This window comes from Gossypium raimondii, chromosome 11 (assembly GCF_025698545.1).
Source record: "Gossypium raimondii isolate GPD5lz chromosome 11, ASM2569854v1, whole genome shotgun sequence".
Lineage (NCBI taxonomy): Eukaryota > Viridiplantae > Streptophyta > Magnoliopsida > Malvales > Malvaceae > Gossypium > Gossypium raimondii.
Window position 1 is genome coordinate 13,652,443 of NC_068575.1, and position 72,089 is coordinate 13,724,531.

Consider the following 72,089-nt stretch of genomic DNA (forward strand, 5'->3'; position numbering starts at 1 on the left):
AATTTGGTGTAGGCTTATCCAATGTTGTACAAAATCGAATATACAGACTTTACCCAGTCAAAATCAAGTGATTAGGTATATGATATATTCCAATTCTGGATTAAATCAAAGTGACTAGGCATGTTTGGACATCCTTTACAATTTTATCTAATTACATTAGTATTTTATATCCGTTTGTCATTCCCTTTCTAATATTTAAATTTAAATATGTCAAAGGTTCTTAGACTCTTTCAAAATTTAAAATTTAGTCCCTATATTTTAAATTTTTGTGCTTTTTATTTAAAAATTTTAGTCCCTTTGTTTAATTTTTGCCGTTAAAGTTAACATTGTCAAAAGTAAAACAACTTTTTTAGCCCTCAACATTTACAATTTTTTTTGCCAATTCGGTTCTTACCCTTTAAAAGTACATAAATTTTTTTTAAAAAAAATAAATTTTTTTCATATTCTCTGATTTTTACATTTCTAGCTAGAACGATGGCTTACCATTGGCTAAAGGCAGTTAAGGAAGGGGTTTTCATTAATGAGTGGACTTGCTAGGATGACTCAATCTTATGTGTCCAATGTTGTTGTGTGGTTAAAGCAATTTCAATGTTCGGTGGGATCCTCATGTAAAAGGAGCTTAGAAGTTTAATGTTGACGATTCCACTTTCGGGAAACTAGGGACTTCAGGTTGTGGGGGTGTGTTGCATTATGATTGTGGGGCTAATAGGAATTCAAGATTTTAAAGATGCTGAAATTGTGAGCGTTAAATGTGCCATTAACTTAAACTGAAAAAGTAAGATAAAACTAGTCATTGAATAAGATTGGAGAAGTGGCTTTCTCTATGGTGTTATGAGTGGCTAATGAGATAGCTCACTCTTTGGGAAAAAGCAACATGCTTTAGGGGTGTCATGTTTTCTAGTTTCTAGTAGTGATGGAGTGTTTCTTTTATTGTTCGTGTAATCTATTATAATCTGGTTTATGCAATCTAATGTTACTTTTTTAAGGTGTGTCGAACTACATTGTTTGATTTGTGGAGTAGTATATGATGATTAAGAAAATTATCTTTCAACGAAAAATTTGTATATTTAAAGGAAAAGAAAACATTACTTGCTTATGTTGCTATAGTCGAACTTCATGCAGGATTGACCTAACCTTGCATTCCAAATAGAAACTGCTTGCACCAATTAATGCTCGTACTTGCTTATGTTCCTATAGTTGAATCAGCTAAGGAATGGTTGTCGCTAAAGTGCTCAACAATTTTGCCTCTTAAGTGGCATACGTGTACATAATAAATATAGCTTAAAACACAAGAAAAGAACAAGTCAAATCATTATGGAAACTATTTTAAAACATAAAAAAATAAAAAATAAAAAGTATATATAAGTTTTAAAAAAATTTTAAAAAATAAAACTATTTAAAAATAAAAGATAAAAAAGATGTTTTAAAAACTATTTTAAAAAGATAAGAAATTCTAAAATTTAATGTTATTTAAACTGGACCGGATCGATTGGGTCAAGAACTAGCTAGGGTATCGATCCGATGAGAGGTAAAAAACTAGTTGACCTGCGAGCTAGTATGGACTGGTTTAACCGGGCTAAAAAATCGTTTTTTATAATTTGTTTTTATTTTTCAATAATTTATTTGCTTTGAACCAGTCGAATTGGTTGTTCTGGAAATCAATTGGTTAGACCAACTAGAAATCGGTTCCAACGATTTTTTAGCTCAGTTCAAGCAGTCCATACCAAGTTTAAGTCAACTAATTTTTTACGTCTTGTCGGCCTAATACCCAACCGGTTCCCACTCCGACCAGTTGGTCCAGTCCAATTTAGATAACATTAAATTTTTAATTTTTTATATTTAAAATGCATTGAATCTACAGTACTACCATAAAAAAAATGAAAAATGAAAACAAATTATTAAATCAAACCAAAAAAATAAGTAAAAATAGCAATAACTAAAACAATAAATTTCATTACTTAACAAAGAAGCTTACAGCAACATAAGCAAATACTTTTTATATTTATTCTTTCCAAAAAATATATATATATATTAGTGTAGAAAAGGAAACAAGTCAAAGATTATTGCAAAGATTCATATTGAATTATATTTGGGCGCCCTAATTGTTAGCCCACCAGAATTTTGACTGAAGATTTTTCACCACATTCTTGTCCAATTGGAAAGCCTTGACGAGAACATCGGGATTGATGGGTGGATTTGATCCAAACACTGCATTGGCTACGGTAATAACCCCAGGATTCTGGCTACTCAAAGCAGCGAAGGCAACGGCATTGGTTTTCCCCACATTGAATTGAAAGTGAATGAGACCAATTGGGAAAACAAATACATCTCCAGGGTATAAGACCTTGGTAATGAGACGATTATCGGTGTTGGATGTCACGAAGCCAACGTAGAGTGTGCCCTCCACAACGACTAGGATTTCGGTGGCACGAGGGTGAGTATGAGGGGGGTTTAGGCCACCATTTGGTGCGTAATCAATTCGAACCAATGAGATGCCAAGAGTGTTAAGCCCTGGTATTTGAGCAACATTAACTGGAGTAACAGTCGATCCCACTGGATTTGATGTGTTTCTGGGGATGTTGAGCCCTGAATAGTAAAAGTCTTGTGCTTTAGCAAACTTTGGGTCCTTGCAGAACTTCCCATTAACAAACACTGGAGATGAGAAGAAGAATGTTATTTTCATGTACCATGCCATGAAGAGATTGTAGAATGTTTTATTTGAAGGTCAAGTTTAAGAAGAAGAGATAAAAACAAAACTTACCAGCATCCTTGGGGTCATTGATGGCTACGCAGAAATCTTGGAGAGGACTGGGATCAGATGCATAGGCAAATGGGGAAGCCAGAGCCAAGAGACAAAATACTAGGATGAAATGGGCAGTTTTCATTGTGATAAATGGAATTTTGATTGCTTTGGAGAGGATGAGGAACTCTGCTGCAGAACATGACTATTTATACATTACATTCTTTGAGCTAGTCTATGTTTTTCCATTTCTGATGAATTGTTCTTCAACTACTACCCTTGTCTCTTCCCACTTCCAATGCTTACATCAGTATATTTGTCATGGAAGTAGTCAAACCTGTAATTAAATTATGTCTTTTGTAGTACTTAATACAACTTGATCCATTCGAACGTTGACCTTAGGAGATACCCAAGGTTGCTAAGGCTGCGGGCAGGCAACCCTGTTCATGCAAGATACAATGAAAATAATGTTAACAATAATCCTAGTTGGAAACATTTTGCCATTTGGCAGTGTTTAAACATAAAGTGCCAGCAGCTGGGCATGGTTAAAGTGTGAAAGAGACTGCCATTGTGGGTTGAGGGAGATTAACTATTGAAACCTTTGACATGATCTTTTTCCCTCATTATCATCTCCTTTTGCAATTAGTGATCTCAATTCTATTTTATTTTTTAAAAAAAATTAGAGAAACTGTTTTTCCAGGCCGGCCTATTAACCAGCTTCAACATCTATTAATTAATTCAAATAAAATAGCTTGATTAAGTAAGAAGTATTTGCAAGAAAAGCGCCTCGGAATGATTCAATACTTGTGGTTTTATATCTCTCTGAATATACACGTGCATGGACATCTTCATAAAAGCCCGGTTGCATTAAATGTAATCTGCATATAGTTTTCACCATTCTATGGATATATAGGAGCACTGCAACTTTGAAATACTGCTAGAGGCTTATCAATTGTGTATATATATATACATTCAAAGTCAGTAGCGTAGTTAAGACGATATTGGGTATGTAAAACGACCAGTTCGATGAGGATGAGGTGTAGAGTAGTTGAAGAATGATTCCTTCAGATTTCTTTAAGAACCAGTAATCACTTCAGACTTGGCAAACCTCTTTTTTTATTTTCCTTTTTAAAACGGAATTGTTAAAGAAATAAAATGACGATGGACCTGCTCAGTGACTACTATCTATAAATGGACATGCTTTGAAACCAGATTTCTCACCCCTCATAAAGCAACAAATCTTAGAAGCTCAATTTGATCAGGTTCAGGACTGTTGCTTACAACAATGAAAGGTGTTCAATTCCTTGTAGCATTTGTCCTCTTGGCTTTGGCTTCCAAACTTGTCTCAGCTTCAGATCCCAGCCCTCTTCAGGATTTCTGTGTAGCAATTAATGATACTAAAGACGGTGGTGTGTTCTTTAATTCTTTGAAATTTCATCTTTGCAATATATTCGTTTCGACTCTTAAAAGTGGAGAAATATAGCAAGTACAAGTATTGGACAAGTGTCCAAGTAGTAAACTCTTTTGTTTCCATTTATGCAGTTTTCGTTAATGGCAAGTTCTGCAAGGACCCCAAGCTTGCAACCGCAGAAGACTTCTTCCTGCCTGGCCTCAACATTCCTGGAAATACATCAAACCAAGTAGGATCAATGGTCACTCCAGCCAATGTTCAACAAATACCTGGACTTAACACTCTTGGCATATCTCTTGTTCGAATTGACTATGCACCTTACGGTGGCCTAAACCCTCCTCACACTCACCCTCGTGCCACTGAAATTCTAGTCGTTGTGGAGGGCACACTTTCCGTCGGCTTTGTCACATCGAACACGGATAACTGTCTCTTCACCAAAGTCCTATACCCCGGAGATGTATTCGTTTTCCCCGAAGGTATGATTCACTTCCAGTTCAACATAGGGAGTACGAATGCGGTTGCCTTTGCTGCTCTTAGTAGCCAAAACCCAGGGGTGATCACCATTGCAAATGCAGTGTTTGGCTCTGACCCGGCCATCAATCCTGATGTTCTTGCCAAGGCCTTCCAGCTGGATCAAAATATCGTTAAACAACTTCAGTCCCGGTTCTGGTGGGACAACAACTAGGGGATACTTCTAAACCCACGAACCTTAGTAGCTAATTGTTTGGATGATATTTAACTTGTATTTCACGTTGAATTTAGTTGAAAGAAAAATAAAAAAAAATAAAGAGGTTTCTCATGTACCTTTGTAACCTGTCAGTAATATTATTTTAGTCATACGGTATGGAGTACAATTTATTTTTAATTTGAAGTTTGGATTTCGGACCTTCGTTTAGGGAAATAAATGAATTACTGGAACATTTTTAAATATTTATAGTGTTCCAATAACTATAAGTGTTCCAATATTAATTGTAACCTCTCGTAATATTATTTGCGTCATACGATATGGAGTCTTGCAATTACAATTTATTTTTAGTTTGAAGTTTGGATTTCGGACCATTGTTTTGGGAAATGAATGAATTACTGGAACGTTTTCAAATATTTATAGTGTTCCAATAACTATAAGTGTTCCAATACTTATTGTAACCTCTCGTAATATTATTTTCATCTTACGATATGGAGTCTTGCAATTACAATTTATTTTTAGTTCTAAGTTTAGATTTCAGACCTTTGTTTAGGGAAATGAATGAATCACTGCAACATTTTCAAATATTTATAGTGTTCCAATAACTATAAATGAATGGGTGTAATCAATCAAAAGTTATATTATTTGATTTTCTAAAAAGAATTATAACTATTTCAATAATATTATTTGAATAATTATAATATTAAATAAATAATTATATGTTTATTTTAAAGACGTTATTGTTCGGAAAGACACCTATTGAAAGATGCCTCTATAAAGAGACATGAAAATTCCTATAAATAGGAATGAGATTTCATTTGAAAATCACACCAACAAATTTTAATATTCTTTCTTTTCTTCCTTCATTTTCTAATATTATTAGATTATTTTATAAAGTAAAACTGCAAAATTCCTTTGTAGAAATTGAGTTTCTTGTTAAATATTGCTCAGTGTGTAGTGGACTATTCTCGTCAGTGCAAAATGCAAATAGTCATTGGCTTCATTGTATCCTCGAGGTTAATTTGCTTGGAACTCATTTGCACACCGAAGATAGGTGGGGGCGAATATAACCTTAAAGATAGTGACTTGATACACACTTTGGAGCCTTGTCCTATTTCTTCTTTTTCTGTTCGAGTTCCGTTCGTGTGTTCGAGATTTTCTTCACCAGAGATTTGTACTAACAATCACTACGATTGATTATTGTATTAATTTTTGTTGTTTTTTTTCTCCTTTGAAAATTGATTGGGATCTAACATAATATTATTTCATTAGTTTCTCAACTACAACTACGGTTTACAAACAAAATTCAATAATCATCTATACACCCTTCAAAATTATATAAACCCTTTGCAATTTCTCTGGCTTTTTTTTCTCTCCCTCAAATTATGCATAAATGTACGTATTAGAGATAGTGTATGAATTTTTATTCTTAATTTTTTAAAAAATTTACTTGTTCAATCTGTTTTAATTAAAATAAAATATATTATTATTAACATTAATATCCTTATTAAGATAAAATTCTTTAATTGATTATTTTATTAAATTAAATATGGACTAGTTTATTCATTATTTCGTATTTAAATTGATAGAATGAGTTGGTTTCTTATGACTTAAAAAAGTTAGCTTATGATAAAATTTAAATTATTTAATTTTTATTAAAATAAAATTTTATATTCTTTTATTACCATTAAAATCAAAATTCCTATTAAATTGAAATTGGTTAATTAATTATATTTATTAAATTAAACATTGACTAATACTTTCTATTAATTTTTTCGATATTTAAATAGAATTGAAGTTTTTATGGTTCCGACTAGCCTATCTCCATTCTATTTATCAGCAATAAAGAAGAGCTTTCACAATAAAATGGTTAGACATTTCAACTTAGAATAAAGAAAAACACATGAATGAGTTGAATAATATAAAAATTGGTTTGCTATGTCTCTCTAAGACGTTATTTCTTTTTATATATATAACCACTTTCCTGCACATTCAAGATGTATAATATCATATTAAAGACACGAGGAATTGCCGAGAGGGATGAAGGGATGGTTAGAATTATCCAGGCGTGAAGGTGGTTTATCTGTGTCCTAGGATCTTGTGCTTTGACAAACATACATCTAGTGAATGATATGTTGAAAGTTATTGAGCAAACCATTTTAGATCACAACCTGCAAGTCCAGATTGCTTATCTGGTATTACTGACAAAATTTTACTTTAGTTTTTTTCTTTGAAGGGCTAATAACATTTTATTCAATAAACAAGGGGCACAGAAGCATGCCAAGAAATATTATTCAGCAAAAAATATTTTTCCTCGACCACAAATGACCATTTTAACTGATTGGGACTGTGGAATATAGTTGTTTCCATTGACCTTGTAACCTATGATAGGAGTATGAAAACTTTCAAATCCATCATGATTCCCTTAGGACATCGTTTCATGTTTGGGTGAGATATCGACCGATAACTCCATTGTTTTTTTCCTTTAGTCATGCCATATCTAGTCATTGGAAAAAAATTGGATTAATGATATATGTTTTGGAATTGATACCTTGAAGAATTTGAAGAATGAACAACTATTTTATTCTAATTGGAACTATTTAGATGCTGAAGTGGGAAACAAAATTAAGAAACTAATGTATTATTTCACATAAAACCAGGGAAAAAAATCAAAGGCTGATTTCACAAAAATAAGTTTCCAAGTAAATCAGATTCTCTGGTTTCAACATTTCCAACTAAAACGATGGCTTACTACTAGCTAAAGGCAGTTAAAGAGGGGCTGTCGTTAATGAGTGGACTTTTTAGGATGACTCAAGCTTATCTGTCCAAGACTGTTTTGTGGTTAAAAACAAATTTGATGTTTGATGCGATCCCTATATAGAGAGAGCTTTGAAGTTTAATGTTGATGATTCTACTTTCGGAAAACTAGGGACATCAGGTTGTGGGGTTGTGTTGGATTATGATTGTGGGGCTGATAGGGATTTCAGAATATGAATTTGCTAAAATTGAGACCGTTAAATGTGCGCTTGACTTAAACTGAAAAAGTTTGAATCTCCAATATCTTCCCGATTGAATACTTGAATTTTACTCGCCAAAATAGAAAGACTGTCCTTTAGAATACCGACCGCATATCTTGTGCGTTTTGAGGGATATTTTCTACGACAATTGCCCCCACATCTTCATTATGTGCATTTTGAATTTTACTCGCCAAAATAGAAAGAATGTCCTTGAGCTGTAGCCGATTTCTTGCAACTCGCTCAGAATTTTGTTTCTCAATAATCCTCTCAATATTTTGCAAGGAGTTATGAAGATCAAGACAATTTTTCATAGCATTCTCATGTAAAGAATTTGCATCCTTACCCACATGAGTAACAAAAGGACATTTAGATCTTTCATTGACCTTCTTCCATGATCGAAATCCTTGGCTTGTAAAAGTTTTTCAATGATCCCAAATGGCTTGTTGAAGAGAAAACAAGGAACGGAATACCAAAATAACATTCTAGAAATTCAAATTTTGATGAAAGTATCAAAACCTTAGGCCTAGGTATCGATACCTAGCCTTCAATATCGATACATATGTTAAAAACGATACCAAAATCACATTCTATTTTGGAAATTTTGAGTTTTAAAGCCTAAGTATCGATACCCATACCTTTGGTATCGATACATTGGGTAAATTTTGGTAAAAATCAGTTAAAAGTTCACTAAAACACCCTACAATATATTGGATTCAACTCAACACTTAAGACCAATTCAAGATGCATTTAAACAAGTTAAAACAACTCCAAATCAATCACAATTATCACTTTAACAAACCACATTTGCGAGATAGACTTATAACCTCAATAATTCATTTCATATAGAACCAAAATACTTCAAATAAAACCAAAATTATATAAACCCTTTGCAATTTCCCTGGCTTTTTCCTCTCCCCCTCAAATTATACATAAATGTACAGTATTAGAGATAGTGAATGAAATCTTTATTCTTGATTTTTTTTAAAAAATTTAGTTCTTCAATCTTTTTAATTAAAATAAAATATATTATTAACATTAATATCCTTATTAAAATAAAATTGTTTAATTGATTATTTTATTAAATTAAATATGGACTAGTTTATTCATTATTTCTATATTTAAATTGATAGAATGAGTTAGTTTCTTATGACTTCAAAAGTTAGTTTATGATAAAATTTAAATTATTTAATTTTTTATCAAAATAAAATTTATATTGTTTTTATTACCATTAAAATCAAAATTCTTATTAATTTGAAATTGCTAAATTAATTATATTTATTAAATTAAACATTGACTAGTACTTTCTATTAATTTTTTTCTATATTTAAATAGAATTGAAGTTTTTTATGGTTCCAACTAGCCTATATCCGTTCTATTTATCGTCAACAAAGAAGTGCTTTCACAATCAAATTGCTAGACATTTTAACTTAGAATAAAGCGAAACACATGAATGAGTTGAGTAATATAAAAATTGGTTTGTTATGTCTCTCTAAGTTATTCTTTTTATATATATAACCACTGTCCTGCATATTAAAGATGTATAATATCATATTCAAGACACGAGGAATTGCCAAGAGGGATACATTCGGGCACCCTATTACTATACAGCAGTTACGCTCGGGTGCTATCTCCAATAGCCTCCTCACTGGTAGTTACTTTTTTGCTGGGCATTTAATTTCATATAATGACCAATGAAACATCTAGAGTATCAATATATTAGTCTGGCCCGGTGGATGCTATGAAGACATGGAAAAGACTACATTCGTAACCCTGTGGGGAACATTTTGATATAAAGTGATGCTATTTGGATGAAAAAATGCGGGAGCAACGTATCAAAAAGTCATGGTAACCTTGTTCCATGACATGATGCACAAAGAAATCGAGGTTTACGTCGACGATATGATTGCAAAATCTAGAACAGAAAAGGAACATGTGCAAGTCCTGAGAAAATTGTTCTTAAGATTGAGGAAGCTCCAGCTCAAGCTCAATCCAACAAAATGCACTTTCGGAGCTAGGTCAGGAAAGCTATTAGGTTCATAGTCAGTGAAAAAGGAATTGAGATTGACCCAGATAAAGTCAAGGTAATACGAGAATTACCTCCACCACGCACTCAGAACAAAGTTCAAGGTTTCCTAGGAAGACTGAATTACATTTCTCAGTTTATTTCACAACTAACCGAGAAATGTGACCCCATATTCCGTCTTTTGAAGAAACATAATCCAGGCGTATGGGACGAAGAATGTAAGGAACCTTTTGACAATGTAAAACAGTACTTGTCCAATACTCCGGTACTGTCACAACCTAGTCCAAATAGGCCACTGATATTGTATTTAACAGTGTTCGATAATTCCATGGGATGTGTGCTAGGCCAACATAATGAGACAGGAAGGAAAGAAAGGGTGATATACCATCTCAGTAAGAAATTGACTGATTGTAAAATGAGATACTCGCCTATTGAGAAATTATGTTGTGCTTTGATTTGGACAACTCGGAGACTAAGGCAGTACATGTTGTACCATACGACTTGGCTAATTTCAAAATTAGACCCTTTAAAGTATATGATAGAGTCGACTGCTTTAAATGGGAGGATGGTCAGATGGCAGATTTTGCTTTCCGAATTTGACATAGTTTATATGAGCCAGAAGGCCATGAAAGGGAGTGCAATAACAGACCTTCTAGCTAGTAGAGCCTTGGAGGATTACGAGCCTTTAAACTTTGATTTTCCAAACGAGGACTTGATATATATGGAAACCACTGAAGAAAATTCCCAAGTAGGTTACATTTGGAATCTAAACTTTGACGGAGCCTTAAACGCTGTAGGCAACGGAATTGGGTCAGTCTTAGTATCCCTAAACGGAGATCATTATCCTTTTACTAGCAAATTGGATTTTTATTGCACAAAAAAACATGGCAGAATATGAAGCGTGCATCATGGGCATCCGTGCAGCCATAGAACGTAAAATCAAAGTACTAGAGGTATATGGGGATTCCGCATTGGTGATATACCAACTCAAAGGAGAATGGGAGGCAAGAGATCCCAAATTAATTAGTTATTGAAAGTTGGTTCTCGAATTGATTGATGAGTTTGATGACATTACTTTTTGCTATCTCCCACGAGATGAAATTTAAATGGTTGATGCGTTGGCTACCCTAGCTTTCCTGATCAGGTAAACAAACAAGAGGATGTTAAGCTTATCCAGATGAGTATCTATGAGATCCCTGGCTCATTGTTACAGCATCGAAGAAGAGGAAAATGATGATCATCCTTAGTATCAAGATATGCTATGATATGTGAAGAATCGTGAATACCCTGACTAGGCAACTGAAAATGATAAGAGGACATTGAGAAGACTAGCCATTCACTATGACTTAGATGGAGAGATCTTATACAAAAGGGGAAAGGATCAGGTACTATTAAGATGCGTGAACTTTTTGGAGGCTAAGAAAATCTTAGAAGAAGTCCATGAGGGTATCTGCAGAATGCATGCAAATGGTTTCACAATGGCCAGGCAGATTATGAGATTCGGGTAGTACTAGTCCACCATGGAAGGAGATTGCATCAATTATGCCAAGAAGTGCCATAAATGTCAAATTTATGCAGACAAAATACACGCACCTTCTCCACCTCTTCACGTTATGACTTCTCCATGGCCTTTCTCCATGTGGGGCATGGATGTCACTGGGCCAATATCGTCGAAGGCTTCCAATGGGCATCGCTTCATCTCTGTGGTCATTGATTACTTTACTAAGTGGGCGGAAGCTGCTTTATATGCTAATGTCATGAATTCAACAGTCGGTAAATTCTTAAAAAAAGAGATCACATGTCGATATGGGATGTCAGAAAGAATCATATCTGACAATACGCTAAATTTGAACAACAGCACAATAGCGGAGGTCTGCAGTCAATTCAAGATCAGACACCATAACTGGTCACCATATCGCCCAAAAATGATTAGTGCGGTAGAGGCAGCTAATAAAAATATTAAGAAGATCATGGGGAAAATGACTGAGACTTACAAAGACTCGCATGAGAAATTACCATTTGCTTTCTTTGCTCACCGAACATCTATCAGGACCTCCACCGGGACAACGTCTTTCTCTCTGGTTTATGGGATGGAGGCAATTTTACCCATCGAAGTCAAAATTCCTTCTCTCTGGGTATTGGCTGAGTTAAAGTTGGATGAAGTAGAATGGATACAATCTCAATATGATCAATTGAACCTAATTGAAGAAAAAAAGGCTAAAAGTTATTCATCACTGTCAGATGTACCAAAAATGAATGATGCGAGCTTACAACAAAAATGTTCATCCTAGAGAATTCCACGAGGGGGACCTGGTATTGAAAAAGATTCTTCCCCTACAAAAGGATTTTAGAGGGAAGTGGATGCCAAATTTGGAAGGACCTTATGTGGTAAAAAAAGCTTTTCTGGAGGAGCGTTGATTTTGACCGAGATGGATGGTAAAAACTTGCCAAATCATGTAAATTTAGATTTAGTCAAGAAGTACTTCACCTAAAGAAGGAGAAGGGACCAAGGCGAAAACCCGCAAAAGGCGCTTTGAGTCTTAAAAAATAAAAAGAGGAGAGGCCAAGGTGAAAACCGCAAAGGGCTCCTTGAGACCAAAGGGGATTTAGTTGAAAACTCGAAAAAGGCGGCTCAAATTTTGATCAAAGTGGAGTGCGGTAATCTTGCTATGCCTAAATCAACAGAATAAGGACTACGACATCTAGGGCATCGACAAGGTACTCTAGATCTCCTAAACACATGTCAAGCTCAAAACGGTGTAAAAGGCCGTTTGTGCATAAACATCTGGTCACGACCCCTGGGAATGGTGTAAAAGACCAAAGAGATTCACATCCTGTACCCTTGAATTGCAATATGAGAGGATTGAGAAAGAGCCAGATCTTATACTCCTGGGTTACAGTTGGAGGAAGATGGTACAAATCTTATGTCCCAAAAGTACAGTGGAATGAACCTTGAAGTTACTGTGGGGGCAATCTGATTAAGTAAAATGTGAGTGTTTCTTTGGAGATACCAGCCGAAAAAGATGACATTATAACATGTCAGTGTTAAAGCATTAATGAACAACGAGCAATGACAACTCAAACATAAAGGGATCACTCTCATGACATTTTGCATTCATGTAAATATCATGCGTACACATCTAGTTAGGAGCATTTGATTCATTCTGATCATAACATCCTAATCACCAGACATAAATAGGTCCATGAAATGGACTCTATAGGTCATGTTCCCCAGAGAATAGATTAGTGAAACCATAAATCTTATACAACTGAAGTTACAATGGGATGGATTAAAGTCATTATGGTAAATCTTATCTCCCTAAAGTTACAGTGAAACAGATTAAAGCCACTAATCTTGCCCCGTAAAGTTACAGTGGGGTAGATTGCAGTTACAAGTTTGATCTCCCTGAAGATGCAGTGGAGCAGACTGAAGATAGCAAATCTCATTTCTCTAAAGTTGCAGTGGAACAGATTAAGGCTAAATTACAGACCTTACCTCCCTGAAGTTGTAGTGGAGTAGGTTAAAGTCACCAATCTTATTCCCCTGAAGTTTCAGTAGGGCAGATTGAAGTTAAAAGTCTTATCTCCCTGAAGTTGCAGAGGAGTAGACTGAAGATAGCAAATCTTATGTCCCTAAAGTTGCAGTGGAACAGATTGAAGCTATAAATTACAGATCTTATATCTTTGAAGTTTTAGTAGAGCAGGTTGAAGTTACAAGTCTTATCTCTTTGAAGTTGCAGTGGAGTAGACTGAAGATACAAATCTTATCCCCCTGAATTTGCAGTGGGGCAGATTAAAGCTACAAGTCTTATCTCTCTGAAGCTACAGTGGAGCAGATTAAAGATATCAAACCTTATCTCCCTGAAGTTACAGTGGAGCAGGTTAAAGCTACTAATCCTATCTCCTTGAAGTTGCAGTGGAATGGATTAAAACGATGAATCTTATACCTCTGAAGTTACAGTAGGTCAGATTAAATCTACCATAGCAAGCCTTATCTCCTTGAAGTTGCAGTGGAGCAAACTGGAGATAGCAAATCTTGTCTCTCTGAAGATTGCATTGAAACAGATTGAAGCTATAAATCGCAGATCTTATCTTTTGGAGTTGCAGTTAGGTAGATCATATCAAATCTTATCTCCTTGAAGTTGCAGTGGAGCAGACATTTCCTATACCCTTGAAGATACGGTGGATTGGAATGAAGCTACTTAGAAGAGAAACACCGAAGAAAGTCAAGACTCGGCTAGACAAGACAAAATTGGCCCTTTTTTCTTTGCTCCATTCCTGTTACACAACAATGAGTAAAGAGGGGTAGCTATAAAGGGCCAATTTTGGCCTGGGCCCAAGACCAAAATAAACCAAAAATAAACCCCCCAAAAAATAAAAGTCCAATAATTAAAAGTTCATTTACACAACCCAAAAACCAAACCCAATCCTAAGCCTAAATTAGTCCCCAGCCCAATAACCAAAAAATCAACAAACCCTAACTCAGCAAGGTGTGCCGCCACTACCTATCCCACACGTGACGCACGTCCCCCACGTGCACCTCCATACGCCAGCTGGCCAATGGCCTCTACACCTGCAAAACAAACTAGCAAGAAGCAAATAACAGAAAATATAGGAAAATAAAGAAAAATGTTGTATTTTCGAGCTATAAAAAAGCCCTAGTTCATGTATATTTGTTTGGACGCATATAACCAATAGAAAAAGAAAGATTGCAAAAACGAAATCAAAGTTCCAGAAAAGGTGATTGATATTTCCTTTTTTTTCTTTTTCTATTTCTTTTAAATTTTTTTCTCTGCTTTTTTGTAAAGAATAATAGAAAAGGGTAAGTGAGAGGACTTACCGAAGGTCCATGGTCTCCTCGTCGGCTCAGATCACCGTTCTTGGCGGAGCCATGGCGGAGGAGCGGCGGATAAGGTGGCAACATGGAGGCTAGGGTCGAAACCCTAGCTAAGAAAAAAGGAGCAGGCACCCTTTTTTTTTCTGAAACATAGACTGCAAATGTTTTTTTTTTTGTTAAGAAATTTTTGTTTAAGTAATAATACAATACGGCGCCGTTTTGAGCTAGGGTCCATAGCGCCAAAACGACGCCGTTTGATAGCCATAACTTGCGCAACCCGACCCGCTCCTGGGGGATCCGTGTGTTTTTAAGCTTTGGGATATTTATCCTCCTAGTCCATCCGCATTTGCGAGGTGTTCCAAATAAGTCCGATTTGTTCTTTTATTTTTTTTAAATTTCGCCTCGCATTTTGTTTTTATTTCATTTTGGCCCATATTGCAGCGCTGCGTTTTGGGGGACAGGGAATATTTCCCATTTGACCCCCATGTTATTCGCACATTATACTTTGGCCCTTCATTTTATTTTATTTTTATTTTTGTTTTTTCTTGTAATTCTGTTTTGATTTCAGTATAGTCCTCAGTTGCCCAGTTAAATTATCCATGCTCAATTTATTAATTTATGTAATTATTTAGTATTCTATTACTTTTAAAGTATTTAAACTATTTTGTATATTATTTTAAATTTATTTTTACTATTCATTTATTTTAAACTTTTTATATGTTGTTTTAAAATTGTCATGAAGGTTATTTATTTTAAATTGATGTGTTTTGAATAAAAGGATCGTATTTTAAAATTTTTACAAATTTTTCGACATTAAGACACTAATTAATCAACTAGGTACCAATTTTTGGGCGTTACGAGGGTGCTAATCCTTCCTCGTACGTAACCGACTCCCTAACCCATCTTTCTGAATTTCATGGACCAAAATTGTTGTTTTAATAAATCAAATCGTTTATAAAAATAACTATTTTTCGAGGTGACCCGATCACACCTCATTAAAAAGATTGGTGGCAACTCCATATTCGTTTTGTTTTCAAAATTAAAGTCGACCCCATTTTCAAAAAAATAGTTTCGACATGATATATTCCAATTCTGGATAAAATCAAAGTGACTAAGCATGTTTGGACATCCTTTATTAGTGGTGAATTTCCACCTTAGTCACGCCGAAATTTGAGTAAACTACCTATTAATCACTCTAAATAGGGGTAGTTCCTATTTTGTTGACTCCAAAATTTTTAGTATAAATGCACCATTAGTCTTCTGTTACCATTTATTAGTGGAGTGACCAATTTGATAAATTTTTTTGGGTGACCAAATTAAAAAAATAAAATTGGGGTGACCAAATTAGAGACAAGCCCAATTTAGAGTAACTAACAATATAATTTACTCTAAAATTTTTGACATACAAATATAGTAATTTAATTGATTTTAAGGTTTTAGCCTAATTTTGCTTGGGTTGGGGCTAGTATTCAGGTAAACTTTCCAAACAATAATGGTCCTAGGATTTAAACTCAATCCAAATTCTTAGGGAGAAAGTCCAGGGCTGCTTTTTCCAACCATTTGTTAGTATAAGTTAATTGATGTATATGATATATAAGATTCACCCACGATTTATTAACCAATAAAAATTAATAATTATAAATAATAATGAGTAAAAATTGGTTAATTATAAAATGTATAATTTTTTAATAAATAAAAAAATTAGTAGAAAAATGATTAAATTAATTATAAATATACTATGATGAGTCATAATTCTAGCAATAAAGTATACATAATTTTTTTAGAAATATAACTTACAAAAATGACCTAATATGATAGCTTACAAGAAAGTATTGACACCGAAAACACCACGTGATATGTTAAGTGGGAGGTTGTAACACCAATTTAAAATAATCCCTATCGAAAAAAATAGCAAGTATCGAAAGTAAATCTTGATACAAAATGCAAGACAGAAAAAACTTAACATGGAAACATAAGTCACTAGCTCTTAACATTGCAAGTACACTAGCAAACTAGAAACCATGCCATAAGCATCAGCTCAGGCACATTATTAATAAAAACTCACATTATTTAGAACAAAACAATCACAACTTATGATTGAAGAAATTTTATTCCCATCTATTTAAATGAACTAATTGTTGTCCCACCAAAATTTGGATTGGAGATAGGTAACAATATTCTTGTCCAACTGGAAGGCCTTAGTGAGAACATCAGGATTAATGGGAGGGTTAGAGCCAAATACTGCATTTGCAATCGTGATAACTCCTGGATTTTGGCTGCTGAGACCCGCAAATGCAACTGCTTTGGTATTCCCGATATTGAATTGGAAGTGGATGAGACCGACAGGGAAAACAAACACATCACCAGGGTTTAGGACTTTGGTGATGAGGCGGTTATCTGTGTTGGATGTAACGAAACCGACATAAAGTGTGCCTTCCAAAACCACAAGGATCTCCGTTGCACGAGGGTGCGTGTGAGGAGGGTTTAGGCCACCATATGGAGCATAGTCAATTCGAACTATAGATATGCCGAGAGTGTTAAGTCCCAGTATTTGTGCCACATTGACAGGAGTCACAGTTGATCCAACCGGATTTGAGGTGTTTCTAGGGATATTAAGCCCTGAGTAGAAGAAGTCTTCTGCATTGGCAAGCTTTGGGTCCTTGCAGAACTTGCCATTTACAAACACTGCATGAAATAAACTAAGGTTAGTCAATATCGTGAATCCATGCAAATATATGAATTCTTATGAAGAAATTGTTACTTCGGATAAAAGGCTCTAGCGTCTTGCATAATTATGGACTTAAAGATACTAGTCAACAAAAGAGTACTGAGAAACAAAACATAATATAACAATAGCGTACCACCATTCTTGGTGTCATTGATGGCTACACAGAAATCTTGCAGGGGGCTGGGATCAGAAGCTGAGGCTAATAAGGAACTGGAGGCCAAGATGGCAAAAGCTGCAACGAAAAGTTGAAGTCGTTTCATCATAATTGATGTGTAAGCACGAAATGTATGCTACTACTTGGGAGAGGGTGGGAAATCCTGCATGGCAAACAGGTCTATATATAGGCATTGAAACAAAAGAACTCGTCCTGATTTGCCTTTCATCAAGTACGTGAAGACTAGGCGTTTGCCTTCACAATTAGTCATTTCTTATTAGGAGGTGAATCATTCTTCAACCACTACACTTTCTAGTTCTGTTCTCCTCGTACATCATTGCAATATATGTCGTGGAATTGGTCTTAATTCACTCGCAGTTCTAAACATTTTCTTATCCAGGCTTTGACTTTTCCTTCTCAGACTAAAGTTGATGGGGAAAAGTAGGTGCTGAAAATACAATTATCTTATAATTTGCTAGTCACAAGAAAGTTTTCTTGTAAAATACTTCTTTCAAATATTTATATTGCATCAAATGTGAACTCAAAAATAATTCCATCTGGCCTTATGCAAAGAAATCTATATATATGTAATTTTTTATTCAAATAGTGTGAATAATTTAATTTAGATTTGGAGTTGCTGCAAGCAGCCGGTAGATTTGTATGTAAAATTGAACTCGGTCAATCTTTTAGTTAGCATGATCAAGGAAATGCTATGGAGACAAAAACTTAAGCTTGATTAAAGGCTTCTGATTGTGTCTGTAATCAACATGTTATACAATCTTAGTTGACATAGTCTATTCTGGCATGTTCATTTGTACTGACATCTGTGCTTATCACATCCACAACATTGTCAATTTCTTGCAAGTTCAATGAAACATGCATGCAAGAGCGAAACTTTCCAAGTCTGTTGATCAGTGCAATTACCCAAAAATGAGCTTTGAATTAATCACTGATCCAATTTGTTGCCAACTTTGTAATAAAATATTTTTAAGCCTAATTAATGACTTGAATTTTTCCTAGTACAGAAAAGTAAACTTCAAGGCTTCAGTTACCTCACAGACTTCGAATCATATTAGTTTGAGTGATCACACCGGTTTGTTTAATACAAGTTTATTGCTAGTCAGCAATGCCATGAACTAACAAATACGATATGATGCAATAGCAAAGAGTTTGATATATTAAGAATGTGGTAAATTTGGTGTAGGCTTATCCAATGTTGTACAAAATCGAATATACAGACTTTACCCAGTCAAAATCAAGTGATTAGGTATATGATATTGTAATACCCAATTTTAGCCCGGGCTCACATATGGAAACATAATTTTTGAGGATATGCAATCTTAGATATGATATGCAATCTTAGATATGATATGCAATCATAGATATGATATGCAATCTTAGATATGATATATGCAATCTGAGATATGATATGTAATCTTAGAAGATATGATTTTGTAATCTTAGAGATTTAATTTGTAGATATCCTTTAATTTCAGCCGTTGATGTAATTGATCTGTACCGTTGGATTTGGGGAGTCTCAACTATAAATAGAGGCCTCTCCCTTCAAATTTAAGGGGGAGAAAAGAAAAAGAGAAAAGAGGAAAGAAAAAGAGAAAAGAGGAGGAGAGAAAAAAAAAAGAACGATTGGCAGTTTTTTAAAGGTGGCTTACTATTTTTTTCTTTCGATTATTTTTTTTACTTATTTACGATTTTAAAAAGGGAGAAGGTGATACCACTGCGAATTTTATTTATTTTTTTATTTAGCCCCTCCGCCTTTTAATGTTTTTGTAATTAAGTTTTCTTTATTTTTTTAATTTACCCTTTTATTTATTTTAAATTCCAATTTAATCCTTTTGAACGACACCGTTTTAGAGGAGAAGGGAAAATTTCCCTTCCAGCCCCTTTATGTAATTCGCTAGTTCAATTTAGTCCTCCAGATTTTATTTATTTACAGATTTACCCCAGATTTGTTTACTTGTAGTTCAATATAATCCTTTTATATTTTTCTTAAAATTAGTTAATTTTGTTAATGTAATTATTATTATTATTTTCATATGTAATTATTATTATTTTAGCTATATATATATATATATATATATATATATATATATATACTTGTTTCTATGTGCGTATTTATATATTTTTAAAATTAATATTTTTCGCATATTTATTTTCTTAATATGAGGTAATTATTTTTATTTTATTTTATTTATATATAGTTATTTTTATAATCTATATATGCTATATTTATATTCGTATATATATGTATGTATACATATTAATATTTTTAACCGTTTTTTATATACTTGTATATATATATATGAATATATTTATTTTTTTAAAATGCTCAAATATATGTATTTTTAACACTTACTTTATAATTTATATTTTATTTTCACAAATGCATTATATATTCCTTTTATAAATTTTAATCCAAAGTTACATATGTAAATTATGTGTATGGCTTTTAATTTCAATGTATATATTATGTGCCTTTTATTCTTTATATTTTGTTTATTTTATTCATTCGATTATTAATTCATGTTTTCGTTTATATGTTAAAAAGAATTGTTTTTATGATTTATTTGATATTTTGTATGTGATTATTTTTATTATGTATATTGATTTTATTTATTCATTTATTTATATTATTTCTAGGCCATTATAATATTTATTAGCATCACATCATTCTTTACTCGATTTCAAACTTTTCAAAATTGAGAGAATGCTTGAATTTAGGATTTTCAAGGAAACTGAGCCCTAACGTATTGGGTTCCGATTTTCTTCGTTAAGTCTAACAATCGAGCATTTCTCTTTAATCAAAAAATAAGAATTCATTATTGGGAATTCAACACGTTGTGTCCTAACGTATTGGATGTGACGCATTGATTTCTCGAAATGAAGATTTTTTAAAAATAATAAAGGAAATATTCCGAGTTTGGGATTTTAAAGGAATTGTGCCCTAACGTATTGGGTGTGATTTCTTAAATCTTGGATAAGTGGATGTTCTTTTAAAGTAAAGGAAATATTCCGAGTTTGGGATTTTAGAGGAATCGTGCCCTAACGTATTGGGTGTGATTTCTTAAATCTTGGATAAGTGGATGTTCTTTTAAAGTTTTATTGCACAAGTATTTTGGCCCAATTCATTTTTGGGGAAAATTAGAATGCTGTGCCCTAACGCATTGGGTGTGGTATCTTCTTTCTCTGAAATAATAAGGGTCTTAATACGTAGCCTTTTAAGTTTTGCTAAGGATTACGTTTTTCCAAATTCTCGACCTTAAGACATTAATTAATTAACTAGGTACCAATTTTGGGCGTTACGAGGGTGCTAATCCTTCCTCATACGTAACTGACTCCCGGATCCGTTTTTCTAAAACTCGTAGACCAAAGCCGTTTTTTTAGGTGATCCAATCCACCCTAATAAAGATTGGTGGCGACTCCCAATTTTAATTTTTTTAAAAGGTCGACAACCTAAAATATTTTTGTTTTTCAAAAGATGGTTTTGACAGATTGGCGACTCCGCTGGGGACATTTTTTTAAAAAAAAAGAGAGTCGAGCCACAAAGTTGATTAATTTTTGTCTTACGGTCGAGAAAAATATTTTTTAAAAACTTCATGACATCCTTTCGCATTCATTATCTTATCACTTAAATATTGTTTGCATTATACATTTCATGAGTTGAACAATTTTACCCTTTTAAGTGGGAGTAAGAAGCTATGCCTTCGTGAGGTTTTCACCTTCGTGTAGGGTAGTGGATTGCTTTCGGGATACATCCGTACCTATGTCTTCGTGAGATTTTCATCTCCGTGTAGCCATAGGGAAATGTATTCCCCTGAATCGAACTTGATCCATATGAGCCTATAATGGGTGAGGATTGAGGAATCTGCTGGTTCGGGTACCTTTACTCTAGAAGCCAAACCTCATATAATGAACCTTAGGAATCCACCCTAAGTAGAACGATACTAAACCCTAGTAGATATCCGAGTAGGAATTTTACTATTATATTATATGTTTATATGATATTGACTTTTCGGGTTTTATTTACATGTCATGGCATTTCATTTCATTATAAAAGAGGTGTTGATTCATGTTCAATTGCTAAATAGAGAGCTGGTCATAAGAAAATGGGTTTCTTGATAAAGTGGATGACAATATGGTTGTCCGAATATGGTCCAAGAACACATGATAAGAGAAGGATGATAATTTAATGGAGGACTATGGCTCCGTTGCCCAAGAATTCAAGATCACAAAGATTATTTGAGAACTGTTGAACCTTCTTAAAGAGAAGCCAATGAGCATCACGAGGATGAGCGAACAATAAGTTACGGCCCGGATCGAGCAAAAAGGAGATAGAAGAGACGTTTTTGAAGAGTTCATGAGATTTATCTTAACGCTCGAATGAAGAAGAAGATCGAATGTCTTCGCCTATGAGGGTAAGGCTGTATAAATATTCATTTTATGTAAAGAGATTTGTTTTCTAGTAAAGTTCTTTAAATGGAATTGAAACAGAATCAACATCTCTTTATGCATTCATTGCATGCATTCACATTACATGATATCATATGTATTAAATTCCACTAAAAGATTCTAATTGATATAAATCATTCCTCAGTTAATCTGGAAACCAACCACCCTACTAAACACTACTACGGTACTCGATTGAAAACTAAAGGATATGGATCAAAGGATGGAAAGACTAGAACAATCCCAAAAGGAAATGCAGGAGCAACTTCAAAAGCAAATGAATGAGCAGCAAAAAATGATAGACAAAATGATAGAATCTCAAGGGAGTATGATGACTCAGTTAACTCAATGGTTCAACAAAGGAATTGATAAAGGAAAAGGCTCTGTGCTCAATAATGAAGAAAGAGACAATGAGGGACCTGTTTATCCTCCAGACTTTACCCCCCAACAAGTTGAGATATACCCGCGTAGGTCCTCTGTTACCATTAATCCTCCGAGTGACGCTGCAACGCTATTGAATCTCCAAGCAGGATCAGGCTCTAACCCCGGAGCCAACTTTGTTAATCCTGCTATTCCTGATTTCGATGAGACGGCTGGAAAGGAAAAAATGAATGATGAATTGCCAAAATAGCTAGAGGAAAAGTACAAATGGCTGGAAGAGAAATTTAGAGCGATGGAATGTGCAGAAGGCTACTATGGGATGGATGCTAAAGAATTGAGTCTGGTTCCGGATTTAGTGCTCCCTTACAAATTCAAAATGCCAGAGTTTGAGAAATATAATGGAACCAGTAACCTCGAAGGTCATATTACCATGTTCTGCAGACGAATGACCGGTTATGTCAATAAGGACCAACTCTTGATTCATTGCTTCCAGGATAGCCTCACAGGGGCAGCATCTAAGTGGTACAATCGATTGAACCGTACCCAGATGAATTCATGGAGAGATTTGGCACAGGCATTCATAAAGTAGTACAGTCATGTGACAGATATGGTTCCTGATAGAATCACCTTACAGAATTTGGAAAAGAAATCAAATGAAAGCTTCAGGCAGTATGTACAGAGGTGGAGGGAGGTCGTCGTCCAAGTTCAGCCACCGCTCTTGGAAAGGGAAATGAGAATGTTATTCATAAATACATTGAAAGCTCCGTTCATCACACATATGTTACGGAGTGTGACAAAAAGCTTTTCTGACATAATCATGAATGGTGAAATGATTGAAAGTGCCATAAGGAGCGGAAAGATTGATGCTGGAGGAAATAACAGAAGACAAGCCTCAAAAGAAAAGGGAAATGAGGTGAACAGCGTGAATACATACAGAAAATTGATTGCTAACCAACAGGGTTCATCAAGACAAGAATTAGGTGTAAAGCCAGGTACTGAAAAGCTCCAGTTCACGCCAATTCCAATGTCGTACAAGGAGCTGTATCAAAGCTTATTCAATGCGCATGTTGTTGCTCCTTTACATGTGAAGCCTCCACAGCCCCCGTATCCCAAATGGTATGATGCAAGTGCACAATGTGATTATCATGCAGGAATTACAGGGTATTTTATAGAAAATTGCATTACCTTCAAAAAGCTAGTTGAAAAATTCATCAACATGGGTATTGTCAAGATAGATGGTTCATCTAGTACCCAGTCATGATTGAATATGAAGGGGTGTCGAGAAGTGTTCACGATGAAACAACTGAAGAAGAGACCTTATCAGATTTTTGCCCTTATAGACTTGGGAGTGTTTTAAATAATTAGACGCGGAAGAAGCCCTATAGTATTTAGAGATTACTCGAGTAATGTTTAAAACACACTTGTTGCCTTCAGCCTAGAGGCAATAAGAATTCCTTTATGAAATAGGCTCATGTCTGAACGTTGTTATTCTAATAAAATACATCTTTGCATTCATTTTTTAAGCCAATATTCTTTCATTCTTTTCGAATAATTATACTTTCATTCTTTCGGATCTTCTTCCATATTATTCCATTCATTCATAATTGTACAAATGATTATTCATACATTCTTTTGTATATTCTTTGGTACCTATTATGGGTCCCCAGATATCAACGACATGAGTGATGCTGTTACGGATTTAGAAGTTCCTTTTAGTGGGATCTGTGTTTATAGGGATCTCATGACTTTAAAGATGGCATAGATTATGGCCTATTTTCAGACTTGTTACAGATGGTTGAACAGGAATGAAATCTTACCTCATGAGGAGACAATGGAGATTGTGACCTTAAGGGAACGTGCATAACCGAAGAAATGAAGCAGAACCTTGTTGAGTTCTTCAAAGAGTTCAAAGATGTCTTCGTATGGTCATGCTTAGGTATGCATTGACATTGTAATCTGAACAACAATGCAATATAAAAAAAAATTTACAGTATGTTCAAGATTAACATCATGAACGATGCATTCCTTGCCGGGGCAATGCCTTCTTCTTTGGCTCATAATGGTTTAGCCCGTTGAAGTCAAGTTGTCATTTCTCCGTTGTTGGATTTCATATTAATTGAAGAGGAAGATCCAAAGTTTTCATCATAGTTAAAATTATGCCCCAAAAGGCTCTATCAAAGAAATTTGATCACAAAGAAGATTTTACATTGGTTCTGATCGAAAGGGATAACGAAGACTTGTCTAATCCTATGAGTTCAGATTCAATAAAAAAACAAAAAAAAACAAAAAACAAAAAAAAACAAAAAAAAAGGAAAAATGGAGAGGCCAAAGTGAAAACCCGCAAAGGGCACTTTGAGACCAAAGGGGATTTGAGTTGAAAACCCGAAAAGGGCGGCTCAAATATTGATCAGAATGGGGCACGAGGTGATTAGAGCAACTCAAATTTTAACCAGATTGGGGCATGTGGTGATCTTGTTATACCAGAATTATCAAGAAAAGGTAGGCAACATCTTGGGGCATTGGCAGAGTACTGTGGATCTCCTAAACACATGTCAAACTCAGATGGATCTTCAAAAAAAAAAGTTTGTACAGAGAAGTTCAAGCTACGATATCTGGGGCACCCAATATTCATATTATTTACACTAAATTTGTTATTCTCGGAACACTTCATTCGTTTCCAAGATACGTATTCCCAATTAATCTCTTTGTTATTCTTCTTTACTATCTTTGATAATTTATTTATTTCAAGCTATGCTCAGAATTATCCCTATTTCATCCATCGTTTTGTTCTTTTTGCAAGCACAGTGCATTAGAATAATGATCAATGGACTAATAAAACTTTCACGAAGGAAGTTTTGCATATTACTCTAGAAGTTTCTAAATAATACAAGAGCCTGAATCAGGACTATTATTTAGAACGCACCGGGTTTAAAGGTTGGAAATCTGAAAAGGAACAGTCTAAACTAGGACTTTCTTTTTGGATTTTGTTGTCAAAAAATTAGATGTCGTGTTGATGACAAAGCCTAGGTCAACAAGCAATTAATGATCATCAGGCAATAGAAAGAGGTTACCTCAGGGAAGAGAGCCTTCAGTTGCGCATGAGCCTTTGGTACGACACCTTGGGAATGGTGTAAGAGACTAGAAAGATTTAGATCCTGTATCTTTGAATTGTGATAGGAGAGGATTGAAGAAAAGTCATATACTCTTGGGTTACAGTGGGAGAACGATGGTATGAATTTTTGCGCCCCAATGGATTAAACTTGGAGGTTCACACTGGGGGGCAACCTGGCTAAATGTTTCTTCGAAAAGCCATCAAGCAAGACGGCGTTGTAGCACGTCGATCCACAAAGCCTTAATAAACTTGAGTAATGACGACCTAAGCGGGATCATTCTCGGAAAAATAAAATTTTGCATTCATGCAAACACCATTCACACATGTCTAGTTAGGAGCATTTGATGCATTTTGATCATGCCATCCTAAATCATTAGGCATAATTAGGTTCATTATACAGGTCATGTTCCACAGAGAACAGATCAGTGAAATAGCAGATCTTGCCTTCCTGCATTGACAGTGGAGCATATCGAAGATGGCAGATTTTACCTCCCTATGGTTATAGTGGAGTACATTGAAGCCAGTTATTCTACTTCCCTGGGCAACAGTGGAATAGATTGAAGATTTCAGATCTTATCTCCCTAAGCAGTAGTGGAGCAGATCGAAGATGGCGGATTTTACCTCCCTATGGTTATAGTGGAGTACATTGAAGCCAGTAATTCTACTTCCCTGACAACAATGGAATAGATTGAAGATTTGGATCTTATCTCCCTAGCGAGAGTGGAGCAGATCGAAGATGGCGATTTTACCTCCCTGTGGTTATAGTGGAGTACATTGAAGCCGAATTCTACTTCCACGGACAACAATGGAATAGATTGAAGATTTCAGATCTTATCTCCCTAAGCAGTAGTGGAGCAGATTGAAGATGGCGAATTTTACCTCCCTGTGGTTATAGTGGAGTACATTGAAGCCAGTAATTCTACTTCCCTGGACAACAGTGGAATAGATTGAAGATTTCAGATCTTATCTCCCTAAGCAGTAGTGGAGCAGATTGAAGATGGCGGATTTTACCTCCTTGTGGTTATAGTGGAGTACATTGAAGCCAATAATTCTACTTCCCTGGGCAATAGTGGAATAGATTGAAGATTTCAGATTTTATCTCCCTAAGCAATAGTGGAGTAGATCGAAGATGGCGGATTTTACCTCCCTATGGTTACAGTGGAGTACATTGAAGCCAGTAATTCTACTTCCCTGGGCAACAGTGGAATAGATTGAAGATTCTAAGTCTTATCTCCCTGCAGTTGCAGTGGAATAGATTGAAGCACTAGCTCCTATACTTTTGAAGATGCAGTAGGAAGGAATGAGGCTACTTGAAGAAGAAGAGTTTCATGTTCCAGCAAGACCGGGCAAAATTGGGCATTTTTAAAGTCTTTACTCCATTCCTGTTACACGACAACGAGCAAAGAGGGGCAGCTGTAATACCCAATTTTAGCCCGGGCTCACATATGGAAACATAATTTTTGAGGATATGCAATCTTAGGTATGATATGCAATCCTAGATATGATATGCAATCTTAGATATGATATATGCAATCTGAGATATGATATGTAATCTTAGAAGATATGATTTTGTAATCTTAGAGATTTAATTTGTAGATACCCTTTAATTTCAGCCGTTGATGTAATTGATCTGTACCGTTGGATTTGAGGAGTCTCAACTATAAATAGAGGCCTCTCCCTTCAAATTTAAGGGGGAGGAAAGAAAAAGAGAAAAGAGGATGAGGAATAAAAAAAGAACGATTAGCAGTTTTTTAAAGGTGGCTTACTATTTTTTTCTTTCGATTATTTTTTTTTACTTATTTACGATTTTAAAAAGGGAGAAGGTGATACCACTGCGAATTTTATTTATTTTTTTATTTAGCCCCTCCGCCTTTTAATGTTTTTGTAATTAAGTTTTCTTTATTTTTTTAATTTACCCTTTTATTTATTGTAAATTCCAATTTAATCCTTTTAAACGACACCGTTTTAGAGGAGAAGGGAAAATTTCCCTTCCAGCCCCTCTATGTAATTCGCTCGTTCAATTTAGTCCTCCAGATTTTATTTATTTATAGATTTACCCCAGATTTGTTTACTTGTAGTTCAATTTAATCCTTTTTATATTTTTGTTAAAATTAGTTAATTTTGTTAATGTAATTATTATTATTATTTTCATATGTAATTATTATTATTTTAGCTATATATATATGTATACTTGTTTCTATGTGCGTATTTATATATTTTTTAAAACTAATATTTTTCGCATATTTATTTTCTTAATATGAGGTAATTATTTTTATTTTATTTTATTTATATATAATTATTTTTTATAATCTATATATGTTATATTTATCTTTGTATATATATGTATGTATACATATTAATATTTTTAACCAGTTTTTTATATACTTGTATATATATATATGAATATATTTATTTTTTTAAAATGCTCAAATATATGTATTTTTAACACTTACTTTATAATTTATATTTTATTTTCACAAATGCATTATATATTCGCTTTTATAAATTTTAATCCAAAGTTACATATGTAAATTATGTGTATGGCTTTTAATTTCAATGTATATATTATGTGCCTTTTATTCTTTATATTTTGTTTATTTTCTTCATTCGATTATTAATTCATGTTTTCGTTTATATGTTAAAAAGAATTGTTTTATGATTTATTTGATATTTTGTATGTGATTATTTTTATTATGTATATTGATTTTATTTATTCATTTATTTATATTATTTCTAGGCCATTGTAACATTTATTATTGCATTGTATATTTAATATAGCATCACATCATTCTTTACTCGATTTCAAACTTTTCAAAATTGAGAGAATGCTTGAATTTAGGATTTTCAAGGAAATTGAGCCCTAACGTATTAGGTTCCGATTTTCTTCGTTAAGTCTAACAATCGAGCATTTCTCTTTAATCAAAAAATAAGAATTCATTATTGGGAATTCAACACGTTGTGTCCTAACGTATTGGATGTGACACATTGATTTCTCGAAATGAAGATTTTTTAAAAATAATAAAGGAAATATTCCGAGTTTGGGATTTTAAAGGAATTGTGCCCTAACGTATTGGGTGTGATTTCTTAAATCTTGGATAAGTGGATGTTCTTTTAAAGTAAATGAAATATTCCGAGTTTGAGATTTTAGAGGAATCGTGCCCTAACGTATTGGGTGTGATGTCTTAAATCTTGGATAAGTGGATGTTCTTTTAAAGGTTTATTGCACAAGTATTTTGGCCCAATTCATTTTTGGGGAAAATTAGAATGCTGTGCCCTAACGCATTGGGTGTGGTATCTTCTTTCTCTGAAATAATAAGGGTCTTAATACGTAGCCTTTTAAGTTTTGCTAAGGATTACGTTTTTCCAAATTCTCGACCTTAAGACATTAATTAATTAACTAGGTACCAATTTTGGGCGTTACGAGGGTGCTAATCCTTCCTCATACGTAACTGACTCCTGGATCCGTTTTTCTAAAACTCGTAGACCGAAGCCGTTTTTTTAGGTGATCCAATCACACCCTAATAAAGATTGGTGGCGACTCCCAATTTTAATTTTTTTAAAAGGTCGACAACCTAAAATATTTTTGTTTTTCAAAAGATAGTTTCGACAGATGTATTCCAATTCTGGATTAAATCAAAGTGACTAGGCATGTTTGGACATCCTTTACAATTTTATCTAATTACATTAGCATTTTATATCCGTTTGTCATTCCCTTTCTAATATTTAAATTTAAATATGTCAAAGGTTCTTGTACTCTTTCAAAATTTAAAATTTAGTCCCTATATTTTAAATTTCTGCGCTTTTTTATTTAAAAAATTTTAGTCCCTTTGTTTAATTTTTGCCGTTAAAGTTAACATTGTCAAAGGTAAAACAACTTTTTTAGCCCTCAACATTTACAATTTTTTTTGCCAATTCGGTTCTTACCCTTTAAAAGTACATAAAATTGTAGAATGTTTTATTTGAAGGTCAAGTTTAAGAAGAAGAGATAAAAACAAAACTTACCAGCATCCTTGGGGTCATTGATGGCTACGCAGAAATCTTGGAGAGGACTGGGATCAGATGCATAGGCAAATAGGGAAGCCAGAGCCAAGAGACAAAATACTAGGATGAAATGGGCAGTTTTCATTGTGATAAATGGAATTTTGATTGCTTTGGAGAGGATGAGGAACTCTGCTGCAGAACATGACTATTTATACATTACAGTCTTTGAGCTAGTCTATGTTTTTCCATTTCTGATGAATTGTTCTTCAACTACTACCCTTGTCTCTTCCCACTTCCAATGCTTACATCAGTATCTTTGTCATCGAAGTAGTCAAATCTGTAATTAAATTATGTCTTTTGTAGTACTTAATACAACTTGATCCATTCGAACGTTGACCTTAGGAGATACCCAAGGTTGCTAAGGCTGCGGGCAGGCAACCCTGTTCATGCAAGATACAATGAAAATAATGTTAACAATAATCCTAGTTGGAAACATTTTGCCATTTGGCAGTGTTTAAACATAAAGTGCCAGCAGCTGGGCTTGGTTAAAGTGTGAAAGAGACTGCCATTGTGGGTTGAGGGAGATTAACTATTGAAACCTTTGACATGATCTTTTTCCCTCATTATCATCTCCTTTTGCAATTAGTGATCTCAATTCTATTTTATTTTTTAAAAAAAATTAGAGAAACTGTTTTTCCAGGCCGGCTTATTAACCAGCTTCAACATCTATTAATTAATTCAAATAAAATAGCTTGATTAAGTAAGAAGTATTTGCAAGAAAAGCGCCTCGGAATGATTCAATACTTGTGGTTTTATATCTCTCTGAATATACACGTGCATGGACATCTTCATAAAAGCCCGGTTGCATTAAATGTAATCTGCATATAGTTTTCACCATTCTATGGATATATAGGAGCACTGCAACTTTGAAATACTGCTAGAGGCTTATCAATTGTGTATATATATATACATTCAAAGTCAGTAGCGTAGTTAAGACGATATTGGGTATGTAAAAACGACCAGTTCGATGAGGATGAGGGTGTAGAGTAGTTGAAGAATGATTCCTTCAGATTTCTTTAAGAACCAGTAATCACTTCAGACTTGGCAAACCTCTTTTTTTATTTTCCTTTTTAAAACGGAATTGTTAAAGAAATAAAATGACGATGGACCTGCTCAGTGACTACTATCTATAAATGGACATGCTTTGAAACCAGATTTCTCACCCCTCATAAAGCAACAAATCTTAGAAGCTCAATTTGATCAGGTTCAGGACTGTTGCTTACAACAATGAAAGGTGTTCAATTCCTTGTAGCATTTGTCCTCTTGGCTTTGGCTTCCAAACTTGTCTCAGCTTCAGATCCCAGCCCTCTTCAGGATTTCTGTGTAGCAATTAATGATACTAAAGACGGTGGTGTGTTCTTTAATTCTTTGAAATTTCATCTTTGCAATATATTCGTTTCGACTCTTAAAAGTGGAGAAATATAGCAAGTACAAGTATTGGACAAGTGTCCAAGTAGTAAACTCTTTTGTTTCCATTTATGCAGTTTTCGTTAATGGCAAGTTCTGCAAGGACCCCAAGCTTGCAACCGCAGAAGACTTCTTCCTGCCTGGCCTCAACATTCCTGGAAATACATCAAACCAAGTAGGATCAATGGTCACTCCAGCCAATGTTCAACAAATACCTGGACTTAACACTCTTGGCATATCTCTTGTTCGAATTGACTATGCACCTTACGGTGGCCTAAACCCTCCTCACACTCACCCTCGTGCCACTGAAATTCTAGTCGTTGTGGAGGGCACACTTTCCGTCGGCTTTGTCACATCGAACACGGATAACCGTCTCTTCACCAAAGTCCTATACCCCGGAGATGTATTCGTTTTCCCCGAAGGTATGATTCACTTCCAGTTCAACATAGGGAGTACGAATGCGGTTGCCTTTGCTGCTCTCAGTAGCCAAAACCCAGGGGTGATCACTATTGCAAATGCAGTGTTTGGCTCTGACCCGGCCATCAATCCTGATGTTCTTGCCAAGGCCTTCCAGCTGGATCAAAATATCGTTAAACAACTTCAGTCCCGGTTCTGGTGGGACAACAACTAGGGGATACTTCTAAACCCACGAACCTTAGTAGCTAATTGTTTGGATGATATTTAACTTGTTTTTCACGTTGAATTTAGTTGAAAGAAAAATAAATAAAAATAAAGAGGTTTCTCATGTACCTTTGTAACCTCTCAGTAATATTATTTTAGTTACGGTATGGAGTACAATTTATTTTTAATTTGAAGTTTGGATTTCGGACCTTCGTTTAGGGAAATAAATGAATTACTGGAACATTTTCAAATATTTATAGTGTTCCAATAACTATAAGTGTTCCAATACTTATTGTAACCTCTCGTAATATTATTTGCGTCATACGATATGGAGTCTTGCAAGTACAATTTATTTTTAGTTTGAAGTTTGGATTTCGGACCTTTGTTTTGGGAAATGAATGAATCACTAGAACGTTTTCAAATATTTATAGTGTTCCAATAACTATAAGTGTTCCAATACATATTGTAACCTCTCGTAATATTATTTTCATCATACGATATGGAGTCTTGCAATTACAATTTATTTTTAGTTCTAAGTTTAGATTTCAGACCTTTGTTTAGGGAAATGAATGAATCAACGCAACATTTTCAAATATTTATAGTGTTCCAATAATTATAAATGAATGGGTGTAATTAATCAAAAGTTATATTATTTGATTTTCTAAAAAGAATTATAACTATTTCAATAATATTATTTGAATAATTATAATATTAAATAAATAATTATATGTTTATTTTAAAGACGTTATTGTTCGGAAAGACACCTATTGAAAGATGCCTCTATAAAGAGACATGAAAATTCCTATAAATAGGAATGAGATTTCATTTGAAAATCACACCAACAAATTTTAATATTCTTTCTTTTCTTCCTTCATTTTCTAATATTATTAGATTATTTTATAAAGTAAAACTACAAAATTCCTTTGTAGAAATTGAGTTTCTTGTTAAATATTGCTCAGTGTGTAGTGGACTATTCTTGTCAGTGCAAAATGCAAATAGTCATTGGCTTCATTGTATCCTCGAGGTTAATTTGCTTGAAACTCATTTGCACACCGAAGATAGGTGGGGGCTAATATAACCTTAAAGATATTGACTTGATACACACCATGGAGCCTTGTCCTATTTCTTCTTTTTCTGTTCGAGTTCCGTTCGTGTGTTCGAGATTTTCTTCCCTAGAGATTTGTACTAGCAATCACTACGATTGACTATTGTATTAATTTTTGTTGTTTTTTTTTTCTCCTTTGAAAATTGATTGGGATCTAACATAATATTATTTCATTAGTTTCTCAACTACAACTACGGTTTACAAACAAAATTCAATAATCATCTATACACCCTTCAAAATTATATAAACCCTTTGCAATTTCTCTGGCTTTTTTTTCTCTCCCCTCAAATTATGCATAAATCACTACACCAAAACAGGCTTTTAGTGGCGTTTGGACAAAAAACGCCACTAAAAATCAAGCATTAGCGGCGCTTTTCTAAAAACGCCGCTAAAGGTCAAGCATTAGCGGCGCTTTTTGGAAAACGCCGCAAAAAATAAGCATTAGCGGTGTTTTTTGAAAAGCGCCGCAACAAGCCTAAGCCCAACGACGCCGTTTTTTGAGTTTTTGAGGCCTTTAGTGGAGTTTTTGAAGAAGCGCCGCTAACGCTCGGGCCTTTAGCGGCGTTTTTGAAGAAGCGCCGCTAATGCTCGGGCCTTTAGCGGCGTTTTTGAAGAAGCGCCGCTAATGCTCGGGCCTTTAGCGGCGTTTTTGAAGAAGCGCCACTAATGCTCAGACCTTTAGTGGCGTTTTTGAAGAAGCTCCGCTAATGCTTAGACCTTTAGCGGTGTTTTTGAAGAAGTGCCACTAATGCTCGGGCCTTTAGCGGCGTTTTTTAAAAAGCGCCGCTAATGCCCGTTTTTGATATATTCTCAATTATCTCATTCTTTGATATATTCTCAAGTAATGTTTCAATTATATTTTTTTATTATAAGTTGAAAAAATTGATATTTCGTTGTATTTATTATATATTGGTCAAATTTACATTTAAATTATAACAAATAATATTGTTTAATACAAATTGTTTTTATTAAAGAGAATTCCTAATTCCTAACTCCTAGCTATTTATTATTATTTTTCAATCACAGTTTATTTAAACTACTTTACTAGAAAAATATATTAAATTATGAGTAAAATAAAATATCATAAAACTTAAAGTGTAAAAGATAGGATAGTATTAATTTTAAAATATTTAATTAATTATCATTATAGTTTAGGGTTTAATATATATTATTTAGGGTATATGGTTAATTTAGGATTTAAGGCGGTTTAGGAGTTACAATTTTAAGGTTTATAGATTATGGAATTAGGGATTAGGGATTCTGGTTTAAGGGTTGTAATTTAGGGGTTAGGGGTTAGAGATTAAGAGTTAGTATTTTAAGGTTTATGAATTCAGTGTCAGGTTAGAGTTTAGGGTTTAGATTAATTAGTGTGTTCTAATTTATATTGAATAATGTGTAAGGGTTAGGGGTTAGGGGTTAGGGATTTGCGTTAGGGTTTAGGATTTAGGATTTAGGATCTAGATTAATTAGTGTTTTTTAATTTATATATTAAATAAGATTTAGGGGTTAGTAGTTAGGGGTTAGGGGTTAGAGGTTAGGGGTTAAGAGTTAGTGATTTAAGGTTTAAAGATTTGAGACCGGGTTAAGGTTTAAGGTTTAGATTAATTAGTATTTTTTTAATCCCTATATTAATTAAGTTTTATATAATTGTAAAAGAGGAGTTAAGGGTTAAGGGTTTATGTTTTATGATTTAGGGTTTAGGAGATAGGGATTAAGGGTTTAGATTAATTGGTGTTTCTTAATTTATATATTAAATAATTTCTTATATAATTGTAAAGAGATAATTTTAATTTTAATATATTAAAATTATGATTACTGATTTAAATTATATAAGAGATAATAGATCAATTTTATACATATTAAATGGTTAAGGATTTAAGGTTTACTTTAGATTTGTTAAATGATAAAATTTTATACAATTAATTAATGTTTTATATTTAAAAATATTTAATCTAAATTTAGATTAAATGGTTTAAATCATTTGATATATTTAAATATTAGATTTTTAAAAAATTGATAAATAAAATTAATGTAACAAATTAATGTAATAGATTGACAATAAAAGAGATAATATGAATTTTAATTTATTAAAATTATCATTAATATAGTTTTTAAAGTTTTTTCATATTTTAAAATTTTTGTTTTTGTTTTCTTACATAAAAATTATATAAAAATTTTAAAATTTATCTAATTCTTTTAAATATTAGTTAAATTTTCAAAATTTATTTATTTAAATTTGATATGAATTATATAATAATTAAATATAAAATTGTAAGAAAAAGTCAATCATTAATGGCGTTTATGAGAAAAACGCCACAAAAGATATGTAATAGCGGCGTTTTTCATAAAAACGCCACAAATACACATTAAAATTTTTTAAAACGTAAAGTTTCATGGTAAAAATTTAATTTTATTTTTAGTGGCGTTTTTTATAAAACCCCCCGCACAAAATTAATTTTACTTAAAAAAAATTCGCGCTGCTTTTTTACCAAATTTTTCCCCTAAAACCCAAAAACGAAAAAACCCCAAATTTCCCCCCAAATTTTTCTTAGTTCTCTCATCCAAAAGCACAAATTTTGAAGACCAAATGGCAACAATTTCAGCATTTTCAACTCCTTTGCATTTAATCTCCAAAATCCATTTTAAATCTCCCAAAAACCTCTTCTTTTATCCAAATTCTATCCATTTTCAGACCAAAGTTTCCACCTTTTCTTCCAATAACTTGACCTTATCCTTCAAAAACAGCGAAACTCTTCACGGTACTTGGAAACTCAAGTCTGCAGAAGAAGAAGAAACAACTGTTGTTGAACAAGAACGAGAAGAAACAATTGTCGCCGAACAAGAGTCTGTTTCCCCCCAATTTCCCCAAATCGACAGTCCTTTTATTTTTCCCAAACCATTTCTCCCCTACCCCGATTCCCTTTATTTTTGAATTTGCAACAATATGGGAAGTCATCCAAGCTATCACTCAATGCTTTTGAATTTGTTTTTTTTTAGGGAAAAAGTTCAATGCTTTTTTAATATTTTCATAATTTTAAAACCCGCCAAAGGAAAATCTTGCCATAGCTGTAAGTTTAACCTCGTATCATTCCGCTCTGGAACATGCATCTCTCCGCCGCGATTAACTCATTCAAGTCCTCCAATCTCATCTCATGGAAAACGGTACCTTCCATCACTTCCGAAACATCCTAACCTGATCTCCATTTCCGTTAACTTCTACTGTGATCCCAGACCGGTAAGCTTCAACAAACCCTAGCGGGATGCATCGAACTGTAGGGAAAAACACCTTAGTCGGGGAAGGTTTCGAAGGTAAAGATATGGCCGGGATTCACCGGCCAAGGAAGGTACTTTGAGTTTCACTCAAATTTGATTCCTGCATCCATCGATTTTGTTCGAGAATCGCTGTTGTGTACCTCTCTTTGCAAAGACGGATACAAGATTCGGACCGTCGAGCATTTGCTTTCGGCTTTGGAAGCTAAAGGCATTGACAATTGTAGAATTCAGATTCAAAGTCTCGATTCTGAGGATACTGAGGTCGAGGTTAGTGCCATAATTTTTGTTTGGATATCAAAATTGATTTTTAATTTGCTTAAAATTGTAAGTTTTGTTATTCATTTGGTTGTTACTTTTGTCACATTCTTTCCTTTTTGCAAGAAAAGCGACTTTTCCTGTAAGGTATTGTTGGATAATAAAATGCATGATTTTACATTTTACATGGAACAAATATATATTCAATTGTTCGTTCACTTCAAGACAACTTTGGAGCAAGCTAAAAGCATGAAGCTGCAATCTAACAGCCGGAAAGAACCTTTGAAGGCCATATTGTAGGATATGCGTTCTGGATTGAGGGATGAGCGAGGAGATTTAAACATAGTCAATGAATTTGTAGAGAGAACTGTTTAATGTAACATATAATGTACAAACACTGTAATAATTTAGCTGAGTCTCTTTTTTCATACAATTTTATAGATGGTGATAATTGGAATTTTAACTAACACAGGTTCCTATTTTTGATGGGTCTGCAAATGCTTGGGTAGAGGCAATAGAACAAGTTGGCAGAAAAGAGGCCTTGGATCGGAGTGGCAACAATGTTGAGAAATTGGCACCATATTTGAGTGAACCATTTTATGTTTCGAGAAATGATTCTTTTATGGTTGCCTTCCCTGCTTCAAAGGTTCACATATCTTGTGGAATTGACTTTCCAAAGGTAAATTCTTTTGTTCTTTGGTATGCTGATTGTTAACCACATTGAATTCAAATGGTAATTGTCTCGTTAGTCTTGCTTTACCTTTTCTTCTCTTTTTCAGGGGAAATAGGAAAACAGTTTAAGAGCTTATCCTTTTTAACTTTTAATCGGCTTGGATGTGGGTAATGTGCAACTTTTTAATCACTTGGTTATAAAGACATCACAAGAGATCAGTTTTGAGCATAATCTATTTTTTTTTACACTTTTAGCTCAGTCGAAATGTTTCTAATATGTGCTTGAAGTTGCTGTGTATTCTAGGGGCTTTGGGATGTAGAAAACGACAATGATGGCCAACAAGAAGGCTGCGTTTTGCGGGTTATATCCCAGTTTTAGCCATTCTATCTAAAATGTTCTTTGCAGGTAAGTCTTTTTGGTGTTCTTAATAGATGTTTAGTAGTTAACTGTTGAGTAACTTTGGTGCTTTGTTGATGTACCATGATTCAGGATAATCACTTAGTTTAGATGCTTTATAAATGTTAATCCTGTTGTAATTTGTCCATTGCATTTCAATAAATTTAGGTTGGTAATTTTCTTGAGCCAAATCTTTTGAAATTCATTGTGGAAATGCTTAATGATACTGTTTAGTTAATCATTTTTTTTTTCATTTGAGGTTTTTATTACATTTATGCCTATATACATGTAGCTTCTGTCCCAATTAAAACATTGTTTGGTTTTTAATTACAAGCTTTTCCATGCATATTGACTGAGAATGTATGTATGCCTATATACATGCATATTTTGGAAATGTTCTTCTTTATCATTCTTGTTTTGGGTTTTCATTTTTTTTCTAAATGACTGACAGCTTCGATGCACCATTTTTTTGAACTATTTTTTTTGCAGCGATTGGGTTTAATGTAGAGGTTGTACAATACAACAACATCAAGTTTCAAGTATGGGATTTAGGTAAGTTAACGTTAATAAATCTGAAATAGCAGCTGATGTAGTTTATACAAATGGAGTTCAATTTAATTTATCGAATCATTGAAATTTGCCTTAATCCTTTTTCTTAAAATTGAATCATTTAATTGGTTTAATTTATTTAACACGTTAACTGTTGTGGTGTGTCTTCTAACTAATGTAGATGCAACCTCTTAAGTTACTTTGCTTCCTCTATTTATTTAATTCTGATATGCGGATATCTTGTGGGTTTTTCTGGCTGCTCTTTAGCTGGACATACATACAATCAGTATATGTCCAGCTGCTCTTTAGCTGGTTACATAATTTTTTATTCAGTATATGTCATATTCATGTTAGGACCTGTTTTGATGTTTATTTTACAGCAGTAGGCGACTGTTTAAAGGTAAATTTTAATTTACCCTGTTCAAGAAAATTATGTTAGCTAAAACAATAAGCTCGGTGATTTTCTGACTTGCTTAATATAGATTAGTTGTTTCATGTTTGGAAACTTTTGATGCTCTTGGTCTTATGTCCTGCAGTCATTGACAAAATTTGGTTCTCATTCTTCACTTAACAAGTCCAGTGGCACATACATATGTAAACTAGGAAATTGAAACAAGAAAGAAACGCAAAGCCAAAGCACATTGATACTCTTGAATGATAGTTATAAATGAATAATATGCCTGACTTGGCATTTATAAAACTCACATGCTTGAAGGATAGAACAGAAATTGCTGTTAGAATTGGATTGTCAGCTTTAAGTGTCTATGACGTGTTTGATATTGGTTTCATTGGAAGAATTCATTGGTTTCATTGGTTTCTCTGCTGATATCAATTAATTTGTAAAAGCTTCTTGAAAATTAAGCATGTGCTTTGCTGAAGGAATTTGTATTTTTAAAATTTCATAATTCTATTTTGTAAACCGTGGTAATAAACTTTAAGGTTCATGGATATAGATATATATATATAGAGAGAGAGAGAGAAGTGCAATAGGGACTGTAATTCTTTCTTAATTATTAGCTACTATTTGAGACCATCCAAGGTTAAGCTTATTCCATGTTTCTTATCTTGTGCATTCTTTTTTGTGTTTTTTTCATTGAGGGTTTCATATGGTCTTTAGTAGTTTTTCTCTTCTTCATGTTTGATTATTTATCATCAACCGAATTGACAAAAATGCAAAGAAAAAGAAGCATGTATTTTGTATATTTAACTTATTCACCCTCTTTCATGTGCTTCATATAACATTTATGTTATTCATATTTAAAATCACTAAAGGACATGTTCGGTCTCTTTTTTTAAAATTAAAAAAAATCACTTCTCTTAACATCCGTGTATTATGTTCTTTGCAGAAATTCATATGTTGGCAATCTTTCTCTTTTCTATGAAATAGAGGAGAAGCTTAAGCAGGTGACTATGTTCAGTTTTCTTTTTCCTTTTACTTGATTCCTCTAAACAAGACCGAGTTTTGCTCCAGCATCTTTTTCACTAAGATGTCCTTGTCATTATTTACATTTTGAACAAACATACTGTTAAAGATCATAACATGATTTATCCATCATAGAGCTGCTTGGTAGTAAGTTGATGAAATTTTTTATTCTGCATGCTACAATACTTGCATATTCTTTGATTAATAACTAACAAGAACGTGCATCTGAGGAAGAAATAAAATAACAGGTTTGTATGTTAAATTTGTGTCCATTTTATTTTAATTTCTTAATTTTCATCAGCTTTAGATCATGTCAATTTATATTTTTTTATGCAAGCAAAGCTGAAGTTATATATTAGTATTCAGAAGGAAAGTTTAATGGTGTTTTCCTTTCAATTTTGTATTGGCATAAGCTAAACGTGGTCATATTAAGTTTTCAACATTCGGGAAACTTTTACGTGCAACTGGGACTTAGGAAGCTTGCAATACTGGCTGAATCTTTCATGTTTAAACTGGCTTTTTTATGGATCTAATTGTCAGACAATTGGGTGCAGGGTCACAACGTTGTACTTATATCAAACCATCATACTGAAGCTGACCCAATCATCATCTCATTGTTGCTTGAGAAAGCCAATCCGCATATTGCTGAGAACATGGTGATTCTCTCTTGAATTAATTTCTCATTCTGAGCCTGCTGTAGTAGCCTTCATCTATGCCCTTGAGGCCTTGACTGTTCTTGGGTTCTGTGGTTGCAATAGCTGCCGGGATGGTACATAGCATGGCTATTACTGAAGATGGAGCATTATTTTATTGGGTTTCCTCAGATCCTCATCTTAGATGCAAACAGGTTCTATTCCATTGTCTTTGTTGATTTTAACTTCCCCTGGAGTGAAGCTTTTATTTACTTCATTTGGATGAATTTGTACAGCTATATTCCCTTTGTGAGAAAACAATCGTAAGCATTTCTGCTAGTAAGTACTGGGCTGCTACTGCTACTGCTACATGTGGGATGGCAAGAAAAGTATGGAAAAACCACATTTTGCAACTCGGTTACACCGAGTTAAGGGAAAAAAGATCCCTTAAAGAGTTGATTTTGAGAGTTGGTCATGAGAGAATGTAACTTGTAAACAATTTTCTAATATAGAATGTAACTTGTAAACAGAACTTATGTAATTCTAATGTAATTCTAATATAGAATGTAAACAATTTTCTTATGTAATTCTAATATAGAATGTAACTTGTTTTAATTTGCTTAATTTAAATTCATTAATTTTTATATTTAGCTTTAAAGTTAAAATTTTAATAGAAATTTTAATTTAATATTTTATCCTTAAAAGTATATAGTTTAAAGTTTAAATTTTAAAATAAAACATAATATTATATTTATGATAGAAATATATATTATTTAATTAAAATATTTTTTAAGTCATGTTTTTAGCGGCGTTTGTGGTAAAAGCACTGTTAAAGGTCCTGATCTTTAGCGGCGTTTGTGGAAAAAGCGCCGCTAAAGGTCCTGGTCTTTAGCGGCGTTTGTGGGAAAAGCGGCGCTAAAGGTCTTGGTCTTTAGCGGCGTTTGTGGTAAAAGCGCCGCTAAAGGTCTTGGTCTTTAGCGGCGTTTGTGGAAAAAGCGCCGCTAAAGGTCTTGGTCTTTAGCGGCGTTTTTAGAGTTAGCGACGCATTCATTAGCGGCGTTTTTTTGGCGCTCCTGGAAGCGCCGCAAATACTTTTAGTGACTCTAAAAAGCGCCGCTAAAGACCTAAAAAAGCGCCGCTAAAAGCCTGTTTTGGTGTAGTGAATGTACGTATTAGAGATAGTGTATGAATTTTTTATTCTTAATTTTTTTTAAAAAAATTACTCGTTCAATCTGTTTTAATTAAAATAAAATATATTATTATTATTAACATTAATATCCTTATTAAGATAAAATTCTTTAATTGATTATTTTTATTAAATTAAATATGGACTAGTTTATTCATTATTTTTGTATTTAAATTGATAGAATGAGTTGGTTTCTTATGACTTAAAAAGTTAGCTTATGATAAAATTTAAATTATTTAATTTTTATTAAAATAAAATTTATATTCTTTTATTACCATTAAAATCAAAATTCCTATTAAATTGAAATTGGTCAATTAATTATATTTATTAAATTAAACATTGACTAATACTTTCTACTAATTTTTTCGATATTTAAATAGAATTGAAGTTTTTTATGGTTCCGACTAGCCTATCTCCATTCTATTTATCAGCAATAAAGAAGAACTTTCACAATAAAATGGTTAGACATTTCAACTTAGAATAAAGAAAAACACATGAATGAGTTGAATAATATAAAAATTGGTTTGTTATGTCTCTCAAAAACGTTATTTCTTTTTATATATATAACCACTTTCCTGCACATTCAAGATGTATAATATCATATTAAAGACACGAGGAATTGCCGAGAGGGATGAAGGGATGGTTAGACAAGGGTATGGAGGTTAAAATTATCCAGGCGTGAAGGTGGTTTATCTGTGTCCTAGGATCTTGTGCTTTGACAAACATACATCTAGTGAATGATATGTTTAAAGTTACTGAGCAAACCATTTTAGATCACAACCTGCAAGTCCAGATTGCTTATCTGGTATTACTGACAAAATTTTACTTTAGTTTTTTTCTTTGAAGGGCTAATAACATTTTATTCAATAAACAAGGGGCACAGAAGCATGCCAAGAAATATTATCAGCTAAAAATATTTTTCCTCGACCACAAATGACCATTTTAACTGATTGGGACTGTGGAATATAGTTGTTTCCATTGACCTTGTAACCTATGATAGGAGTATGAAAACTTTCAAATCCATCCTGATTCCCTTAGGACATCGTTTCATGTTTGGGTGAGATATCGACCGATAACTCCATTGTTTTTTTCCTTTGGTCATGCCATATCTAGTCATTGGAAAAAAATTGGATTAATGATATATGTTTTGGAATTGATACCATGAAGAATTTGAAGAATGAACAACTATTTTATTCTAATTGGAACTATTTAGATGCTGAAGTGGGAAACAAAATTAAGAAACTAATGTATTATTTCACATAAAACCAGGGAAAAAATCAAAGGCTGATTTCACAAAAATAAGTTTCCAAGTAAATCAGATTCTCTGGTTTCAACATTTCCAACTAAAACGATGGCTTACTACTAGCTAAAGGCAGTTAAACAGGGGCTGTCGTTAATGAGTGGACTTTTTAGGATGACTCAAGCTTATCTGTCCAAGACTGTTTTGTGGTTAAAAACAAATTTGATGTTTGATGCGATCCCTATATAGAGAGAGCTTTGAAGTTTAATGTTGATGATTCTACTTTCGGAAAACTAGGGACATCAGGTTGTGGGGTTGTGTTGGATTATGATTGTGGGGCTGATAGGGATTTCAGAATATGAATTTGCTAAAATTGAGACCGTTAAATGTGCGCTTGACTTAAACTGAAAAAGTTTTGAATCTCCAATATCTTCCCGATTGAATACTTGAATTTTACTCGCCAAAATAGAAAGACTGTCCTTTAGAACAGTCTGACTGGCATACTGTGCGTTTTGAGGGATATTTTCTAAGACAATTGCCCCCACATCTTCATTATGTGCATTTTGAATTTTACTCGCCAAAATAGAAAGAATGTCCTTGAGCTGTAGCCGATTTCTTGCAACTCGCTCAGAATTTTGTTTCTCAATAATCCTCTCAATATTTTGCAAGGAGTTATGAAGATCAAGACAATTTTTCATAGCATTCTCATGTAAAGAATTTGCATCCTTACCCACATGAGTAACAAAAGGACATTTAGATCTTTCATTGACCTTCTTCCATGATCGAAATCCTTGGCTTATAAAAGTTTTTCAATGATCCCAAATGGCTTGTTGAAGAGAAAACAAGGAACGGAATACCAAAATAACATTCTAGAAATTCAAATTTTGATGAAAGTATCAAAATCTTAGGCCTAGGTATCGATACCTAGCCTTTAATATCGATACATATGTTAAAAACGATACCAAAATCACATTCTATTTTGGAAATTTTGAGTTTTAAAGCCTAAGTATCGATACCCATACCTTTGGTATCGATACATTGGGTAAATTTTGGTAAAAATCAGTTAAAAGTTCACTAAAACACCCTACAATATATTGGATTCAACTCAACACTTAAGACCAATTCAAGATGCATTTAAACAAGTTAAAACAACTCCAAATCAATCACAATTATCACTTTAACAAACCACATTTGCAGATAGACTTATTACCTCAATAATTCATTTCATATAGAACCAAAATACTTCAAATAAAAACCAAAATTATATAAACCCTTTGCAATTTCCCTGGCTTTTTCCTCTTCCCCTCAAATTATACATAAATGTACAAAGATAAGAGATAGTGAATGAAATCTTTATGCTTGATTTTTTTAAAAATTTAGTTCTTCAATCTTTTTAATTAAAACAAAATATATTATTATTAACATTAATATCCTTATTAAAATAAAATTATTTAATTGATTATTTTATTAAATTAAATATGGACTAGTTTATTCATTATTTCTATATTTAAATTGATAGAATGAGTTAGTTTCTTATGACTTCAAAAAGTTAGTTTATGATAAAATTTAAATTATTTAATTTTTTATCAAAATAAAATTTATATTGTTTTTATTACCATTAAAATCAAAATTCTTATTAAATTGAAATTGCTAAATTAATTATATTTATTAAATTAAAGATTGACTAGTACTTTCTATTAATTTTTTTTCTATATTTAAATAGAATTGAAGTTTTTATGGTTCCAACTAGCCTATATCCGTTCTATTTATCGTCAACAAAGAAGTGCTTTCACAATCAAATGGCTAGACATTTTAACTTAGAATAAAGCGAAACACATGAATGAGTTGAGTAATATAAAAATTGGTTTGTTATGTCTCTCTAAGTTATTCTTTTCATATATATAACCACTTTCCTGCATATTCAAGATGTATAATATCATATTCAAGACACGAGGAATTGCCGAGAGGGATGAAGGAATGGTTAGACAAGGGTATGGAGGTTAAAATTATCTAGGCGTGAAGGCGGTTTATCTGTGTCCTAGTGTCACGGACTAAGGATTTTTGCCTCACAATCCGTGCGGCTTTAGGCAGTTTCTTGCTTCAAAAATGCCTAAGTCAGCCTAACTCCCACGATTTGAGGATTCAATATAATTCCCCTTTGAAAAACCAACACAAACGAAAGCAACTCAAAGATCAAGCAAAGATGAACGCAGAATGCAATAAGAACTAGCCACGAAATATCAAGAACACAAGAGAGAATAATGTTTGAGTGAATACTTTCAAGAACTCTTATTATTCCTCAAAACTCAAGTGATTTACAATGAGGGGAGAGTCCTCTATTTATAGTAGAGCCTCCCCAAATCTAACGGTATAGATCAAGTACATGAACGACTAAGATCGAATGGTATCTACAAATCAAATCTCTAAGATTACAAAATCATATCTTCTAAGATTACATATCAAATCTACGATTGTATATCCTCGAAGATTATGTTTCCATATGTGACGAGCTTGTAGATGGGCCTTCAATCTCTTCAAGCAATGGGTTAGTCCGATCGAGCCAAATGACCTCCTTCCCACTTGATGGATCACACGAATGTGTCATGGTTGTGGGCTCCCATGCGCAACCCATGACATTCTCCCCCACCGAATCTAGCGACGTCCTCGTCTCGTCCTCCGCATGGTAACGATCTATCTTATCTTGAAATTGCCACAAGGCTTCAGCGGGTTCCCAACTTGTCTCACTATCGGGGAATCCCTTCCATCGAACTAGGTATTCATGCCGCGGTTGATAGTACTTCCGTCTGATCACACGATCCCCCTCTATGTTCTCCGCTTCTCTATCATAGGCGGTTTTTACCCCTATCGGCGCTCGTTTGGACTTGTTTCATTCTGGATCTTCTCCATCTTCATGGAATGGCTTAAGCATACTCACATGAAGCACTGGATGAAGTTTGAGTTTTTCAAGAAACTCAAGCTTGTAGGCCACCTTGCCTACCTTCTTCACAACTCGGAACGGCCCCTCATAACGTCGAACAAGCCCTTTATGCAACCCATTGTGCCGCAAAATCAGGTGCAGTTTAGCAAGGACGGAGTCACCAACCTGATATTGTACATCCCTTCGGTTCTGATCCGCCCACTTCTTATTGCGCTTACTCGCTTTGTGAAGACAAGCTCTAGCCAAATCATTTTGCTCTTGCCAATCTCTCGCAAATCGATAGGCTGCCAGATTCGGTCCCCCAAAAGGAGTCGCAACAACATTGGGTGTAAGTGGCTGTTGTCCTGTCACTATCTCGAACGGACTCTGGTTTGTTGCCCCACTTCTTTGCAAATTGTAAGAAAACTGAACCACATCCAGCAACTTTGGCCAGTCCCTTTGTGTGGCACTCACATAGTGCCGAAGATACATCTCCAACAACGCATTCACTCGTTCAGTTTGCCCATCGGTTTGTGGATGCATGCTAGTTGAAAAGTTCAAGTTCGAGCCCATTAACTTGAACAACTCCGTCCAGAATCGTCCCGTGAATTGCCCATCTCGATGCTGATGATAGATTGTGGCACTCCCCAATACTTCACCACATGTCTAAGAAACAAGCGAGCAGCCTCCTGAGCAGGACACTCCTTGGTTACGGGGATAAAAGTTGCATACTTCGAAAACCTGTCCACCATAACAAAAATGCTTGCAAATCCATCAGATTTAGGCAAACCTACAATAAAGTCCATGGATAAACTCTCTCATGGGTGCTCCAGAATAGGTAAAGGCTGTAGCAACCCAGCAGGAGCCTTCAACTCAATTTTATCTTGTTGGCACACCAAACAAGTTTTCATGTAAGTCTCCACATCGTCACTCATGTGAGGCCAATAAAATTGATCCTCCAAGAGAGCCAAAGTGCGGTGCATGCCCGGATGACCAGCCCATCTTGAATCATGACATTCCTTCATGACTTCCTTTCGTAAGTTCCCATGTTGGGGCACATATAGACGTTGTCCTTGAGTGTATAGTAATTCTCCTTCGAGCCAAAATCACCTCGTTTTTCCCTCCTTGGCAAGCTCAATCAAATTTTTGGCCGTGGAATCGTGGGACAACCCTTCTTGAATGCGCTCCAATAAGGGGCTATTGGGTTGGCTTATCATTGCAAATTCCATCTTTCGACTAAGCGCATCAGCCACAATGTTGGCACTCCCCGGCTTGTACTCCATGCTAAAATCAAACTCCGCTAGGAAAACCTGCCAACGAGCCTGTTTGCGGGACAACTTTTTCTGGGTTAGGAAATAACTATTTGCAACATTATCAGTGAATACCACGAACCTGGAACCCAACAAATAGTGCCTCCATGTGCGTAAACAATGCACCACAGCAGTCATCTCTTTTTCTTGGACCGTGTATCTCCATTCCGTCTCATTCAGCTTTCGACTCTCGAAAGCAATTGGATGCCCCTCTTGCATCAATACTCCCCCAATTGCATAGTCTGAAGCATCCGTACCTACCTCATACACCTTTGAAAAGTCCGGTAAAGCAAGTACAGGTTCACTCACCATTGCTTGCTTTACTTGGTCGAAAGCTTTCCTACACCGAGAGTCCCAGTCTCATACTTTACCCTTTTTCAACAAGTCCGTCAAGGGTACAGTGATCTTGGAGTAGCCTTCAATGAAACGTCGATAGTAGTTTGCTAAACCAAGAAAGGACCGCAATTCCGTTACCTTGGTTGGTGGCTCCTAATCAGAAATTGCTTGGACTTTGCTTGCATCCATTTGGATCATGCGACCTCCTATAATATGGCCAAGAAAAGACACCTCTCGTTGGGCAAATGAGCATTTTTCCTCTTTGACATACAGCTCATTTTCCCGTAGGACTTGGAACACCTCCCTCAGATGTCCAACGTGCTCCTCAAGCATCTTACTATACACGACAATGTCGTCAAGATAAATAACCACAAAGCGATCTAAGAAAGGTTGTAATACCTTATTCATTAGGGTGTAAAATGTTGCCGGAGCATTTTTCAACCCGAACGGCATCACCAAGAATTCAAAAGACCCATATCGAGTCACACAGGCTGTTTTGGGCTTATCCCCTTCGGCTACTCTCACTTGGTAGTACCCCGATCGCAAATCCAACTTAGTAAACCATCTCGCGCTACCAAGTTGATCAATCAAATTTGCAATAAGAGGAATGGGATACCTGTTCTTCACAGTGATCTTGTTTAAGGCCCTATAGTCAATGCACAATCTTAAGGACCCATCATGCGTCCTTTGGAATAACACTGGCGCACCAAATGGGGCTTTGGAAGGTTTAATGAACCCGACATCTGGAAGTTCCCTTAACTGCTTCCGCAATTCCTCCAACTCAGGCGGAGACATTCAATATAGTGCCCTTGCTGGCGGCTCAGTATTAGGCAACAACTCAAACTTGTGATCCACCTCCCTTTTCGGTGGCAATGTCTTGGGCAACTCCGTGGGCTTTATATCTTGAAAAGACTGCAACAGCTACTTCACTTCCTTTGGAATTTCCCCCTCGAATTTCTGATCCACATTGTCCCTTAAGGTGGCTAAATAGGAGACTTCGTTTCTACATACTCCTTTGGCAAATTGGATTGCCGACAATATTTTGCCTTCCATGTTTCCCTTTATTTTCATTCGCACCATATATCGATGGTTCGAATCAGAGATCGTCATGTAATTCTCGGAAGAATGAATATTCGCATTAAGTCGGTCAAGCAAACTCAATCCTACCTCAAAATCATAATCATCAAGTGGGATTACCCTAATGGTTGCCTTGCCTGTCCACTCGCCAAGTTTGAGTTCCACCCCTTTAGCCACACCCGTTATGGGAATACTTTCTGAGTTCACCGTTTTGAGTCGACCCGAATCTTCCTCCACTTTGAGACCGAGTTCCTTTGCCATCTCTTTGGATATGAACAAATCGGATGCGCCAGTATCAACAAGGGCATTCAATTTCTTGTCTGCCACGATGATATCCACAAACATCAGCCCATTACTTGCCTTGTCTTCAACACCACCCAAAAAATTCGCTAAGACTTTTGGTGTCATGATCGCCCTCTTCGTGCGCTTCCATAGCTTTGAAAGCGGCTCTCTTTGGATAAGCACTAAACCTGTGTGGACTTTGACAAAGAAATCATCTCATTGGCCCTTTCTCATCCCATGGTCTACCATCATTAGTCCTTGGGGGCTTCGCCATTCCTTTTGGTTTGCTCTTTGTCTCCCCCACCATTTCTTTTCGGTCTTGGCTTGGGCTTGGAAGCGTCACTATTGTCAAACTTCCTCCCACCTACTTCGTAAAAGTTTTCTGCCTCAGCCATGGCTACAGTCAAATTAGTGATACCTAGGCGAAGCAACTCTTGCTTAGCCCACATTTTTAGCCCATCCTCAAACCAATAAAATGCTTCCTTCTCATTCAAATCGGAGATCTGAAGCATCAGCTCAATAAACTCCCGCACATAATCTCGAACGGTGCTTTGTTGTGTAAGCCGGCGCAACTTAGCACGAGCCTCCTTTTCAGCATGCTGCAGATAAAACTGCTTCTTTAACTCTCCTTGGAACTCCTCCCAAGTCCCAATAGCTGTTCCTCCACGTTTCTCATCCGTGGACCTACGTCGCCACCACAAGAGAGCAACATCAGTAAAGTAAATCGAAGTAGTGTTTACCTTAGTGGCATCGTCTTCAATGCCCATTGCTCGAAAATATTGCTCCAATTCCCATAGGAAGTTGTCCACTTCTCTCGAAGACCTAGCCCCCTTGAACTTCTCAGGTTTTGGAACATCAACATGACGTTGCTTCGGTCCTGAAGCCAACATCCCACTTCCCAGAGCGGCTTTACAGATTGTGAGCTCCGCCTTAAGCTCAGCAATCTCTTCTTTCATGGCGATCACCAGGGCCTCAAGAGCTTCGTCCCTTACCGTCAACTTGTCTGAAGTGGACCTAAGAGTCTCCAGCACGAATTCCTTGCTGTCTTCCCTCAGTTCCTCCATACGGGTCAGGACCACTTCGAGTGTCTCCCTCATGTCACCAACAGACTCCTCGAGATTGACTACTCGATTTTCCAAGCTTGACAACATGTCCCTCGATTAACTAGCCTTTCTAGCCCTCCCACGGGTCTCCATTGGCTCATTCTCACCAACTTCTCTCGACATCCTTTAATAGTGCTTTCGAAAAACTTGGCTCGGATACCAACTGTCACGGACTAAGGATTTTTGCCTCACAATCCGTGCGGCCTTAGGTAGTTTCTTGCTTCAAAAATGCGTAAGTCAGCCTAACTCCCACGATTTGAGGATTCAATAGAATTCCCCTTTGAAAAACCAACACAAACGAAAGTAACTCAAAGATCAAGCAAAGATGAACGAAGAACGTAATAAGAACTAGCCACGAAATATCAAGAACACAAGAGAGAATAATGTTTCTGTGAATACTCTCAAGAACTCTTATTATTCCTCAAAACTCAAGTGATTTACAATGAGGGGAGAGTCCTCTATTTATAGTAGAGCCTCCCCAAATCTAACGGTATAGATCAAGTACATGAACGGCTAAGATCGAATGGTATCTACAAATCAAATCTCTAAGATTACAAAATCATATCTTCTAAGATTACATATCAAATCTACGATTGTATATCCTCGAAGATTATGTTTCCATATGTGACGAGCTTGTAGATGGGCCTTCAATCTCTTCAAGCAATGGGTCAGTCCGATCGGGCCAAATGACCTCCTTCCCACTTGATGGATCACACGAATGTGTCATGGTTGCGGGCTCCCATGCGCAACCCATGACACTAGGATCTTGTGCTTTGAAAAACATACATCTAGTGAATGATATGTTGAAAGTTATTGAGCAAACCATTTAAGATCACAACTCACAAGTCCATATTGTTTATCTGGTATTACTGACAAAATTTTACTTTAGTTTTTTTCCTTGAAGGGCTAATAACATTTTATTCAATAAACAAGGGGCACAGAAGCATATAAAAAGTATTATTCAGCTAAAAATAATTTTCCTCGATTACTCGGTTACTCGCTTTTCTCCTTTATGGACGGTTTCTTTGGATACAACCAGATAAAGATGCATCCCGAAGACATGGAAAAGTACATTCGTAACCCTGTGGGGAACATTTTGCTATAAAGTGATGCTATTTGGATGAAAGAATACGGGAGCAACGTATCAAAAAGTCATGGTAACCTTGTTCCATGACATGATGCACAAGGAAATCGAGGTTTACGTCGACAATATGATTGCAAAATCTAGAACAGAAAAGGAACATGTGCAGGTCCTAAGAAAATTATTCTTAAGATTGAGGAAGCTCCAGCTCAAGCTCAATCCAACAAAATGCACTTTCGGAGCTAGGTCAGGAAAGCTGTTAAGCTTCATAGGCAGTGAAAAAGGAATTGAGATTGACCCAGATAAAGTCAAGGTAATACGAGAATTACCTCCACCACGCACTCAGAACAAAGTTCAAGGTTTCCTAGGAAGATTGAATTACATTTCTCGGTTTATTTCACAACTAACCGAGAAATGTGACCCCATATTCCGTCTTTTGAAGAAACATAATCCAGGCATATGAGATGAAGAATGTAAGGAACCTTTTGACAATGTAAAACAGTACTTGTCCAATACTCTGGTACTGTCACAACCTAGTCCAAATAGGCCACTGATATTGTATTTAACAGTGTTCGATAATTCCATGGGATGTGTGCTAGGCCAACATAATGAGACAGGAAGGAAAGAAAGGGTGATATACCATCTCAGTAAGAAATTGACTGATTGTGAAATGAGATACTCGCCTATTGAGAAATTATGTTGTGCTTTGATTTGGACAACTCAGAGACTAAGGCGGTACATGTTGTACCATACGACTTGGCTAATTTCAAAATTAGACCCTTTAAAGTATATGATAGAGTCGACTGCTTTAAATGGGAGGATGCTCAGATGGCAGATTTTGCTTTCCGAATTTGACATAGTTTATGTGAGCCAGAAGGCCATGAAAGGGAGTGCAATAATAGACCTTCTAGCTAGTAGAGCCTTGGAGCATTACGAGCCTTTAAACTTTGATTTCCCGAACAAGGACTTGATATATATGGAAACCACTGAAGAAAATTCCCAAGTAGGTTACATTTGGAATCTAAACTTTGACGGAGCCTTAAACGCTGTAGGCAATGGAATTGGGTCAGTCTTAGTATCCCCAAACGGAGATCATTGTCCTTTTACTAGCAAATTGGATTTTGAATGCACAAAAAACATGGCAGAATATGAAGCATGTATCATGGGCATCTGTGCAACCATAGAACGTAAAATCAAAGTACTAGAGGTATATGGGGATTCCGCATTGGTGATATACCAACTCAAAGGAGAATGGGAGGCAATAGATCCTAAATTAATTAGTTATTGAAAGTTGGTTCTCGAATTGATTGATGAGTTTGATGACATTACTTTTTGCTATCTCCCACGGGATGAAATTTAGATGGTTGATGTGTTGGCTACCCTAGCTTTCCTGATCAAGTAAACAAACAAGAGAATGTTAAGCTTATCCAGATGAGTATCTATGAGATCCCCGACTCATTGTTACGGCATCGAAGGAAAGGAAAATGATGATCATCCTTAGTATCAAGATATACTATGATATGTGAAGAATCGCGAATACCCTGACTAGGCAACTGAGAATGATAAGAGGACATTGAGAAGACTAGCCATTCACTATGTCTTAGATGGAGAGATCTTATACAAAAGGGGAAATGATCAGGTACTATTAAGATGCGTGAAATTTTTGGAGGCTAAGAAAATCTTAGAAGAAGTCCATGAGGGTATCTATAGAATGCATGCAAATGGTTTCACAATGGCCAGGCAAATTATGAGATTCGGGTACTACTAGTCCACCATGGAAGGAGATTGCATCAATTATGCCAAGAAGTGCCATAAATGTCAAATTTATGGAGACAAAATACACGCACCTTCTCCACCTCTTCACGTTATGACTTCTCCATGGCCTTTCTCCATGTGGGGCATGGATGTCACTTGGCTAATATCGTCGAAGGCTTCCAATGGGCATCGCTTCATCTTTGTGGTCATTAATTACTTTACTAAGTGGGTGGAAGCTGCTTCATATGCTAACGTCATGAATTCAACAGTCGGTAAATTCTTAAAAAAAGAGATCACATGTCGATATGGGATGCCAGAAAGAATCATATCTGACAATACACTAAATTTGAACAACAGCACAATAGCGGAGGTCTGCAATCAATTCAAGATCAGACGCCATAACTGGTCACCGTATCGCCCAAAAATGAATAGTGCGGTAGAGGCAACTAATAAAAATATTAAGAAGATCATGGGGAAAATGACTGAGACTTACAAAGACTCGCATGAGAAATTACCATTTGCTTTCTTTGCTCACCGAACATCTATCAGGACCTCCACCGAGACAACGTCTTTCTCTCTGGTTTATGGGATGGAGGCAATTTTACCCATCGAAGTCAAAATTCCTTCTCTTTGGGTATTGGCTGAGTTAAAGTTGGATGAAGCAGAATGGATACAATCTCGATATGATCAATTGAACCTAATTGAAGAAAAAAAGGCTAAAAGCTATTCATCACTGTCAGATGTACCAAAAATGAATGATACGAGCTTACAACAAAAATGTTCATCCTAGAGAATTCCACGAGAGGGACCTGGTATTGAAAAAGATTCTTCCCCTACAAAAGGATTTTAGAGGGAAGTGGATGCCAAATTTGGAAGGACCTTATGTGGTAAGAAAAGCTTTTCTAGAGGAGCATTGATTTTGACCGAGATGGATGGTAAAAACTTGCTTAATCATGTAAATTTAGATTTAGTCAAGAAGTACTTCACCTAAAGAAGGAGAAGGGACCAAGGCGAAAACCCGCAAAGGGCGCTTTGAGTCTTAAAAAATAAAAACAGGAGAGGCCAAGGTGAAAACCCGCAAAGGGCGCCTGAGACCAAAGGGGATTTGAGTTGAAAACCCGAAAAAGGCGGCTCAAATTTTGATCAAAATGGAGTGCGGTAATCTTGCTATGCCTAAATCAACAGGATAGGAACTACGACATCTAGGGCATCAACAATGTACTCTAGATCTCCTAAACACATGTCAAGCTCAAAACGGTTTTTAGAAAGTTTGTACATAGAAGTTCAAGTTGCGATATCTAGGGCACCTAGTCTTCATATTATCTATATTAAATTTTCTATTCTTGGAATACTTTTTCCTTTTCAAGATACATGTTCCCAATCAATTCCTTTTTTATTTTTTTACCATCGTTGATAATTTATTCATTTCGAGCTATGTTCCAAATCAATTCTATTCTTATCCAGTGCTATGATATTTTGCAAGCATGTTGCATTGGAATAATGATTAATGGATTAACAATACTTTCACAAAGAAAGTTCTGCATATTATTCTAGAAGTTTCTAAATGATACAAGAACCTGAATCAGAATTATTGTTTAGAATGCAACAGGTTTAAAGGTTGGAAATATCTGAGAAGGAAGAGTCTAAATTAAGACTATCCCTTCGGATTATGTTGTCAAGATATTGATTGAACAAAACGATAAGATATCTTGTCGGTGATAAAGCTTCAATGAGCAAATAAACAATGATTACCAAGCAATAAGAGGAGGTTATTCTTGGAGAAGAAAATTCTACATTTGTGCATAAACATCTGGTCACGACACCCTGGGAATGGTGTAAAAGACCAAAGAGATTCACATCCTGTACCCTTGAATTGCAATATGAGAGGATTGAGAAAGAGCCAGATCTTATACTCCTGGGTTACAGTTGGAGGAAGATGGTACAAATCTTATGTCCCAAAAGTACAGTGGAATGAACCTTGAAGTTATAGTGGGGGCAATCTGATTAAGTAAAATGTGAGTGTTTCTTTGGAGATACCAGCCGAACAAGATGACATTATAACATGTCAGTGTTAAAGCATTAATGAACAACGAGCAATGACAACTCAAACATTAAGGGATCATTCTCATGACATTTTGCATTCATGTAGATATCATGCGTGCACATCTAGTTAGGAGCATTTGATTCATTCTGATCATAACATCCTAATCACCAGACATAAATAGGTCCATGAAATGGACTCTATAGGTCATGTTCCCCAAAGAACAGATTAGTGAAACCACAAATCTTATACAACTGAAGTTACAGTGGGATGGATTAAAGTCATTATGATAAATCTTATCTCCCTAAAGTTACAGTGAAATAGATTAAAGCCACTAATCTTGCCCCGTGAAGTTACAGTGGGGTAGATTGCAGTTACAAGTTTGATCTCCCTGAAGATGCAGTGGAGCAGACTGAAGATAGCAAATCTCATTTCCCTGAAGTTGCAGTGGAACAGATTAAGGCTAAATTATAGACCTTACCTCCCTGAAGTTGTAGTGGAGTAGGTTAAAGTCACCAATCTTATTCCCCTGAAGTTTTAGTAGGGCAGATTGAAGTTAAAAGTCTTATCTCCCTGAAGTTACAGAGGAGTAGACTGAAGATAGCAAATCTTATGTCCCTAAAGTTGCAGTGGAACAGATTGAAGCTATAAATTACAGATCTTATATCTTTTAAGTTTTAGTAGAGCAGATCATATCAAACCTTATCTCCCTGAAGTTGCAGTGGAGCAGGTTGAAGTTACAAGTCTTATCTCCTTGAAGTTGCAGTGGAGTAGACTGAAGATACAAATCTTATCCCCCTGAATTTGCAGTGGGGCAGATTAAAACTACAAGTCTTATCTCCCTGAAGCTGCAGTGGAGCAGATTGAAGATATCAAACCTTATCTCCCTGAAGTTACAGTGGAGCAGGTTAAAGCTACTAATCCTATCTCCTTGAAGTTGCAGTGGAATGGATTAAAACGATGAATCCTATACCTCTGAAGTTACAGTAGGTCAGATTAAATCTACCATAGCAAGTCTTATCTCCCTGAAGTTGCAGTTGAGCAAACTGAAGATAGCAAATCTTGTCTCTCTGAAGATTGCATTGAAACAGATTGAAGCTACAAATCGCAGATCTTATCTTTTGGAGTTACAGTTAGGTAGATCTTATCAAATCTTATCTCCTTGAAGTTGCGGTGGAGCAGACATTTCCTATACCCTTGAAGATATGGTGGATTGGAATGAAGCTACTTAGAAGAGAAACACCGAAGAAAGTCAAGACTCGGCTAGACAAGACAAAATTGGCCCTTTTTTCTTTGCTCCATTCCTATTACACAACAATGAGTAAAGAGGGGTAGCTATAATGGGCCAATTTTGGCCTGGGCCCAAGACCAAAATAAACAAAAAATAAACCCCCCCAAAAAATAAAAGTCCAAAAATTAAAAGTTCATTTACACAACCCAAAAACCAAACCCAATCCTAAGCCTAAATTAGTCCCCAGGCCAATAACCAAAAAATCAACAAACCCTAACTCAGCAAGGTGTGCCGCCACTACCTATCCCACACGTGCCGCACCTCCCCCACGTGCACCTCCATACGCCAGCTGGCCAATGGCCTCTACACCTGCAAAACAAACGAGCAAGAAGCAAATAACAGAAAATGTAGGAAAACAAAGAAAAATGTTGTATTTTCGGGCTATAAAAAAGCCCCAGTTCATGTATATTTTTTTGGACACTTATAATCAATAGAAAAAGAAAGATTACAAAAACGAAATCAAAGTTCTAGAAAAGGTGATTGATATTTCCTTTTTTTCCTTTTTCTATTTCTTTTAAATTTTTTCTCTGCTTTTTTGTAAAGAATAATAGAAAAAGGGTAAGTGAGAGGACTTACTGAAGGTCCATGGTCTCCTCGTCGGCTCAGATCGCCTTTCTTGGCGGAGCCATGGGGGAAGAGCGGCAGATAATGTGGCAACATGGAGGCTAGGGTCGAAACCCTAGCTGAGAAAATAGGAGCAGGCGCCTTTTTTTTTTGAAACATAGACTGCAAATGTTTTTTTTTTTGTTAAGAAATTTTTGTTTAAGTAATAATACAATACGACGTCGTTTTGAGCTAGGGTCCATAGCGCCAAAACGACGCCGTTTGACAGCCATAACTTGCGCGACCCGACCCGCTCCTGGGGGATCCGTGTGTTTTTAAGCTTTGGGATATTTATCCCCCTAGTCCATCCCCATTTGCGAGGTGTTCCAAATAAGTCCGATTTGTTCTTTTATTTTTTTTAAATTTCGCCTCACATTTTGTTTTTATTTCATTTTGGCCCATATTGCAGCGCTGCGTTTTGGGGGACAGGGAATATTTCCCATTTGACCCCCATGTTATTCGGACATTATACTTTGGCCCTTCATTTTATTTTATTTTTATTTTTGTTTTTTCTTGTAATTCTATTTTGATTTTAGTATAGTCCTCAGTTGCCAAGTTAAATTATTCATGCTCAATTTATTAATTTATGTAATTATTTAGTATTCTATTACTTTTAAAGTATTTAAATTTAAACTTATGTTATTTTAATATTCGAACTTGATATTAATTAAATTTATTGAGTACTATTTTGTATACCCTTGTGTATATTTAAATTTAATATTATACATATTTTTAGAAAAGGGATAAATATTCTATTTATTTTATTTGTTTATTTATTCATCCCCAAGTCAGTTTGATTTCAATTTGTTTTCGTAAATTTGCTATTTGTTTGTTTATTTTAAATCTTTTATCATATATTAAAAATTTAAAATTGTTCTATCCCCATTTTAATTTTTTTATGTATATCCTTTTAACTATTTTGTATATTATTTTAAATTTATTTTTACTATTCATTTATTTTAAACTTTTTATATGTTGTTTTAAAATTGTCATGGAGGTTATTTATTTTAAATTCTTGTGTATATTATTCATTTTAATTTGTTTTGCATATTATTTAACTTAAATTGTTGTGCTATTTACCTTAAAATTGTGTTGTATATAATTTCGTCGCAATTTCTTTGATTTTTGATATTAACATCAAGATGATATGTACCATTATGTGTACCGAATTCCTTAGTATATTGATTATTTGTCGTTCATTAGTGTACATTTTGTTTTCAAGATGTCACTTTGCGTTGTACATTATCATTCCATCGCGTTTTGTTCGCCTAAAAAGTTACGTTTAATATCATTTAAGTTTTGAAATCATTTTATTCCAAAGCTTTCAAGATAACGCAATACTCGGTATTTGGGGTCTCCGAGAAGATTGTGCCCTAACTTACTGGGTTCCAATTTTCCTCGTTGAATCTAAGTAATCGAGTATCCTTTTTTTAATCAAAACATATAAATAAAAATCTCATTCTCGGGGATTCGATACGTTGTGTCCTAACTCATTGGATATGACATTTTGTTCTCTCGAGACGAGGATTTTTTTTAAAGGCAATATTCTATGTTTGGAATTTAGAGAAATTGTGCCCTAACTTACTGGGCTTCAATTTTTCATCTGACTTAAACAATTGAATATCCTTTTTAAACTTCATTGCATGAGTTTTAAAAATCAAAGGACAAGTTCATTTTTGAGGATGAGAAACATCATATCCTAACTCATTGGGTGTGACATTTTATCTCTCTGAAATAAGGGGGTCTTAGCATGTAATTTGATTTACACAAGTGTCTTTTTGAATAAAAGGATCGTATTTTAAAATTTTTACAAATTTTTCAACATTAAGACACTAATTAATCAACTAGGTACCAATTTTTGGGCGTTACGAGGGTGCTAATCCTTCCTCGTACGTAACAGACTCCCTAACCCATCTTTCTGAATTTCGTGGACCAAAATTGTTGTTTTAATAAATCAAATCGTTTATAAAAATAACTATTTTTCGAGGTGACCCGATCACACCTCATTAAAAAAGATTGGTGGCAACTCTCATATTCGTTTTCGTTTTCAAAATTAAAGTCGACCCCATTTTCAAAAAAATAGTTTCGACATGATATATTCCAATTCTGGATTAAATCAAAGTGACTAAGCATGTTTGGACATCCTTTATTAGTGGTGAATTTCCACCTTAGTCACGCCGAAATTTGAGTAAACTACCTATTAATCACTCTAAATAGGGGTAGTTCCTATTTTGTTAACTCCAAAATTTTTAGTATAAATGCACCATTAGTCTTCTGTTACCATTTATTAGTGGAGTGACCAATTTGATAATTTTTTTGGGTGACCAAATTAAAAAAATAAAATTGGGGTGACCAAATTAGAGACAAGCCCAATTTAGAGTAACTAACAATATAATTTACTCTGAAATTTTTGACATACAAATATAATAAGTTAATTGATTTTAAGGTTTGAGCCTAATTTTGCTTGGGTTGGGGCTAGTATTCAGGTAAACTTTCCAAACAATAATGGCCCTAGGATTTAAACTCAATCCAAATTCTTAGGGAGAAAGTCCAGGGCTGCTTTTTCCAACCATTTGTTAGTATAAGTTAATTGATGTATATGATATATAAGATTCACCCACGATTTATTAACCAATAAAATTAATAATTATAAATAATAATGAGTAAAAATTGGTTAATTATAAAATGTATAATTTTTAATAAATAAAAAATTAGTAGAAAAATGATTAAATTAATTATAAATATACTATGATGAGTCATAATTCTAGCAATAAAGTATACATAATTTTTTAGAAATATAACTTACAAAATGACCTAATATGATAGCTTACAAGAAAGTATTGACACCGAAAACACCACGTGATATGTTAAGTGGGAGGTTGTAACACCAATTTAAAATAATCCCTATCGAAAAAAATAGCAAGTATCGAAAGTAAATCTTGATACAAAATGCAAGATGAAAAAACTTAACATGGAAACATAAGTCACTAGCTCTTAACATTGCAAGTACACTAGCAAACTAGAAACCATGCCATAAGCATCATTCGGGCACATTATTAATAAAAACTCACATTATTTAGAACAAAACAATCACAACTTATGATTGAAGAAATTTTATTCCCATATATTTAAATGAACTAATTGTTGTCCCACCAAAATTTGGATTGGAGATAGGTAACAATATTCTTGTCCAACTGGAAGGCCTTAGTGAGAACATCGGGATTAATGGGAGGTTAGAGCCAAATCGCATTTGCAATCGTGATAACTCTGGATTTTGGTCTGCTGAGACCAAAAATGCAACTGCTTTGGTATTCCCGATATTGAATTGGAAGTGGATGAGACCGACAGGGAAAACAAACACATCACCGTGGTTTAGGACTTTGGTGATGAGGCGGTTATCTGTGTTGGATGTAATGAAACCGAATAAAGTGTGCCTTCCAAAACCACAAGGATCTCCGTTGCGAGAGGGTGCGTGTGAGGAGGTTTAGGCCACCATATGGAGCATAGTCAATTCGAACTATAGATATGCCGAGAGTGTTAAGTCCCGATGATTTGTGCCATATTAACGAGTCACAGTTGATCCAACCGGATTTGAGGTGTTTCTAGGGATATTAAGCCCTGAGTAGAAGAAGTCTTCTGCATTGGCAAGCTTTGGGTCCTTGCAGAACTTTCCATTTACAAACACTGCATGAAACAAACTAAGGTTAGTCAATATCGTGAATCCATGCAAATATATGAATTCTTATGAAGAAATTGTTACTTCGGATAAAAGGCTCTAGCGTCTTGCATAATTATGGACTTAAAGATACTAGTCAACAAGAGAGTACTAAGAAACAAAACATAATATAACAATAGCGTACCACCATTCTTGGTGTCATTGATGGCTCAACAGAAATCTTGTGTTGGTGTTTAGAACTCGAACTTTGATGGTTGATCGAGAGATTTGAAGCAAAAAGAAGAGACGGGAAGTTTTTAAGTAGAAAAATAATTGAAGACTGGAATATATTAATTGATTTGCACCTCAACTATTTAAATACAAAAGTTCAAGCTAAAAATAGAAAACAGAGGTTCTAAAAATCTGCTAAAAAATGGTAACAATATACCAAACAAATCAAAAAACTAATCTCCTAAAGTCAAGAAGAATTATTTAAAAATTAGTAACAGAAAAAATTTAAATGGCAGCAATCTTAAACACATTATCTTAACACTCCTCCTTGTTTAGATGCTGCAAACTCCAAGTTTCTTCCTGAAGCTTTCAAACTTGCTAAGTGGCAATGGTTTGGTGAAGATATCTGCAATTTGATCTTCAGATTTGCAGTAACAAAGAGACACATCACCACTCTTTTGAACTTCTCGAACAAAAAATAACTTGATGTTGAAATGCTTAGTCTTCCCATGAAAGACTGGATTGTTAGAGATTGCAATGGCAGCCTGGTTATCAACTAGAATCTTTGTGCTTTGCTTCTGCTCCATGTTTATATCAACAAGAATCTTCCTTAACCAGAGAGCTTGGTTAACTATTGCTGTTGCAGCCACAAATTCTGCCTCAGCAGTGGGTAACATGCCTGATCCAAGGCAAAAACAATAACCAGAGGTACTCTTCATATCATCAGTTGAGCCACCCCAATCACTGTCAGAGAAACCAATCAACTTCAATTCCCTGTGCTTTGAAAACTTTACTCCATAATTCCAGGTCCCCTTGATGTATCTGATAACTCTTTTTGCAGCTCTCATGTGAGTCTCATTGGGACAATGCATGAATCTAGAGAGAATACTTACAGCATTCAAGATGTTGGGTCTGGTTGCTGTTAAGTACATTAGACAACCTACCAAACTCCTAAACTCAGCTTCAATGACTTTAGCAGAACCATCATCTTTGATTAGCTTCTCTTTTTGATTCATAGGAGTACTCATTGCTTTGCAATCTTCCATATGAAATTTTCTAAGTATCTCATTTGCATACTTTCTTTGACAGATGAACACTTCATCTTGGCTTTGTTTGATCTCAATGCCAAGGAAATAAGACATCAAACCAAGGTCTGTCATTTCGAAGACCTTTTGCATTTCCAATTTGAACTGATTAACTTGATCGATATTGCTCCCTGTAATCAATAAGTCATCTACATAAAGAGAAATGACTAAAGTGTTTGTACCTTCATGCTTGACATACAGTGTGAGCTCAGATTGACTTCTATGAAAGCCAAGTCCCATCAAATGATCATCAATTCTACTATACCATGCTCGTGGAGCCTGTTTTAGGCCATACAAAGCCTTCTTCAGCAAGTAAACTTTGTCTTCATTGCCTCTGCTTACAAAACCTTCAGGTTGCTCAACAAATATTTCTCCTTGCAAAACTCCATTTAAGAATGCAGATTTAACATCTAACTGAAAAACTTTCCAGTTCTTTTGTGCTGCAAGAGCAAACAGCAGCCTTACAGTGTCAAGCCTGGCAACAGGTGCAAATGTTTCTGAATAATCGACTCCAAAGACTTGTGCATATCCCTTCACAACAAGTCTTGCTTTGAATTTGTTAACTGAATCATCGGGATTTAGTTTCGTTCTGAACACCCATCTTACTCCAATTATCTTTCTGTCTAGAGGTCGATCAACCAACTCCCAAGTTTTGTTTTTCTCGATCATGGAAATCTCCTCCTTCATTGCAGCCATCCAATGTTGACTGTTTTTTGCATCATAATACCCTGCAGGCTCACAAATAACCATGTTACATCTTTGGTAAATGTCGGAGAGCAGCCTTGTACCTCTGACAGGCGTATCATCAGCCAAAACATCTTGCCCTTCATCTTCAAGCTCTTCTAACATGCTGCCAATTGTAGAACGATTTGGTGTACTAGACCTTTGGTTCGTCTTGATCGAGTCTTCCCAATTCCATTGCTCATTTTCAACAAAATAAACATCTCTACTCACAATAACACGTCCAGTGTGTGGTTGAAAGATTCTGTAAGCTTTAGATACAGTGCTATACCCAACAAAAATGCCAGCTTCTGCCTTTTTGTCAAGCTTATCACGCTTGACCTATGGAATGTAAGTGAAACATAGGCAACTAAACACTCTAAGAAACTTTAAAGAAGGTTTGTAACCATACCAAGCTTCAAATGGCGTCTGATCCTTCACAGCTTTTGTTGAAATCTGATTTTCCAAGAACACAGCAGTGTTTACAGCTTCTCCCCAAAAGCTTTTTGGAAGACTTTTCTCATGAAGCATACATCGAGTCATCTCCATTATGAATTTGTTCCTCCTTTCACTGACTCCATTTTGTTGTGGAGTTTATGGCGCCGTCAGCTGATGCTCAATTCCAGCCTCTTCACAAAACCTATTAAAAGTTTCTGAAGTGTACTCCTTGCCATTATCAGATCTTAAAATATGAATCATGCATCCACTTTCATTCTCAACTCTAGCTTTGAATTTCCAGAACACACCAGCAACTTCTAATTTTTGCTTCAACAAAAAAATCCAACACATTCTTGTTAGATCATCAATAAAGGCTATGTAATAAAGGTTACAATTTAACGAAGGCGTTCTTTGAGGACCACAAAGATCAGTATGAACAAGCTGTAACTTCTTCGAGGCTCTCCAAGCTTGTTTAGGAAAGGGTTGTCTATGTTGTTTCCTAAATTTACAAGCTTGACAATGAGGTAGATCATCATCAATGTCTGTAAGTCCTTCCACTAGCTTCTTCGACTGCATTTGAAGTAATCCTTGATGGTGAAAGTGCCCAAGTCTCTTGTGCCAAGTCTCAGTAGCACTAACTCTGGATTTAAAAGCCATTTGCTCCTTTTCCATTGGATTGAGAGCAAAACTTTTTCCCTTCATTTTGACATTGAACAAGTCTTTGCCATTAGCATCTCTGATCAAGCACTGCTTATTCTCAAATAGCACTTTATAGCCTTTATCCAGCAACTGGCCAACACTTAAGAGATTTTGATCAATTTTAGGTACAAATAAAACATCTGAAATGAATTTTGTACCTTCATAGCTTGTAATAGCTATTGTGCCTTTTCCCTTAACTTCCAAGTACTCACCATTTCCAATCCTCACTCTTTTGACTTCAGTGTTTCTCAATTCCTTGAAGAGCTCATTGTCATACGTCATGTGATTTGTGCACCCACTATCAATCAACCAGTTCTCACTTGATTCTCTGCCTGAGAAACAAGTAACCACGAACAATTGATCTTCTTCTTCTTGATCAACTACCTGTGCATCTACTTCTTACACCTGGCCTTTGACCTTGCAAATCACTGCTTCATGTCCAAGTTGATTGCATTTGGAGCATTTGGCGTCAGGTCTTTTCCAACATTTGAATGGTGGATGACCTTTCTTCTCACAATGGTGACAAGGTGGGTAGGATTTCTTGACACCTCCTCTTTTGCTCTTCTGATAATTGTCTGATAAATTTTCTCCACTCGTCGATTAGTTCTTAAAATTTTTCTTCTTTTTATACCTGTTGTTGTCTTGATGCTTGACAGGTAAGGCCCCTTCTATCACTCCCTCTTGCCTCATGGATCTTCTTTGCTCTTGTGCTTGTAAAGCATTCAAGAGCTCTGCAAGAGAGATCTTTGACAGGTCCTTGGTGTTCTCTAGAGTAGTAATGGTGGCTTCAAACTTCTCTGGAACAGTGACCAACAGCTTTTCTACGATTCTAGAGTCGTTCAACTCAGAACCAAGCAATCTCACCTTGTTGGCAATGCTGAGAAGTCTGTCAGAATATTCTTTCACTGACTCAGACTCCTTCATCTTCTGCAACTCGAAATCCTGATTAGATTCAGACTTTCATTCCACGAATCCTCTCATCTCCTTCGTACTCAGCCTTGAGGTAATCCCAGATTTCCTTTGCTGATTTCAGAGACATTATTCGTGTGAAAATCATTTGAGACACAACTGCAAATAAGCAAGCTTTTGCCTTTGATTTCCTTGTCTTCTTTTCCTTTTGTGCTTTAATCTGTGCCACAGTAGGATTTGCTGGAAGAGGTGGGACCTCGTAATCCTCTTCTATAGGTTCCCAAAGATCCAAAGCCTCCAAGTAAGTCTCCATGCGAACTGCCCACATCTGGTAATTGTCTCCATCGAAGACTGGTGGTGCAACAACTGAAAAATTGGATCCTCCTTCCATCTTAACACGCAAATAACCTCACAGATCCCTCAAGAAAACAGCTCCGATACCAATTGTTGGTGTTTAGAACACGAACTTTGATGGTTGATCGAGAGATTTGAAGCAAAAAGAAGAGACGGAAAGTTTTTAAGTAGAAAAATAATTGAAGACTGGAATATATTAATTGATTTGCACCTCAACTATTTAAATACAAAAGTTCAAGCTAAAAATAGAAAAAAGAGGTTCTAAAAATTTGCTAAAAAAATGGTAACAATATACCAAACAAATCAAAAAACTAATCTCCTAAAGTCGAGGAGAATTATTCAAAAATTAGTAACAGAAAAAATTTAAATGGCAGCAATCTTTAACACATTATCTTAACATCTTGCAGGGGCTGGGATCAGAAGCTGAGGCTAATAAGGAACTGAAGGCCAAGATGGCAAAAGCTGCAACGAAAAGTTGAATTCGTTTCATCATAATTGATGTGCAAGCACGAAATGTATGCTACTACTTGGGAGAGGGGTGGGAAATCCTGCATGGCAAACAGGTCTATATATAGGCATTGAAACAAAAGAACTCGTCCTGATTTGCCTTTCATCAAGTACGTGAAGACTAGGCGTTTGCCTTCACAATTAGTCATTTCTTATTAGGAGGTGAATCAGTCTTCAACCACTACACTTTCTAGTTCTGTTCTCCTCGTACATCATTGCAATATATGTCGTGGAATTGGTCTTAATTCACTCGCAGTTCTAAACATTTTCTTATCCAGGCTTTGACTTTTCCTTCACAGACTAAAGTTGATGGGGAAAAGGAGGTGCTGAAAATACATTAATATCTTATAATTTGCTAGTCACAAGAAAGTTTTCTTGTAAAATACTTCTTTCAAATATATATATTGCATCAAATGTCAACTCAAAAATAATTCCATCTGGCCTTATGCAAACAAATCTATATATATGTAATTTTTTATTCAGATAGTGGGAATAATTTAATTTAGATTTGGAGTTGCTGCAAGCAGCCGACAGTTTTGTATGTAAAACTGAACTCGGTCAATCTTTTAGTTAGCATGATCAAGGAAATGCTATGGAGACAAAAACTTAAGCTTGATTAAAGGCTTCTGATTGTGTCTGTAATCAACATGTTATACAATCTCAGTTGACATAGTCTATTCTGGTATGTTCGTTTGTACTCACATCTGTGCTTATCACATCCACAACATTGTCAATTTCTTGCAAGTTCAATGAAACATGCATGCAAGAGCGAAACTTTCCAAGTCTGTTGATCACTGCAATTACCCAAAAATGAGCTTTGAATTAATCACTGATCCAATTCGTTGCCAACTTTGTAATAAAATATTTTTAAGCCTAATTAATGACTTGAATTTTTCCTAGTACAGAAAAGTAAACTTCAAGGCTTCAGTTACCTCACAGACTTCGAATCATATTAGTTTGAGTGATCACACCGGTTTGTTTAATACAAGTTTATTGCTAGTCAGCAATGCCATGAACTAACAAATACGATATGATGCAATAGCAAAGAGTTTGATATATTAAGAATGTGGTAAATTTGGTGTAGGCTTATCCAATGTTGTACAAAATCGAATATACAGACTTTACCCAGTCAAAATCAAGTGATTAGGTATATGATATATTCCAATTCTGGATTGAATCAAAGTGACTAGGCATGTTTGGACATCCTTTACAATTTTATCTAATTACATTAGCATTTTATATCCGTTTGTCATTCCCTTTCTAATATTTAAATTTAAATATGTCAAAGGTTCTTGTACTCTTTCAAAATTTAAAACTTAGTCCCTATATTTTAAATTTCTGTGCTTTTTTATTTAAAATTTTTTTGTCCCTTTGTTTAATTTTTGCCGTTAAAGTTAACATTGTCAAAGGTAGAACAACTTTTTTAGCCCTCAACATTTACAATTTTTTTTGCCAATTCGGTTCTTACCTTTCAAAAGTACATAATTTTTTTTGTAAATAATTTTTTTTCATATTCTCTGATTTTTACATTTCTAGCTAGAACGATGGCTTACCATTGGCTAAAGGCAGTTAAGGAAGGGGTTTTCATTAATGAGTGGACTTGCTAGGATGACTCAATCTTATGTGTCCAATGTTGTTGTGTGGTTAAAGCAATTTCAATGTTCGGTGGGATCCACATGTAAAAGGAGCTTAGAAGTTTAATGTTGACAATTCCACTTTCGGGAAACTAGGGACTTCAGGTTGTGGGGGTGTATTGCATTATGATTGTGGGGCTGATAGGAATTCAAGATTTTAAAGATGCTGAAATTGTGAGCGTTAAATGTGCCATTAACTTAAACAGAAAAAGTAAGATAAAACTAGTCATTGAATAAGATTGGAGAAGTGGCTTTCTCTATGGTGTTATGAGTGGCTAATGAGATAGCTCACTCTTTGGCAAAAAGCAACATGCTTTAGGGGTGTCATGTTTTCTAGTAGTGATGGAGTGTTTCTTTTATTGTTCGTGTAATCTATTATAATCTGGTTTATGCAATCTAATGTTGCTTTTTTAAGGTGTGTCGAACTGCATTGTTTGACTTGTGGAGTAGTATATGATGATTAAGAAAATTATCTTTCAACGAAAAAATTGTATATTTAAAGGAAAAGAAAACATTACTTGCTTATGTTGCTATAGTCGAACTTCATGCAGGATTGACCTAACCTTGCATTCCAAATAGAAACTTCTTGCACCAATTAATGCTGATACTTGCTTATGTTCCTATAGTTGAATCAGCTAAGGAATGGTTGTCGCTAAAGTGCGCAACAATTTTGCCTCTTAAGTGGCATACGTGTACATAATAAATATAGCTTAAAACACAAGAAAAGAACAAGTTAAATCATTATGGAAACTATTTTAAAACATAAAAAAATAAAAAATAAAAAGTATATATAAGTTTTTAAAAAATTAAAAAAATTTAAAAAATAAAACTATTTAAAAATAAAAGATTAAAAAGATGTTTTCAAAACTATTTTAAAAACATAAGAAATTCTAAAATTTAATGTTATTTAAACTGGACCGGATCGATTGGGTCAAGAATTAGCTAGGGTATCGATCCGATGAGAGGTAAAAAACTAGTTGACCTGCGAGCTAGTATGGACTGGTTAAACCGGGCTAAAAAATCATTTTTTATAATTTGTTTAAGAAGAAGAGATAAAAACAAAACTTACCAGCATCCTCGGGGTCATTGATGGCTACGCAGAAATCTTGGAGAGGACTGGGATCAGATGCATAGGCAAATGGGGAAGCCAGAGCCAAGAGACAAAATACTAGGATGAAATGGGTAGTTTTCATTGTGATAAATGGAATTTTGATTGCTTTGGAGAGGATGAGGAACTCTGCTGCAGAACATGACTATTTATACAGAACATTCTTTGAGCTAGTCTATGTTTTTCCATTTCTGATGAATTGTTCTTCAACTACTACCCTTGTCTCTTCCCACTTCCAATGCTTACATCAGTATCTTTGTCATGGAAGTAGTCAAACCTGTAATTAAATTATGTCTTTTGTAGTACTTAATGCAACTTGATCCATTCGAACGTTGACCTTAGGAGATACCCAAGGTTGCTAAGGCTGCGGGCAGGCAACCCTGTTCATGCAAGATACAATGAAAATAATGTTAACAATAATCCTAGTTGGAAACATTTTGCCATTTGGCAGTGTTTAAACATAAAGTGCCAGCAGCTGGGCTTGGTTAAAGTGTGAAAGAGACGCCATTGTGGGTTGAGGGAGATTAACTATTGAAACCTTTGACATGATCTTTTTCCCTCATTATCATCTCCTTTTGCAATTAGTGATCTCAATTCTATTTTATATTTTAAAAAAAATTAGAGAAACTGTTTTTCCAGGCCGGCCTATTAACCAGCTTCAACATCTATTAATTAATTCAAATAAAATAGCTTGATTAAGTAAGAAGTATTTGCAAGAAAAGCGCCTCGGAATGATTCAATACTTGTGGTTTTATATCTCTCTGAATATACACGTGCATGGACATCTTCATAAAAGCCCGGTTGCATTAAATGTAATCTGCATATAGTTTTCACCATTCTATGGATATATAGGAGCACTGCAACTTTGAAATACTGCTAGAGGCTTATCAATTGTGTATATATATATACATTCAAAGTCAGTAGCGTAGTTAAGACGATATTGGGTATGTAAAAACGACCAGTTCGATGAGGATGAGGGTGTAGAGTAGTTGAAGAATGATTCCTTCAGATTTCTTTAAGAACCAGTAATCACTTCAGACTTGGCAAACCTCTTTTTTTATTTTCCTTTTTAAAACGGAATTGTTAAAGAAATAAAATGACGATGGACCTGCTCAGTGACTACTATCTATAAATGGACATGCTTTGAAACCAGATTTCTCACCCCTCATAAAGCAACAAATCTTAGAAGCTCAATTTGATCAGGTTCAGGACTGTTGCTTACAACAATGAAAGGTGTTCAATTCCTTGTAGCATTTGTCCTCTTGGCTTTGGCTTCCAAATTTGTCTCAGCTTCAGATCCCAGCCCTCTTCAGGATTTCTGTGTAGCAATTAATGATACTAAAGACGGTGGTGTGTTCTTTAATTCTTTGAAATTTCATCTTTGCAATATATTCGTTTCGACTCTTAAAAGTGGAGAAATATAGCAAGTACAAGTATTGGACAAGTGTCCAAGTAGTAAACTCTTTTGTTTCCATTTATGCAGTTTTCGTTAATGGCAAGTTCTGCAAGGACCCCAAGCTTGCAACCGCAGAAGACTTCTTCCTGCCTGGCCTCAACATTCCTGGAAATACATCAAACCAAGTAGGATCAATGGTCACTCCAGCCAATGTTCAACAAATACCTGGACTTAACACTCTTGGCATATCTCTTGTTCGAATTGACTATGCACCTTACGGTGGCCTAAACCCTCCTCACACTCACCCTCGTGCCACTGAAATTCTAGTCGTTGTGGAGGGCACACTTTCCGTCGGCTTTGTCACATCGAACACGGATAACCGTCTCTTCACCAAAGTCCTATACCCCGGAGATGTATTCGTTTTCCCCGAAGGTATGATTCACTTCCAGTTCAACATAGGGAGTACGAATGCGGTTGCCTTTGCTGCTCTCAGTAGCCAAAACCCAGGGGTGATCACCATTGCAAATGCAGTGTTCGGCTCTGACCTGGCCATCAATCCTGATGTTCTTGCCAAGGCCTTCCAGCTGGATCAAAATATCGTTAAACAACTTCAGTCCCGGTTCTGGTGGGACAACAACTAGGGGATACTTCTAAACCCCATGAACCTTAGTAGCTAATTGTTTGGATGATGTTTAACTTGTTTTTCACGTTGAATTTAGTTGAAAGAAAAATAAAAAAATAAAGAGGTTTCTCATGTACCTTTGTAACCTCTCAGTAATATTATTTTTGTCATACGATATAGAGTATTACAATTACAATTTATTTTTAATTTGAAGTTTGGATTTGGACCTTTGTTTAGGGAAATGAATGAATCACTAGAACATTTTCAAATATTTATAGTGTTGAATAACTATAAATGAATGGGTGTAATTAATCAAAAGTTATATTATTTGATTTTCGAGAAAGAATTATAACTATTTAAATAATATCATTTGAATAGTTATAATATTAAATGAATAATTATATGTTTATTTTAAAAACATTATTGTTCGAGAAGACACATATTAAAAGATGCCTATAAAGAGACATGAAAATTCCTATAAATAGGAATGAGATTTCATTTGAAAATCACAGCAACAAATTCTAATATTCTTTCTTTCCTCCCTTCATTTTCTAATATTATTAGATTATTCTATAAAGTATTACTGCAGAAATCCTTTGTAGAAATTGAGTTTCTTGTTAAATATTGCTCAGTGTGTGGTAGACTATTCTTGTCAGTGCAAAATGCAAATAGTCATTGACTTCATTGTATCCTTGAGGTTAATTTGCTTGGAACTCATTTGCACACCGAAGATAGGTGGGGGCGAATATAACCTTAAAGATAGTGACTTGATACACGCCTTGGAGCCTTGTCCTATTTCTTCTATTTCTGTTCGAGTTCCGTTCGTGTTTTCGAGATTTTTTTCACCAGAGATTTGTACTGACAATCACTACGATTGATTATCGTATTAATTTTTTGTTGTTTTTTCTCTCCTTTGAAAATTGATTGGGATCTAACATAATATTATTTCGTTAGTTTCTCAACTATAATTGTTGTTTACAGACAAAATTCAATAATCATCTATACACCCTTCAAAATTGTATAAACCCTTCGCAATTTCTTTGGCTTTTTTCCTCTCCCCTCAAATTATACATAAATGTACGTATTAGAGATAGTGAATGAAATCTTTATTCTAAGTTCTTTTTTTTTAAAAAAAAAATTAGTTGTTCAATCTGTTTTAATTAAAATAAAATATATTATTATTAACATTAATATCCTTATTAAAATAAAATTCTTTAATTGATTAATGTTAAAGAGGGGGGTGTTGTTAATGAGTGGACTTTTTAGGATGACTCAAGCTTATGTGCCCAAGACTGTTGTGTGGTTAAAATCAAATTCAATGTTCAGTGCGATCCCTATAAAAAGGGAGATTTGAAGTTTAATGTTGACGATTCCGCTTTCGAAAAACTAGGGGCTTTAGGTTGTGGGGTTGTGTTGCATTATGATTGTGGGGCTGATAGGAATTCAAGAATATGAATATACTAAAATTTTGACCGTTAAATGTGCGCTTGACTTAAACTGGAAAAGTTTGAATCTCTAATATCTTCTCGAATGAATCCCTGAATTTTACTCGCCGAAATAGAAAGAATGTCCTTTAGAACAGTCGGACTAACATATTGTGAATTTTGAGGGACATTTTCTAAGACAATTGCCCCCGCATCTTCATTATAAGAAGCCAAGAGTTTTATTAGTTTAAGAAAGATACCTCGATATCTTGAATCTTGTGCTTCATCGCGTCCCCTAAAGGCACAACCTTGAAATGCAAGAGACTTAACAACATCTATTGACACCTTGAGCTATAGCCGATTTCTTGCAACTTGTTCAGAATTTTGTTTCTCAATAATCCTCTCAATATTTTCAAAAGATTGAGATAACTTTTCATAGCATTCTTCTGTAAAGAATTTGCGTCCTTACCCATATGAGTAACAAAAGGACATTTAGATCCTTCATTGATCTTCTTCCATGATGAAAATCCTTGGATTGTAAAAGTATTTCAATGATGCCCAAATGGCTTTTTGAAGAGAAAACAAGAAAGGCAATACCAAATTAGCCTTCTGGAAATTCAAATTTTGATGAAGGTATCGATACTTTAGGCCTAGGTATTGATAGCTAGCCTTCAATATCGATACTTATCTTAAAAAAAATTCCAAAATCACATTCTTTTTTGGAAATTTTGAGTTTTAAAGCTTAGGTATCGATACCAAGGGTATAGGGATCGATACATTGGGTAAATTTTGGTAAAAATCAGTTAAAAGCTCACTAACACCATCTACAATATATTGGATTCAACTCAACTTTTAAGACCAATTCAAGATGCATTTAAACTACTTAAAATAACTCCAAATCAATCACAATTATCACTTTAACAAACTACATTTGCAGACATACTTATAACCTCAATAATTCATTTCATATAGAGCCAAAATTCTTCAAATAAAAACCAAAATAGATAGAGTTTCAAGAGTTTGCATTTTAGTTCCTAACACTTTGGAACACATTTGGTCTGCCTATGTGCATGCCATTTTAACTCAAAATACAATACCTACTCTTGTAGCTCTAGAGGATATGATTGGATGAGAGATCTCCTAGCCTGACTCTAGCTC

At 35.0% G+C, this 72,089-nt stretch overlaps 6 protein-coding genes and 1 pseudogene across 6 annotated transcripts; 4 read left to right on the forward strand and 3 right to left on the reverse strand.

Annotated features, from left to right (window-relative positions):
• Positions 1–1,933: 1,933 nt before the first annotated feature.
• On the reverse strand, positions 1,934–2,905 carry LOC105804563 (germin-like protein subfamily 1 member 14). The gene is made up of 2 exons (XM_012637233.2): positions 2,762–2,905; positions 1,934–2,652 (listed from the first exon to the last, which is right to left on the reverse strand). Exons 1-2 carry the CDS (start codon positions 2,883–2,885, stop codon positions 2,099–2,101), a joined length of 678 nt encoding a protein of 225 aa, XP_012492687.1. The 5' UTR covers positions 2,886–2,905; the 3' UTR covers positions 1,934–2,098.
• A 1,048-nt stretch (positions 2,906–3,953) lies between these two features.
• Positions 3,954–5,002, forward strand: LOC105804561 (germin-like protein subfamily 1 member 7). The gene is made up of 2 exons (XM_012637232.2): positions 3,954–4,149; positions 4,283–5,002. Exons 1-2 carry the CDS (start codon positions 4,026–4,028, stop codon positions 4,834–4,836), a joined length of 678 nt encoding a protein of 225 aa, XP_012492686.1. The 5' UTR covers positions 3,954–4,025; the 3' UTR covers positions 4,837–5,002.
• An 11,678-nt stretch (positions 5,003–16,680) lies between these two features.
• LOC105804557 (germin-like protein subfamily 1 member 14) lies at positions 16,681–17,729 on the reverse strand. Its single transcript, XM_052624428.1, has 2 exons — positions 17,575–17,729; positions 16,681–17,398 (listed from the first exon to the last, which is right to left on the reverse strand). The coding sequence occupies exons 1-2, from the start codon at positions 17,702–17,704 to the stop codon at positions 16,845–16,847; spliced, it is 684 nt and encodes a 227-aa protein (XP_052480388.1). The 5' UTR covers positions 17,705–17,729; the 3' UTR covers positions 16,681–16,844.
• Positions 17,730–30,748: 13,019 nt separating this feature from the next.
• On the forward strand, positions 30,749–31,644 carry LOC128034933 (germin-like protein subfamily 1 member 7). Its single transcript, XM_052624397.1, has 2 exons — positions 30,749–30,944; positions 31,078–31,644. The coding sequence occupies exons 1-2, from the start codon at positions 30,821–30,823 to the stop codon at positions 31,629–31,631; spliced, it is 678 nt and encodes a 225-aa protein (XP_052480357.1). The 5' UTR covers positions 30,749–30,820; the 3' UTR covers positions 31,632–31,644.
• Positions 31,645–35,209: 3,565 nt separating this feature from the next.
• On the forward strand, positions 35,210–40,542 carry LOC105804568 (probable UDP-3-O-acyl-N-acetylglucosamine deacetylase 1, mitochondrial). Its single transcript, XM_052624424.1, is given in 9 exon segments — positions 35,210–35,888; positions 35,958–36,266; positions 36,727–36,933; positions 37,231–37,332; positions 37,813–37,875; positions 39,219–39,276; positions 39,850–39,951; positions 40,054–40,142; positions 40,224–40,542. Coding segments are annotated over 4 exon segments (651 nt in total). The 5' UTR covers positions 35,210–35,828; the 3' UTR covers positions 37,306–37,332; positions 37,813–37,875; positions 39,219–39,276; positions 39,850–39,951; positions 40,054–40,142; positions 40,224–40,542.
• Positions 40,543–59,286: 18,744 nt separating this feature from the next.
• Positions 59,287–67,621, reverse strand: LOC105801220 (germin-like protein subfamily 1 member 11; annotated as a pseudogene).
• A 1,024-nt stretch (positions 67,622–68,645) lies between these two features.
• On the forward strand, positions 68,646–69,720 carry LOC105804559 (germin-like protein subfamily 1 member 7). Its single transcript, XM_012637229.2, has 2 exons — positions 68,646–68,839; positions 68,973–69,720. The coding sequence occupies exons 1-2, from the start codon at positions 68,716–68,718 to the stop codon at positions 69,524–69,526; spliced, it is 678 nt and encodes a 225-aa protein (XP_012492683.1). The 5' UTR covers positions 68,646–68,715; the 3' UTR covers positions 69,527–69,720.
• Positions 69,721–72,089: the final 2,369 nt, after the last annotated feature.

Bases quoted from the DNA above. Each gene is read 5' to 3' on its own strand.
- LOC105804563 (XM_012637233.2), bottom strand. From the start codon at position 2,885: ATGAAAACTGCCCATTTCATCCTAGTATTTTGTCTCTTGGCTCTGGCT. The intron at 2,653-2,761 runs GTAAGTTTTGTT...TCTCATCTCCAG, and splicing joins CAATGACCCCAAGGATGCTG to TGTTTGTTAATGGGAAGTTC.
- LOC105804561 (XM_012637232.2), top strand. From the start codon at position 4,026: ATGAAAGGTGTTCAATTCCTTGTAGCATTTGTCCTCTTGGCTTTGGCT. The intron at 4,150-4,282 runs GTGTGTTCTTTA...CCATTTATGCAG, and splicing joins TAATGATACTAAAGACGGTG to TTTTCGTTAATGGCAAGTTC.
- LOC105804557 (XM_052624428.1), bottom strand. From the start codon at position 17,704: ATGATGAAACGACTTCAACTTTTCGTTGCAGCTTTTGCCATCTTGGCC. The intron at 17,399-17,574 runs GTACGCTATTGT...TATTTCATGCAG, and splicing joins CAATGACACCAAGAATGGTG to TGTTTGTAAATGGCAAGTTC.
- LOC128034933 (XM_052624397.1), top strand. From the start codon at position 30,821: ATGAAAGGTGTTCAATTCCTTGTAGCATTTGTCCTCTTGGCTTTGGCT. The intron at 30,945-31,077 runs GTGTGTTCTTTA...CCATTTATGCAG, and splicing joins TAATGATACTAAAGACGGTG to TTTTCGTTAATGGCAAGTTC.
- LOC105804559 (XM_012637229.2), top strand. From the start codon at position 68,716: ATGAAAGGTGTTCAATTCCTTGTAGCATTTGTCCTCTTGGCTTTGGCT. The intron at 68,840-68,972 runs GTGTGTTCTTTA...CCATTTATGCAG, and splicing joins TAATGATACTAAAGACGGTG to TTTTCGTTAATGGCAAGTTC.